This window comes from Crinia signifera, chromosome 9 (assembly GCF_055691185.1).
Source record: "Crinia signifera chromosome 9, ASM5569118v1, whole genome shotgun sequence".
Taxonomy (NCBI): Eukaryota; Metazoa; Chordata; class Amphibia; order Anura; family Myobatrachidae; genus Crinia; species Crinia signifera.
The window spans coordinates 142,687,919-142,760,007 of NC_139225.1; the positions used below are offsets into that span (position 1 = coordinate 142,687,919).

A 72,089-nucleotide genomic window follows, 5' to 3' on the forward strand; every position below is an offset into this window, starting at 1 on the left:
TGTGTAAAAAAATGTAATTTTTCATGTTCACTGCCCACTTGTATCAAAATTGTTGAAACCCCTGGGGGTTTGAAATGTACACTATACCCCTAGATGAATTCCCTGAGGGGTGTAGTTTGCAAAATGGGGTCACTTGTGGGGGGGGTTCCACTGTATTGGTGCTTTGGGGGTCTTGCTAATGCGACATAGCACCCACCAAAATTCCACCAGAATCTGAGCTGCAAAATCCAAAAATCACTCCTTCCCTTCTGAGTCCTGCCATGCACCCAACTGGTATTTTTTGGTCACATGTGAGGCATTGCCGTACTCGGGAGAAATTGGGGCACAGATTTTGGGGTGCTTTTTCTCCTTCATACCTTCTGAAAATGAAAAATTTTGAGCCAGAACTGCATTTTTGTGTAAAAAAATGTAATTTTTCATTTTCACTGCCCACTTGTATCAAAATTGGTGAAACCCCTGGGGGTTTGAAATGTACACTATACCCCTAGATGAATTCCCTGAGGGGTGTACTTTGCAAAATGGGGTGACTTGTGGGGGGGTTCCACTGTATTGGTGCAACATAGCACCCACCATTCATTCCACCAAAATCTGTGCTGCAAAATCCAAAAATCACTCCTTCCCTTCTGAGTCCTGCCATGCACCCAACTGGTATTTTTTGTTCACATGTGAGGCATTGCCGTACTCGGGAGAAATTGGAGCACAGATTTTGGGGTGCTTTTTCTCCTTCATACCTTCTGAAAATGAAAAATTTTGAGCCAGAACTGCATTTTTGTGTAAAAAAATGTAATTTTTCATGTTCACTGCCCACTTGTATCAAAATTGGTGAAACCCCTGGGGGTTTGAAATGTACACTATACCCCTAGATGAATTCCCTGAGGGGTGTAGTTTGCAAAATGGGGTCACTTGTGGGGGGGTTCCACTGTATTGGTGCTTTGGGGGTCTTGCTAATGCGACATAGCACCCACCAAAATTCCACCAGAATCTGAGCTGCAAAATCCAAAAATCACTCCTTCCCTTCTGAGTCCTGCCATGCACCCAACTGGTATTTTTTGGTCACATGTGAGGCATTGCCGTACTCGGGAGAAATTGGGGCACAGATTTTGGGGTGCTTTTTCTCCTTCATACCTTCTGAAAATGAAAAATTTTGAGCCAGAACTGCATTTTTGTGTAAAAAAATGTAATTTTTCATTTTCACTGCCCACTTGTATCAAAATTGGTGAAACCCCTGGGGGTTTGAAATGTACACTATACCCCTAGATGAATTCCCTGAGGGGTGTACTTTGCAAAATGGGGTGACTTGTGGGGGGGGTTCCACTGTATTGGTGCAACATAGCACCCACCATTCATTCCACCAAAATCTGTGCTGCAAAATCCAAAAATCACTCCTTCCCTTCTGAGTCCTGCCATGCACCCAACTGGTATTTTTTGTTCACATGTGAGGCATTGCCGTACTCGGGAGAAATTGGGGCACAGATTTTGGGGTGCTTTTTCTCCTTCATACCTTCTGAAAATGAAAAATTTTGAGCCAGAACTGCATTTTTGTGTAAAAAAATGTAATTTTTCATTTTCACTGCCCACTTGTATCAAAATTGGTGAAACCCCTGGGGGTTTGAAATGTACACTATACCCCTAGATGAATTCCCTGAGGGGTGTAGTTTGCAAAATGGGGTAACTTGTGGGGGGGTTCCTAAATTTTAGCATCTTATGGTGCCTAGAAACCTACATGGTGCCTAAAAAATAATCTCATAAAAAGGAGGCTCCAAAATCAAGTAGGTGCTCCTTCTATTATGAAGCCTGTGGTTTGGTCAACGTGCACACTAGGGCCACATATAGGATATTTTTGAAAACAAAAGAATTGGGGGAATCAATTTTTAGTCACATTTCTCTAGTAAAATGTACTGTGTTCCTTAGAAAAATGTATTAAAATTGCAAATCTGCAAAAAAAATGAAATTTTGAAATTTCACCTACACTTTGTTTTAATTCCTGTGAAACACCTAAAGGGTTAACAAACTTCCAAAATGCTGTTTTGAATACTGTGAGGGGTGCAGTTTTTTAAATGGCATCATTTATGGGGGTGTCTCACATACAAGTCCCTCAAAGTCATATCAGAACTGAACTGGTCCCTAAAAAAATCAGTGTTTGAAATTTTCTTGAAAATTTGAGAATTTGCTATTCATATTGTAAGCCTCCTAGTGTCCAAAAAAATTAAAAGGAAGTTGAAATAATGATGGAAACATAAAGTAGACATATGGTCTATGTTAGTTATTAACTATTTTGAGTGGTATGATTATTTGTCTCACAAGCAGAAAATTTAACATTTTGCAAATCGCTAAATTTTCCATTTTTTCACGACATTTTGGTATTTTTCACAAAAAAACACAGACTGTATCGACCCAAATTTACCACTAATTTGAAGTACAATGTGTCACGAAAAAACAATCTCAAAATCACTGGGATAAGTAAAAGCAAAAAAAAGTTATCCCCACTTAAGTGAGACATGTCAGATTTGAAAAAAATGGCTCTGTCAGGAACGCAAAAACTAGCTCTGTCAGGAAGGGGTTAAAAAAAGTTTTGTTTCCTTTATCTACCGACTGAGCCATTTTCTCCTCAGCTTGTGCCTTGGCACGCCTGATCACTTTCTTAGCCTCTTTGCGTCTGGCAAGATACACTTCTTTGTCATTATTATTTTGAGTCTGCTTGTATGTCCTAAAGGCCATCTTTTTTTCTTTTACACTAGGTGATACCTCTTTTGTAAACCACACTGGCTTCCTTTTCCTGGTACTTTTCTTAACCCTTTTGATACAAAGGTCCGTTGCCTTTAGTATTGCACTTTTTAATTTTCTCCACCTCTCCTGCACTCCTTTCAAGTTCGTCCAATCTGCTAATGAGTCGCTTAAACATCTCCCCATTTTTGCAAAGTCAGCCTTCCTAAAATCCAACACCTTAGTTTTTGTGTGACTGGAGTTGGACCCTGCCTTGATACTAAACCATACTGCTTGATGATCACTGATCTCACCCACATATATGTCTGATATCCTGTCACCATTTGTGAGTATTAAATCTAATATTGAGTCTTTGCGAGTAGGCTCCCTCACCAATTGCTTGAGAGAGGCTCCCTGTAGGGAATTTAGAAATTTGCCACTTGTAGATGATCTTGCAAAAGACTCCTCCCAATTCACATCAGGTAGATTAAAGTCTCCCATGATTATGACTTCTCCCTTTAAAGCCATTTTAGTGACATCAAGCAATAGGCTCCTGTCCAAATCCTGCCCCTGGCCTGGTGGCCTATAGATGACCCCAGTACGAATAATGTCCTTCTCCCCCATTTCTATGGTCACCCAAAGGGCCTCAGTTTTTTCTTCAATGTTTTGTATTAAAGTAGCATTTATGCTTTTCTTTACATACATTGCTACCCCTCCTCCGATTCTTCCCATTCTGTCCTTCCTAAATAAATTGTATCCTGGTATAGCTACGTCCCAGCCATGGTTCTCATTCCACCATGTCTCTGTGATAGCCACAATGTCTAGGTCATCCCTTGTCATTATTGCGATTAGATCAGGAATTTTGTCTCCTAGGCTTCTAGCGTTTGCACACATAGTTTTAAAAATTTTGCCTGTGGCTCTGTTATTCCTAGCCATGTTCATACAGTACAAAATCGAAATCTAAAGTTGAAATTACCTGTTTGATGATGTTGTTCAATGTCTGTTTTTATTTTTTTACTGTTCAGAAAAGCTGCAGGTCACTAATTCTAAGAATATAGTGAGTCTGTTCAGGTCAGGCTACACCTGAACACTAATGGCCAAATGGTCAAAGGAGATAATTTGCACTGTGTTTGAGTAGATGTTTGAGTAGATGTCCTGATGTTAAATGACATTTAATACTGTTGTATTTATCCTGTGCAATAAAAACTATTTTGAAAAAAAAAAAAAGGATATTGTCCCTGCTTCGGAGTCACCTCCATCTTTCTGACACTGCTATTATAGTTGTTCAGTGCTGCCGGTGCATTCAGGCTATGGTCCAATGTGCTGTACCAACCCTGGGATATGGGCAAGGGGCAGGTGGTATCCGAGGTTTGTCATGAGGATCTCAGAAATCATGTCCCCCCCGGTCCACTGGAAATTGGGGCATGCCTCCCAGAATGCTGGTCTTCTCCCTCGACCCCCCCCCCCCCCTCATCGGTGGGGGTCCGTGGGACCAAATGACGCATGTTGCATCACTGTAGCCCCCCTTCTGTGCATTGTCTGAAATACTGCCATTGCATGATGGGGCATGTCCACAAGGACCATTATAGCTCTGCCTGAATCTAGCCCCTTTCTTATCCCCTCCCCTGTGTCTGAAGGAACGCTCCTTCGCACTGTACTCACTGCCTCAAAACATGTTTCTCCGTAAGGAAGCCCTGAGTAGGCAGGGTAACGTGTTGGTGAACTTTACTTTAGCTCATAGTTGCCGACTCTTAGGCTGCCCTCTCCTGGAGAGGGCAGCCAGCTCTGTGAAGTAGGGGGCGGGGCCATCTATGGGAGGAAAAGGGGCGGTTTGGGGGCAGAGCCAAAGAGACAATGCTCTATTAAGGGCTTGTCTAGAGCTATTACAACATTTTAGCCCCGCCCCCGCCGTGCAATGCCAGTGTTTCAGGCATTGCACGGGGGCGGGGGGCTAAAATGCCGCGATCGCGTCATTTAACCCGTGGACCCCCCCCGCTGAGCAGCGGTTTGCGGGAGGTGGACAGCAATGCGGGAGGGTTGCCCTGGGGCCAGGAGGGGGACCCGATTTCCGGGACCCTCCTGGTAGGCAACCGTGCTTTAGCTGAAAGGAGACTGTGGACAGGGCCGTTTCTAGACAATTTAGCTCCCAGGGCAAAGGAATAAAAATGCGCCCCCCCCCCCCCCAAAAAAAGTCAACACGACATAGAAGAAATTGCGCTCGCGCAACGAAATAGTCTAGCAGGACAACAATTACCTTACATCTCACCTTTGCAACCTGCATGTCCAGACATTGGTTACCGCAGGAATTGTCATTGTACTCCTGCACTTTAGTTGGCGGGCTGAAGGCCACACAGTGACATAAAAATATAAAGGCCCACACAGTGACCTAGTACGCAGGGGCGGATTGGGAATTAAAAGCAGCCCGGGAAATAATTTGAAGCAGCCCTAGGGGGGCCGAGGGTACCAATTGCGCGGCGCAGGCGCACCAACATTTTTAGGGGGCGTAACCTAGTGGCATGGGGGCGTGGCCTATTTCAACGAGGTCACGCCCCATTTTTGCCGCTGTGGGGTCATGGCTAGTAGCTCACCCACACCCACAGCTCACCCATTGACCCGCCTTATTTTTTACATTTGCTTCAATCTTTTCTTGATTTCGCACACGGTAATACCACATACACGTTACACACTGATGCCCATTATACATTATGGCACACACCGTGATGCCCATTACATGTTACGCTGAAGGCACGCACCAAAAATTATATTATATTATACCACATGCCATAGTGCCTATACTCACAGCCGCGCTTCCGTCGGCATCCTGCGTCCACTCCTCAGACAGTGCAGCATTGCCCAAAACCAATATGGCCGCCGCATATGTGCATTTAATATATGCATATATGCGGCGGCCATGTTTGTTGTGGGCAATGCTGCCGTTCATGACCAGGCTGGGCTTCGCCGCACACCGTGATGACAATTACACATTGTCGCACACCGTGATGACAATTACACATTATGTCGCACACTGTGATGACAATTACACATTACGCCGCACACTGTGATGACAATTACACATTACGCCGCACACTGTGATGCCAATTACACATTACGCCGCACACTGTGATGACAATTACACATTATGCTGCACAATGTGATGAGCCCACCAATGTTCGATGCCCACCAATGTATATATTTTTATATGCCCACTGCCCAGCAATGTATATATTTGTATATGCCCACTGCCCAGCAATGTATATTTTTATATGCCCACTGATGTATATATTTTTATGCCCACTGCCCACCAATATTTATATGCCCACTGTCACCAATGTATATTTATTTAAACACCACTGCCCACCAATGTTTATTAAAAATAGGCAGTAACATATATATTGCTGGCCTGCACCATTAATTTATACGTTACCACCTATTGTTAATAAACATTGGTGGGCAGTGGTGTTTAAATATACATTAGTAGCAGTGGGCATATAAAAATATATACATCAGTGGGCATATAAAAATATACACATTGGTGGGCAGTGGATTTATAAAAATATACACAATAGTGGCATATAAAAATATATACATTGGTGGGCAGTGGGCATATTAAAATATATACATTGGTGGGCAGAGGGCATATTAAAATACATACATTGGTGGGCAGTGGATGTATAAATATATACATTGGTGGGCAGTGGATGTATAAATGTATACACATTGGTGGGCAGTGGGCACACTTCGCACCCCCCCTCCCCCCCTCAATTCCATCCCCTCTCCGGGCACTTTAATTAATTACCTTAAGCCCGGGGTCAGGGTGGCTGTCAGGCTGCTCCTCTCTCCAGATAAGCAGCATGGCATGCAGCAAGTCTCGCTGCGCTGCTCCTCGTTTATCGAGCGCGGCGTGACGTCATTATGTCACGCCGCACACATCGGTGGGGGATTCCTGCGCAGACTGCAGAGTCCCGGTGGCCAGCTTGTTGCTGGAGCCAGGACGCAAGTGCGCAGTCGCAATGTCCCGCCGCGGCCGCCGTGCCCGTGATCTTGATGATCTCGTCGGGCGGCAAGGGATAGGAAGGGGGGAGGCGGCGACGCTGGAGAAGCTGCTGGGCGCCCCAGCTATTTATCAGAGGCGGACAAGCCGTGCGGCGCCCCAGGCTGCTGCACGGCTTGTCCGCCTCTAGAAACGGCCCTGACTGTGGAACCGGAGGACATTTATTCAGAGAGCCCAGCAGGACTACCAGCTGTGGAGTGTGATTTATGCTCATCTGGAACTGCTTGGTTTGCAATTCCTCTCTATCTGGTAATTGCCAGTCTGTTTATTAGAGGATCCATTTAGGCACTGGACACATGGGGCCTTATTCTAGTTCACTCTTAGAGGTAAATTCCTTCTCAAATGGACAAAACCATGTGCACTGCAGGTGGGGCAGATGTAACATGTGCAGAGAGAGTTAGATTTGGGTGGGGTTTTTCTTCAAAGTGAGATCAATATTGCAGTGTAAAAATAAAGCAGTCAGTATTTTCCCTGCACAGAAACAAAATAACTCACCCAAATCTAATTCTTTATGCACATGTTACATCTGCCCCCTGCAGTGCACATGGTTTTGTCCATCTAAGAAGGAATTTACCTCTAAGAGTGAACTAGAATAAGGCCCTTAGTGCTTGCTGCATATATAAAACTGGTTATTATTTGTTTTTACACTGTATATTTTATGATGTCATTAAATGAAGTCTGTCTAAAAAACGTACTTCACCATCATATGCTATTTTCTTTACTTATATGATCCACTACACGGGAGGAATCCTGGTGATTTCAAAAACTCAAGCGCCTGATAAGTTGTATTCCACTTTTTTTTTCTTTGTGGTGTATGGTGATGGTTTTATTGAGGGACCTATAGGAATACATACTTTCTGGGCTGCTGTATGCGCAACATACTTATCTACTATTTCCTGTTTGCAGGGCAATGCCTGCGTTCGCTGGGGTCCGCCCAGAATTTCTATGGGCACGCCCACCATTTTTATGCGCATACCCATTAGACGCTGGGGGTCCACCCAGGAACGCCCCCTACTCAGGTTGATGAGAGACTTAGCCGAAGCCACAGTGCTGAGGGGGAAGGGACAGGAAGGCCTCATAGGATGGACAGCAGAGGTTGCACATGGATACAGTCTCCCCCCAGCTCACAACCCATCACTGGGGGGCCCCAGGGCTAAGCCCATAACCTTCTTCAGGTCCTCACAGCCTTCAGCCTCCTTTATTAGCACAGTGACTTCCTGACCTTCCTCTGTGCATCCTCCAACCAGGTCACCAGAGCAACTACAAGACCAGGGCTGGGCAACATCGGCCCTCCAGATGTTAGTGAACTACACATCCCAGGATGCTTTGCATTTGTTTTGCTATGTGGCCATGCTGAAACTGATGCAAGGCATGCTGGGATGTGTAGTTCATCAACATCTGGAGGGCCGGTGTTGCCCAGCCCTGTACAAGACCAAGGGGCTCATCTATCATATTTACAGCCAGAAATGTAGTATCCCCCCAGTGTATCATGGAGGGACCGCAGCAGGAATTTCCAATCCCTGCTGCGATCCCTCCTACACCGCCACAGCCCCATAACCCATAGGTTTCTATGGGGGATGCAATGCTGCCGCATTATCAATATTGGCCAGCATCACAGCAGGTCCCCGGGCTACCACCATTCTGAGATGGGTGGTAGCATATGGCCTTACAGACCTCACTGCCGGCTTGTGTCAGTGCTAACTGCACATGTGCAGACCCCCTGGCACCAGTGAAGCAGATCACAGGGACATACGGCCCAGCAATAGGATCATATATTGTAATGCGATCCTGGGGGGTAGATCCAGCCCATATTGCATTGTATATGCAATCCTATAAAAATGGGCCACCAAGATTAAGATGTGCATCAGCGAACAGCTGTACCTGTTAAAGTGACCACTTTAATGTGTATGTATGATATACAGTACAGTACATATATTTGCCTTGTATTAAACTTCTTCTTTTTGGTATTGGGTAAAACTTTGGGTAAATTAGTGGACTTGTGTTAAGTTCCAGAGGGGCAGATTTATTAAGCTCGGTGAAGTGATAATGTGGCTGGTACTTTATCACCGGCCAATCAGCTCCTAACTGTGAAGTTACAGGCTTGGTTTGAAAAATAACAGGTAGGAGCTGATTGGCCAGTGATAAAGAACAGACACTTCACCGAGCTTACTAAATCTACCCCACAGTATGACACGTTGTCCGGACTCCTGATGGTCATCCTGTGTGGTTCTCCTCGTTTCTCTTCCCCACAGTGCAGTTTCTATATGACATGGGATTCTTGGTTTTGGTGGCTTTCCCTTTGGTATGCATAATAGCAGTTTGCCACCATTGCCTGGAGGCTTTACTCATAATGTCACTGGCTAATATCATGCACACACCCCGGTTTTTATACTTTACCTGGATGACATCACTGGGCTCTGGCCTACATAAGGAGATCTGTCCCAGATACCACTGCTTGGTTATTACAAGTCGTCCATTACAACTCATGAGGCCAGATCCCCAATTGTAGCCCATGACTATGTTCCTTGGCTCTCCTTTGCATGTTCCACTGCAGTCTTGCCATATACCGACCAGTGGCTTTCCTTTAAAGTTCTCTTCTTCCAAAAGGTACCCAGATTCCAGATGGTGAAATCCAGTCCAAGGCCAGAATTGTACAAATACCTGCACCATGCGACCAGATGCATCTACTGCACCATGTATAGGGTGCTATTATTCTTAGTGGAAGTTGGAACCTGACCATTTAGTTGCTAGTTGGCTCCTACCTCCGCATATCTGCAGCAAGTGACACAAGAAAGCTGTCTTTCCTCACCTTCGGACATTGAGAGGAATGCGTAAGATAAAGCTTGTTATGCTAGGGCATTGTAAAAGAACGTCTGCCACCCTAACCATGGTAGATATAAATGTGATACCCAGCCAGTGCTGGGAATGGCAGTGAAGTAAGAATTGTACACCAGGCCATCTCATCACAAACATCAAGCAGTTTATTTACATTTCGGACAGGGTTATCACGAAAATAACATTTAAGTCATTGTCCTTCTCCCTCCAGCACAACCTTCGTTTAGATTATATCAGCTTACATCAGTTCAGCATTTCCTTTGACTTGTAGCATAAACAATGATGGGACATCACTATTTTACATACCAGTGCATTCTGGGAACCAGTAGTGAGGCAGCGTCAAACTAGGATTATTTTATTTTTGGTGCGTTCTCCCCCTATTCACTGGGGGCTCTCTGCAATCTATCTAACCTGGATATCTCATAGACACCTGCTGCTAGTGTACTCCTAAAGGTGGGGATTCACCTAGTTCCTATCAATGATCTTGGCATACTGCTCACACACTGCTCCATAATTTCGCCTATTTGGCCATGGCCCCAGCATGGGCACTCTCTGGGACACTCTCCAACTCCCTGTCCTTTGTCCTAAGACTTCCTGTCTATCACCCTGCATGTCCAAAAAAATTGGAACAGCTGGTTTGGACCAGAACTCCCCCATTCACTGATAAGGATCAAATGGCTTTTAAAACTTTTCAGTATCTATAAACCTGCCTTTCCAGTATACTACATTATAAATCATAGTTGTGTCATTTTCCTGATTTGCAATGTATAGCTTTTCTTTATGTACTACAGTATGTCCTCCGGTACTTATGTAATATCTGGGCTCCCGTTTTTCTTATGAGACCGCGTCCGCTCGCCACGCTTCGGGCACGGTGGCTCGCTGCGCTCACCAGACTATATAAAATCAACTCCATGCGTAGTTGGATAGTAGGGGTATGAAAAAATGGGGTGCATTTAACATGGGAGCCCAGATAATACATAAGTACCCGTCCTCCTTGGACTGGCAACACCTTCTCTATTGGCTGGACCCGCCTCCTTGCCAGCTAACTATGAGGCCTATTTATTTACTGCCCATCCCTGCACTCTGCTTCACCCCGGCCAGGGTCTACCTATGTTTGGTTAGCGCTGACCCCCGTCCGACCCCACTGCTGACTAGGTTGACAGCTAAAAATGGTCGACATACCATAGATCGACATTGAAAGTTATTCAGTTTTTGGTGTCTATGTCAACATGGACACCATATAAGTGTACTGTCCCCCCCCCCCCCCCCCCCCCCCCTTACTTCAGCTGCGGGGCCTTGCTGCATTTAGCACACTGTTATATTCTCACTTTATTCCCACTTCGATAGTAAATTATGCACCAATTCGGTCTAAAAAACATGTATCGACGTTTTGAGTGTGGACCATGCCCATGGAGTTGTCCATCTAGTCACTGTCAGACCAGACATTGTCGACCCAGAGACCAGGGATGGCCATTGATAACAAACCTTCGATGGCGGCTGCACCGATGGCCATCCCTACCAGAGACCTGGTACCCTTTTCCTCATCACCTCTATCAAACTGTCCTGAGAGTCTCCGTGAGATAGCCTGGTGTCTCCTGATGGCTCAGACAGTAACTCTGGACTAAGGACCTTATTCAGGCCCGGTCGCTTGTATACGAATTTGCATGTGAGCTCCATGTGTTTCATATGCACATGTGCTGGGTGTGTGCGTCCACGACAGATTGTTCACCAGGTGCACACACCCAACATTGCGGACAATAAGTGGGGGTCGGCAGGCTGGCGTACACCTCCATGGGAACACCAAGCGTTTCATGGGCGTTCCTATGAAACCTCTGGACGTTCCCATGGAAACCGCCCGGTGATGTGGGCGCCGGGCAGCTGACATCACCCGATGTCTGCTGTCTGCCCATTTCCTCCTGAATGTGCACGCATATCTGATAGTCACTTTTGATATGTGTGCACGCACATCTTTTGATGGTAGCCGACCATGAAAACATGTGGAAGTTTCCCCCTGGGCTGTAAATGGATGCATATGTAAAACAGGGATGGGGAAAATTTACTAAGATGGGAGTTCTAGTTCAGATAGGATGTTTCTATGGATGACCAATCAGATTCTCTCTATTATCTTCTAGAAGGTGCTAAATAAAGAAGTATAATCTGATTAGTTGCCCATAGCAACATCCAATCTGAAATAGAACTCCCATGTTAGTAAATATACCCCTATTTCAATCGCTATTCTGGCTTGCACAGCCGTACACATAAATTCACACAATAGAAATCAGATCTGATTAAACCCCATCATTCTAGCAGCCAGTGATGGGCTGTCATGGTCGTTCAGCATTGTCTCCCAGCCACCGATGGTATAACACCGATAGCTCCATTTTGCCCAGTACTATGCACCGTGGTGAAGACATCGATTACTCAACCGATTGTTTCTGTCCATGCGCTTGATATTATCAACAATCGATGGAAGAACAGTCGATGTTAACACTGACTAGAGCTACACCTGGCATTAAACAACATCGATAGCTCAATGCTAACATATAGTTAGGACCCTCGTTCAGCATCGACAGCCTGCCGCAAAAGGAGAGAGAGTTATATGCCATTAATAAGCTCATCGAACATGCTGCAACCCCCGAAACTGCTCTGCCGCCACTAACCCAGCTCAGTGATTGCCCGACAGCTCCCTCGCCTCGCTCGGCTCTGACAGAACATTCGCGATGTTTCTCCGGACAACTAGATCTCATAATCCGACATCAGGAGGGGGCGTGGCCTGTGGCACCCTAAGCGCTTCCTTTTCCTGCAATGTTCCAGAGAAGATGTCACACGCCACGCCCCCTCCTCCCGCGCTGATTGGTTACATCACTATGACATAAGGCGTCCGTGGAGAAACATCGGGAAACTTCCCTCAGACCGATGACAGCCGCCGCCGCTGATTGGTCTGAAATTCTAGCACGCTGGAATCCTCGCGAATGTTCTGAACTAATGCTGCGCGGTGATTGGCTGTTCAACGGAGAACACTCGGGAATGTTCGGGACAGTTGCTGAGCGACGCAAAGAGCATAGTGTGGACCGTGCTGTTATTGGCTGTGAGGGTGGTGACGTCCCAGCGCCTGTGCTGTATATATGTGGGTTGTGTGCCCGGGTAAAGCAGTATCATTATCACTGAACTACAGATCACCGGTTACAGCACCTGCCTGACTACAGCGCAGCCTGATATCACTGAGCAGTGAGCACCAGATCACCGGCTACATCATCTGCCTGACCTACAGCTACTACAGCGCAGCCCATTACCACTGAGCTTCAGATCACCGGTTACAGCACCTACCACCTGATCTACAGCTACTACAGCACAACCTGTTACCCTTAAGCAGAACATCACCGGCTACATCATCTGCCTGAGCCAGCAAAGGAACCACCCAGCCCGGCTACTGCACCACAAGTCGGACTCCCCTGATACTGACTAGCAGCATACAATGGCACCAAACGGGGCAGCTATTGGTATTGACCTGGGCACCACCTACTCCTGTGTGGCCATTTTCCAGCATGGCAAGGTGGAGATCATTGCTAATGACCAGGGAAATCGCACCACCCCCAGCTATGTGGCCTTCACTGACACCGAGAGACTGATCGGGGATGCTGCCAAGAACCAGGTGGCGCTCAACCCCCAGAACACAGTGTTTGATGCCAAGCGGCTGATTGGGAGGAAGTTCACTGATGCTGTGGTGCAGTCTGACATGAAGCACTGGCCCTTCCAGGTGGTGAGTGATGGGGGAAAGCCCAAGGTGAAAGTGGAATATAAAGGAGAGAAGACATTCTCCCCTGAGGAGATCTCCTCTATGGTGCTGCTGAAGATGAAGGAGACCGCTGAGGCGTACCTGGGCCATCCTGTTACCAATGCCGTCATCACCGTGCCAGCTTACTTCAATGACTCTCAGCGACAGGCCACCAAGGATGCTGGTGTAATTGCTGGACTCAATGTACTGAGAATCATAAATGAGCCCACAGCAGCTGCCATTGCATATGGCCTGGACAAGGGAGCACGTGGGGAGCGTAACGTCCTCATCTTTGACCTGGGAGGGGGCACCTTCGATGTCTCCATCCTCACCATCGATGATGGAATCTTTGAAGTTAAAGCTACTGCGGGTGACACTCATCTGGGCGGTGAGGACTTTGATAACCGTATGGTTAATCACTTTGTGGATGAATTCAAACGCAAGCATAAAAAGGACATGAGCCAAAATAAAAGGGCCCTGAGGAGGCTGAGGACAGCCTGCGAGAGAGCTAAGCGTACCCTGTCCTCTAGCACCCAGGCAAGCATTGAGATTGACTCCCTATATGAGGGCATTGATTTCTACACCTCCATCACCAGAGCCCGCTTTGAGGAACTCTGCTCTGACCTCTTCCGTGGTACACTGGAGCCTGTTGAGAAGGCCCTGAGAGACGCCAAGCTAGACAAATCACAAATCAATGAGATTGTCCTAGTGGGTGGTTCCACGCGCATCCCCAAGGTGCAAAAGCTGCTGCAGGACTTCTTCAATGGGCGAGAACTGAACAAGAGCATTAATCCAGATGAAGCTGTGGCCTATGGTGCAGCTGTCCAGGCTGCTATCCTAATGGGAGACAAGTCAGAGAATGTGCAGGACCTGCTCCTGTTAGATGTGGCTCCTCTCTCCCTGGGCTTGGAGACAGCCGGAGGGGTTATGACTGTCCTCATCAAACGTAACACAACCATCCCTACCAAGCAGACTCAGATTTTTACTACCTACTCTGACAACCAGCCGGGTGTCCTCATTCAGGTGTATGAGGGTGAGCGAGCCATGACCAAAGACAACAACTTACTGGGTAAATTTGACCTGAGCGGAATCCCCCCTGCTCCCAGAGGTGTGCCCCAGATTGAGGTGACCTTTGACATAGATGCTAATGGCATACTCAATGTGTCCGCTGTGGACAAGAGCTCTGGCAAACAGAATAAGATCACCATTACTAATGACAAAGGTCGGCTGAGCAAAGAGGACATTGAGAAGATGGTGCAGGAGGCCGAGAGATACAAAGCTGACGATGATGCACAGAGAGAGAAAATTGCTGCCAAAAACTCACTGGAGTCTTATGCCTTCAACATGAAGACCACGGTGGAAGATGAAGCTCTGAAAGGGAAGATCAGTGAGGAGGAGAAGAGGATCATATCTGAGAAGTGTAAGGAGACCATTTCCTGGCTGGAGAACAACCAACTTGCTGACAAAGAGGAGTATGCCCACCAGCAGAAGGAACTGGAGAAGGTGTGCCAGCCCATTATAACCAAGCTGTACCAAGGAGGAATGCCAGGTGGTGGTATGCCCGGCTCCAGCTGTGGTGCACAGGCCAGACAAGGTAACAGCTCAGGGCCCACCATTGAGGAGGTAGATTAATACCTGGGACTTACAGTAAGGTGCAGCTCTGGACATGGACTTGCTGCAATGCTGTTTACCTGTGCTGGGTACTTACTGACTGATATCATCACACATGGACTGCAAAGCTCAATACCTGATAATTGGGTTTAACACCAGAAGTGTTTGCAAGTAAACATTAGAAATGTTATTTATTCTGTACAATTATATGTTTTAGTGTAATTGTTGGTGACCCTACTGCAAAATGAAATGTTTCTTACTGTACTTACTTACTTTTCATGTTTTTTCTATTTTAATAAAAAAAAACCTTAAATTGCTCTGTATTGTTTCAAATTAGTATTAATATTCTTATACTCTAAGTGATTTTTAGATTTAAGGAAATGTGAAATTTAGAGTCCTAAAGCACTGAAATGCCGAACCAGCATGGGCACAGAATAGGCATCTCTGTCATTCACGGTAAATAAAAATATAAGTATACCGGTACTTTCAGATTATTATTGGTGCTTTGATTAACCCTGAATGTTAGTGTGCACTACCAGTATTTTTATTAAATAGCCACTAGATGGCGTCTCCCACTAACAAATGTCAAGATTTTTATTTTGTGAAAGAGGACGCAAAAAATAGTAATAAATGTGTATATGGTAAAGCAATGATTAAATACATTATAATTAACAGGTATGAAATGTGCAAATAATGTCACATTGGATATACTGTAATGTGCAACCACACTGAGATGATGCAGATAACACAGGTATCATACATTCACATGTACTATGATAACTATAACACACTAGGTGATTCATCGCGCCCTACGGGCGCTCTTCACACCGTCGTAGGGGGCTACGCCCCATTAAAATGAGAGCACACTGTGATGCTAATGACACATTATGCCGCACACCTTGATGCCCATTACACACCATACTGTGATGGCAATTACCCAATGCTGCCCACACCGTAATGCCCATTACGCCCCATACCATGATGCCCATTACACCGCACAATGTGATGTCCACAGTGCCAGATATGCCCCCACAGTGCCAGATATTCCGTCACAGAGCCAAATACACATATGGCCCCACAGTGGCAGATATGCCCCCACAGTGGCAGATATTCCGCCACAGTGCCAGATACACATATGCCTCCACAGTGCCAGATATGCCCCCATAGTGCCAGAGACACATATGCCCCCACAGTGCCAGAAACACATATGCCCCCACAGTGCCAGAGACACATATGCCCCCACAGTGCCAGACACATATGCCCCCACAGTGCCAGATATGCCCCCACAGTGGCAGACACATATTCCCCCACAGTGCCAGATATTCCCCCACAGTGCCAGAGACACATATGCCCCCACAGTGCCAGACACATATGCCCCCACAGTGCCAGATATGCCCCCACAGTGGCAGACACATATTCCCCCACAGTGCCAGATATTCCCCCACAGTGCCAGAGACACATATGCCCCCACAGTGCCAGACACATATGCCCCCACAGTGCCAGATATGCCCCCACAGTGCCAGATATGCCCCCACAGTGGCAGATATTGCTGGGGGGAGGGGGGGAGATATGCCCCCACAGTGATAGATATTGCTGGGGGGAGCGTGGAGTGCCAGATATGCTCCCACAGTGGCAGATATTGCTGGGGGGAGGGGGGGAGATATGCCCCCACAGTGCTAGATATTGCTGGGGGGGAGGGGGGGGAGAACGCTTACCCAGTCCCTGTCTGCGGCCCGCGCTGGACCTCCTCCAGCCCTCCTGCGCTGGCCGCGGCTTCCAGAACACGGACGCGGCTACAGGAAAATGGCCGCCGGCCTCCTGCACTGAGTAAATGTCCTTAGTGCAGGGGGCCGGCGGCCATTTTCCTATAGCCGCGGCCGTGTTCTGCTTCTGGAAGCCGCGGCCAGCGCAGGAGGTCCAGTGCGGGCCGCAGACAGGGACTGGGTAAGCGTGCCGGGGGGCATATGGCACCCTGCCCGCCTGGAGTAGGCGCTGCCGGAGTGTGCGCTGCCCGCGCCTGCCCAGCCCCCGTGCCAGACACGCCCCCCCCGGCCTGCTCCCGTTGGCTAATTGGTCTGACGCACTTCTTTCCATGACGTCGTGCTGTATGGCTATTTGGCTACATGTGTCAGCTGGGAGGGGGTGTGTGACCCCGCCCAGCGTTACGGACACAGTGTCCGGATGATTGACCCATGTAGCCAAATATATAAGAGATTAGTTACATGCCAGTAAAAATGATGGCTGAAGCTGTGGACACACGGTGCAATTCGTACCATGCTATGCAGCATCCTATCCGGATTTGATCACTATGCTTGGCCTAGGGATGGCATCCAGCCATCGATGGTCATAAACTATGTGATGGATAACCGTTGTTAGTTTTAGCTATCAATGGTCTTCCATTGTCTTTGACTGAATGGTCTGTGGGCTGATCAGATCGTCGGGGCAGGGCTATGCTACGTGTTCCGACACCTTGGTGGGAAATAATCGGTTCTCCTGTGCCATCGATGTAGGGAAACCATCTGGCTCTCTTACATCGATGGCAAAAGTATTCCGCACCGGCCATAAACCATCAATGATTTCAAATCGTCGATGACCATCTCTAGTATGGCCCCATGGCATTGGAATCGAATGTAGAAATAGACTGTGCAGCACAATCTATTTCTATTATCTCAGAACGAGGGCCATGATGCTCAATGCAGCATGGCCCCCGCTCCCCTAGCCGTCCCTCCCTCCCTGTTAGCTGATGCTGGAACCCTGCAGGGTCCCAGTGGCCGCCGATGTTGGCCCATGTTTTCACAGTTTAGTTCCTATCTGCTTCTACCTCCAATCTCTCTCTTCACAGCTCCCTCTGTCCATAGCCTGGAAGTTTGAAATAAAGATGGTCATCGAGAAGCCAAAATCATTAATGGTTTATGGCCGATGTCTAATACTTTTGCCATCGATGGGGGAGAACGAAATGTATACCTCACAACTAACAGTCACGGGAAGTGGGACATGTGCGCCTTAAATTAGGGGGCGTGACCTAACAGGGGGTGTGGCATTTCACGAGGCCATGCCCCCAGCCCCTCTGGCTGCAGGAATAGACGCTGTGCGCATGCTCAGCAAATGACAGAGGGGACACCCAACTGCCCCCCCACTGCAGGACACAGACAGCCCTGGGCCTGGCACGGAACATCACCAAAAACCGGGACGTTTCCACGATATGCGGGACAGTTGGGAGGTATGCAAATGGGGTACTTGTGTAGTTTCACGTCGCCAGTAAATCGCATGCGATATCACATGCGATTTGATGTGCGATGTGATTTATTACCTGTTCATACCCCCACTATCCACTACGGCATGGAGTTGACTTTATTTAGTGTGGCGAGCGTAGCGAGCCACCGACTCCGAAGTGTGGCGAGCGGACACGGATTACTTGACATGTATTCCACGGCCCCTCGCCACGCTTCGGGCTCAGTGAATACATGTCAAGTAATCCGTGTCCGCTCGACACGCTTCAGGCTCGCCACACTATATAACATCAGCTCCATGCCGTAGTGGATAGTGGGGGTATGAACAGGTAATAAAGCGCATCGGACATCAAATCGCATGCATATCACATGAGATTTACTGGTGCCGTGAAACTACACAAGTACCACAAATGGTTTCCTTCCATCGATGGCACAGCAAAACCGATATTTTGCTTTTTTTTTTTTTTATGCCGGGACAGAGAGCATAGCTCTGCCCCTGACACCCATGAAGCCCAGTCCCTGTGCTTTGATTGGCCCACAGACCAATCAGTCAAAAAAAATGGATGACCATCGTTATGTAAAAGCATCGATGGACATCCATAGCATAGTTTAACACTATTGATGGCCAGTAGTACTATTGCCATCGATGGCAACCAACAATGGCAACGGCATGTTCCATCGACTCGAGTGGTCATTGGCGGTACTTTACCTCAAAAAGGTGAGGAGGATTTAGGCCATTATATATAGTGATTAAGTCGCAGACTATAGGTTCTGTTTTCAATATATAAAATAACCGTGCTGTGTACATACTGTGCATCAGGACAGTATAGGATACATGCTGTCACTCCATTACCAGGGATTAGTACTGACTGCCGCTCCATGTTACTGCCCTGCACTGTGCACCAGGTCACTCAGAGTGGGGCTCATTTGCTAGCAGCGTAAGTGTAATGGGATATGGTCGTTTTATCGAATGACATTAGGTCGAATGTCATTTGGTCGACCCCACTAGGTCGAATGTGTAAAAAGGTCGACATGGGTTTATGTCGAACTTCCGACTATGTCGACTGCCATTAGGTCGACTGGGGTTAGGTCGAATTGCTCTTTTTGGGTTTTTTTTGGTGCCGACATGTGCCGACAGGCGGTGGTTCATGCCCTACCATCCACTAGGGCGTGGAGGAGGTTATTAAAGCTGTGGCGAGCGAAGCGAGGGTCCGATTCACTATGTCAACAGTGTCCATGTCGACACTGTTGACATTTCGGCCAAAAAAAACCCAAAAAGAGCAATTCGACCTAACCCCAGTCGACCTAATGGCAGTCGACATAGTCGGAAGTTCGACATAAACCCATGTCGACCTTTTTACACATTCGACCTAGTGGGGTCGACCAAATGACATTCGACCTAATGTCATTCGATAAAACGAACCGTATCCAAGTGTAATATATCCATAGAAATCCGCAGCACACATTCAGTTATCTGCTGTCACTGCAGGACATAGGGCCCGATTCAGGCCTAGAAATCCCAGCACCAGAAACCCTGCCGCACTCAGAGGCGCTGTCACAGCAGATCAGGAGAAATCCTGGATGGAACCGGATGTTTTCTACATTCATTTTAATTAAAATACATTAAATCAGGCATGTCAAAAGTCCGGCCCGGGGGCCAATTGCGGCCCGTGATGTCACTTCAAGCAGCTCGCAGCCTCCAGCGGGTGGCTGGAGGCTGACGTGGGAAGTACAGCACAGGACTCTAGAGGTGTGAATGGGGGCAGGCTGGGGGACATACAGTGAAGGAGGGGCATGCTGGGGGACATACAGTGAAGGAGGGGCATGCTGGGGGACATACAGTGAAGGAGGGGCATGCTGGGGGACATAGAGTGAAGGGAGGTCAGGCGGGGAATATACAGTGAATGGGCACGCTGGTGGACATACAGTGAGTGGGGGCAGGCTGGTGGACATACAATGAGTGGGGGCACGCTGGGGGACATACAGTGAATGGGGGAATGCTGGAGGACATACAGTGAATGGGGGAACGCTGGGGGACATACAGTGAATGGGGGAAGAGTGGGGGATCATTCTGATGTGATTAATGGTTCAAAGAATGTCAGGCTGAATGGGCGGCCCCCACACATTTTCACGTCACCATATCTGGCCCTCTTTGCAAAATCAACATGTGGAGAGAAAGCACATCAAATATAGCGTCAGCTAAAATGAGGCTTTGGTACAGGATATACTTAAAAGTCCAAGAGAACTTTAGCTGTAGCTTGAATCTGAGAATGAGGCTCGGAGTCAGATATATAACTTGTATTTATGGCAGAGTCCTTTCTAAAGACTAAAAAGTGTTATTGTCTCTTATTGGAATTATATGGATCCGGATATCCACACTATAATAGACATGAATAATAGCCTTGACAAAGACCATAATTGGTATAAACTAGTTGGTGAGCAGCTGGAGGATATTGCTCATGGGGCCTTATTCTGATCTGAGCTCAGTACAAATTTGTTCTTAAAATGGGCAAAACCATGTGCACTACAGGTGGGGCAGATGTAACATGTATAGAGAGAGTAAGGTTTGTGTGAGTTATTTTGTTTCTGTGTAGGGTAAATACTGGCTGCATTATTTTTACACTGCAATTTAGATTTCAGTTTCAACACACCCCACCCAAATTTAATTCTCTTTGCACAGGTTACATCTGCCCCACCTGCAGTGCACATGGTTTTGCCCATTTTAAGAACAAATTCGTACTGAGCTCAGATCAGAATAAGGCCCATGGAGAGAAGGAGAAAGACCAGACTCCAAACAGACCAGAGTCCCCTGTATTATCACACAGTATCCAGCTAAGAACTTTTGGACCTGTGTGCCCGCCAAACGCTGCAAGCGCAGGCAGCAGAGGCGGAGGAGTGTGCCGGCACTTTACATCAAAGCCGGACACTCTTTAAACGGACCCGGGACGGGGAACTACGCAAGGGAAATAAACCGCAGTGGCAGTGCGGCCCTCCATTCCGTGTTATACCAGACACCGGGGATCCCCTTTGGGGAAGAGTAAGGACTTAGGACCCAAGTGGCAGTACGGTTCCTTTGTCCTGAAAGTACCCATCCAGATACACTACACAGTAAAGATCTGCAGGTGAGCGCAGAAGGAGGAAGGAATAACCGTAGTGGCAGTGCGGCTTCCAGAACCCAAAGCGCAATACCGTGAGTCCGGGTGGAGCTGAGATCTGGGGAATCCATAAGGACTAGAGAGGTAACCGTAGTGGCAGAACGGCCTCCCAGCCCTGAAACACCCCATGCACCCAGATAGGTGTACCCACCATAAGGACCTATAGTGCAGTCTGGAGTAGGGAAGCCAATCCCATGGCATTTTTTCAATCCCGGGATTCGGGATTGAAAAATGCTCAATCCCGGGATTCCCGGGATCCCGGGATTGGCTTCCTTAAAAAAAAATGCCCCACATGTTTACCTGGTTGCCGGGTGGGGTCGCCGGAAGGGTGGGCGGGGAGCCGGGAGGGGCCTCAGGGAGCAAGGAGCCGGGTGGGTAGGCAGGAGCAGGCAGGAAGCCGGGTGGGGGAGAGACGAGATAGTTGTCCGTGATCCGGGTGGGTAGGCGGGGTCTCCGGGAGCCAGCCATCAGCACGTCTTGGCTGTCTGTGCGGCCTGCGCAGTCTAATCCCGAAATCCCGGGATTGGATACACCAATCCCGGGATTGAAATCTCGGTGTTTTGGGGTCCAAATCCCGGGATCCAGCAGATCCCGATCCCGGGATTGGCCACCCTAGTCTGGAGCATACAGGGATACTTGCGTCTCCAAGAATCTGGTGAGCTACCTTTAAATTGTTTTCTCTCCTATGCAAAGAAGAGAGTGAATCCTTTTTTTATATACTTTTAGACTGTTTTTTGTGTGATTTTTTAAGGAAATTTTCTTCCTTTTATGTGACTTTTTATTTAATAAAGCATTCAGTACTTTTTTTACCTTGAAACTACGGAGTGGACTGCTTCTCTTTGGGATTTCCAGTAAATTTATTCATATTGTCCAGCGCTGCAGAACGGTTCCCATTCCACTTGCTAACATGAATAATAGCCAGATGGTATAGATATATAAGTATAGTCCCCACAGACCTCCCGCTGTATGAAAAAATGGTTTCTCGGCAATAGTATGGCATAGACCAGGGCTGGGCAACACCGGCCCTCCAGATGTTACACTACACATCCCAGGATGCTTTGCATTAGTTTTGCTATGTGGCCATGCTGAAACTGATGCAAGGTATGCTGGGATGTGTAGTTCATTAACATCTGGAGGGCCGGTGTTGCCCAGCCCTGGCATAGACCTTAAGGATATTGTCGCTGCTTGGGAATCACCTCCACCTTTCTCCCACTGTTATTATAGTTGTTCAGTGCTGCTGGTGCTTTCAGGCTATGGTCCAATGTGCTGTACCAAACCTGGGGTCTGGGCAGGTGGTATCCAAGGGTTGCAAACCTTTCAGAATGCTGGTCTTCTCCCTCGACGAACCCACCCCCCACCCCTTCCCATCGGCGGGGGTCTGTGCGACCAAATGACGCAAATGACTGTAGCTCCCCCGCCGTGCAATGCCTGAAATACCGGCATTGCATGATGTGGCATGTCCACAAGGACCATTGTAGCTCTGCCTGCATCCTGCTCCTTTCTTATCGCTTCAGGGGCCCCTTCCCACTGTCTAAAGGAACGCCCCTTAGCGCTGTACTCACTGGCTCAATAACATGTTTCTCCGCCTGCCTAAAGGAACTGAGGGAGCCTTCAGGTCCTTACAGCCTTCAGCTTCCTTTATTAGCACAGTGACTTTCTGACCTTCCTCTGTGCATCCTCCAACCAGGTCACCAGAGCAACTACGAGACCAAGGGGCTCATTATCATATTTACAGCCAGAAATGTAGTATCCCCCCGAATGTATCATGGAGGGACCGCAGCAAGAATCTCCAATCCCTGCTGCTAGACCATTGTAGCATATGGGCTACAGACCTCACTGCTGGCTTGGGTCAGTGCTAACTGCGCATGTGCAGACACCCTGGCACCAGTGAAGCAGATCGCAGGTACGGGTCCCCTTTGGCGCCCTTGTCCCTGCAGGGACATACATCCCAGCAATAGGATCACATATTGCAATGCGATCCTGGGCGGTAGATCCTGCCCATATTGCATTGCATATACAATCCTATAAAAATGGGCCACCAAGATTAAGATGTGCATTGTCAAACAGGTGTACAGCTGTACCTGTTAAAGTGACCACTTTAATGTGTATGTATGTATATGTATATGTATGTATATACAGTATTCTTCTTTTTGGTATTGGGTAAATTAGTGGACTTGTGTTAAGTTACAGAGGGGCAGATTTATTAAGCTCGGTGAAGTGATAAAGTTTCTGTTCTTTACCACCGGCCAATCAGATCCTACCTGTGAAGTTACAGGCTTGGTTCGAAACATTACAGGTAGGAGCTGATTGGCCGGTGATAAAGAACAGACACTTTATCACTTCACCGAGCTTAATAAGGGGCACATTTATCATGATCACATTTACAATGCGATCTGGGCGGTATATTACTGTAAAATGCGATCATTTCGCCCCCATGTATCATCTGGCAGGGCGCAGGGACAGGGCTCCGAAAGGAGCCCCTCCCTGCGAAGCCCTGACCCGGAAGCCGGGGGGTCTGCGCATGCGCGGTTATGCGCTGACCCCCCTGCGACCCCGCTGACCACACTGCCCGAGCGGCAGTGCGATATGTAGCCATAGGCTACAACGGGCTATCGCCACATTAGAATGGCGATAGCCCATGGCTGCGATGTTGATACATCGGGCAGCTTTGCATCCCCCGTAGAAACCTATGGGGGATATGGCCGGCGGCGGAGATCCCTGCTGCGGTCCCCTTTAATACAGTTAGGTGATACATGGAGACCATATAAGTGTACAGCGTCCCCCCTTATTTCAGGCAGTAGGCCTTGATGCGTTTAGCACACTGTTATATTCTCACCCTACGCCCACTTGGATAGTAAATTATGCACCAAGTCGGTCTAAAAAACATGTATCGACGTTTTTAGTGTGGACCATGCTCATGTCGACCTTAAGCTTGTGTCGACCTTCTGTCATTGTCGATCTAAGGTATGTCACCCATTCTTAGGTGTCCACCAAGAGTGGTCCATCTAGTCACTGTCAGTGTAGACATTGTCGACCCAGAGACGGCCATCGATGGCAACTGCACCGATGGCCATCCCTACCAGAGACCAGGTGCCCTTTTCCTCATCACCTCTATGGAACTGTCCTGAGAGTCTCCGTGAGATAGCCTGGTATCTTCTGATGGCTCAGACAGTAACTCTGGACTAAGGACCTTATTCAGGCCCGTTCACTTGCATGGGAATTTGCATGTGAGCTCGATGTGTTTCAAATGCACATGTGCCGGGTGTGTGCCTCCACGACAGATTGTTCACCAGGTGCATGTGTGGCACCCCGCAGCGGGTCCCACTGCCCAGAGCATGTGACTTTGACACCACCACAGAGAGGGGGTGGATGTCCCTTGCTGTCACTGCGGGCATCATAAGACGGGAGGCGGGACCACCCCTGTTGATGGACAGCGGGGAGGCCAGCGAGGATTGGTGGGCAGGACAGCGGGAGAGGAGTGAAGCGCGGGGAAGAGAGTGACGAGGAGAGCAAAGAGAGGACGGCGTGGACGAAGAGGCGCAGGGGAGAGACTGCGCCAGGAGCCGGAGAATGGGACACCCGCCGTGAAGAGATGCCTGTCAAGGACCAGGCGGTGATTGACAGCGTGACACAGCAGGACGCCCAGCATATCAAAGGGAGACTAGGGCCATGCTGCGGCGCCACACTGGTGCACCCCTGGCAGAGACCCAGCGCCTAACAGCCAGCCGACCGGACAGCGCAGAGGAGAGTCGTGACAGGCGGGAGCCTGCAGCGAGATCCCAGGTACCCACTTACCCGCCACCTCCGGCATACTTGCAGATAGACCACCCCTTGCACCAGAGACCCCACACAGAGGTGACCCCAGCATACCAGTGCCCAGTAAGAGAGGAGGTACAATACATCGTGCACACAACCCCAGTACTTTTCCAGAAGTAGGGAATCCTTGGCCCTATTAGGAGAGGGCATCTAATCCCCAACACCATTTCTTCTGGGGGCCCCACGGACAGTATCTCCCCCCCCAGGATGAAACCCTACCCTACGAAACCCCACCTCAGGGTCAGAGTTCTTCCCCAAAAAGGGAATCTGTGCTATCACCCCAAATCAGGGGAGTCTGCCTCCTTCTGTTTTAACAAAGCCATGTGGGAACTGACTTTGCTGTCACTTAGTCCAGGATGGACCAAGAGTGATTGTCCCTACCTCCCCAGAAAGAGGGGACCCTCAAGGCAAATCTCCCCACCCAACAGGTCCAGGCTATTTATCCATAGGAAGGCCTGCCCGACTTGTGACCCAGGCTAGTTATCACTAGGAAGGCCTGACTGACTTGTGACCCAGGCTAGTTATCCCTAGGAAGGCCTGACTGACTTGTGACCCAGGCTAGTTATCCGTCGGAAGGCCTGACTGACGTGTGATCCCTGGCTATTGATCCGTAGCAAGGCCGGATTGTCCAGTAGAGACACCACCCCCGGGAAGTTGTTAGGGTCATTCCTGTGCACAGGCCGAGTCCTAGACTCGGGTTCAGGACAGTAATCGGGTACCAGACCCGTTAGGTCACACATTGTTAGGCGCTGTAACATTGTGGTTATTAGAATAAGTAAAGTGTATTTGGTACGTTAAGATAACGTTCTTGTGGGTTAACCTTGTATACAGTAAGTTGTCTTCCCAGGATGTGGGGGGTGTCTACTCAGGTTCTGATTATGTTAAATTGCACTAGATAGGCAGCATTGTTATGTAAATTCTGTCATAGTAAGTGAGTGACTTTGATTACGCTGCATTGTGCCGTTAACCTTGTGTTTATCGTAAATTGATTTGTCTACCGCTGTGACCTACCCTCTTGTTAGAGAGCAGGTAATAAAAGTTAACCCTTTTAAACATCTGCTTCCTCAAATCTGAATCTCACCTACTGTCGCCTTTTCGATACCCCGGATTAAAGATCCGAACCTACCGTGTACACCACACACGCACCAAACATTGCAGACGGTGGGTGGTGGTCGGCGGGCCAGGGTACTCGTCCATGGGAACACCCAGCGTCTCATGGGCGTTCCTATGAAACTGCTGGGCGTTCCCATGGAAACCGTCCAGTGATGTTGGTGCCGGGCAGCTGACATCGGGTGATGTCAGCTGCCCGCCTATTTCCTCTCGAACGTGCACGCATATCTGAGTGACCTGAGAGTCGCCGACCATCGAAAGATGTGGACGTTTCCCCCATGCCTGTAAATGGATGCTAATTTAAAACAGGGATGGGGAACCTTCGGCCCTCCAGCTGTTGAACTACACATTCCAGCATGCCCTTCAATAGATTTAGTATGGCTGAATAGCAAAACTGTAGCAGTGCATGCTGGGATATGCAGTTCAACAACAGCTGGAGGGCCAAAGGTTCCCCATCCCTGATGTAAAAAAATCCATTTGCAGGCCGTGCGAATGAGGGGGCGGCGCATCTCCATTCACAGGGCGGCGTCTGGTGGAGTCAATCAGAATAAGGTCCTAGGACACCGAGGCAATGCAATACAAGGCTGCAATTGTTGGCTCTGACAAGGCCCCAAACTACTGCAACGCACCTCCACCCCCATTACCTTCAACAAACGTTCACTAACTCTCATTTTGCATCCAAATTCACACTATGGGGGAAATTTACTAAGATGGGAGTTCTATTTCATATACAATGCTGCTATAGGCAACCAATCAGATACTCTCTGTTATCTTATAGAAGGTGCTAAATAAATAAGTATAATCTGATTAGTTGCCCATAGCAACATCCCATGTTAGTAAATATACCCCTATTTCAATCGCTATTCTGGCTTGCACAGCCGTACACATACACAGTCATTGTAATTCGATAATCGAATGGAATGCCAATTCACACAATAGAAATCAGATCTGGTTAAACCCCATCATTCTAGCAGCCAGTGATGGGCTGTCATGGTAGTTCAGCATCGTCTCCCAGCCACCGATGGTATAACACCGATAGCTCCATTTTGCCCAGTACTATGCACCGTGGTGAAGACATCGATTACTCAACCGATTGTTTCTGTCCATGCGCTTGATAGTATCAACAATCGATGGAAGAACAGTCGATGGTTAACACTAGAGCTACACCTTGCATTAAACAACATCGATAGCACAATGCTAACATATAGTTAGGACCCTCGTTCAGCATCGACAGCCTGCCGCAAAAGAAGAGAGAATTATATGCCATTAATAAGGTCATCTAACATGCTGCAACCCCCGAAACTGCTCTGCCGCCACTAACCCAGCTCAGTGATTGCCCGACAGCTCCCTCGCCTCGCTCGGCTCTGACAGAACATTCGCGATGTTTCTCCGGACAACTAGATCTCACAATCCAACAGCAGGAGGGGGCGTGGCCTGTGGCACCCTAAGAGCTTCCTTTTCCTGCAATGTTCCAGAGAAGATGTCACACGCCACGCCCCCTCCTCCCGCGCTGATTGGTGATTGGTTACATCATTATGACATAAAGCGTCCGTGGAGAAACATCGGGAAACTTCCCTCAGACCGATGACAGCCGCCGCCGCTGATTGGTCTGAAATTCTAGCACGCTGGAATCCTCGCGAATGTTCTGAGCTAATGCTGCGCGGTGATTGGCTGTTCAACGGTGAACACTCGGGAATGTTCGGGACAGTTGCTGAGCGACGCAAAGAGCATAGTGAGGACCGTGCTGTTATTGGCTGTGAGGGTGGTGACGTCCCAGCGCCTGTGCTGTATATATGTGGGTTGTGTGCCCGGGTAAAGCAGTATCACTGAACTACAGATCACCGGTTACAGCACCTGCCTGACCTACAGCGCAGCCTGATATCACTGAGCACCAGATCACCGGCTACATCATCTGCCTGACCTACAGCTACTACAGCGCAGCCCATTACCACAGAGCTTCAGATCACCGGTTACAGCACCTACCACCTGACCTACACCTACTACAGCACAACCTGTTACCCTTGAGCAGAACATCACCGGCTACATCATCTGCCTGAGCCAGCAAAGGAACCACCCAGCCCGGCTACTGCACCACAAGACTCCCCTGATACTGACTAGCAGCATACAATGGCACCAAACGGGGCAGCTATTGGTATTGACCTGGGCACCACCTACTCCTGTGTGGCCATTTTCCAGCATGGCAAGGTGGAGATCATTGCTAATGACCAGGGAAACCGCACCACCCCCAGCTATGTGGCCTTCACTGACACCGAGAGACTGATCGGGGATGCTGCCAAGAACCAGGTGGCGCTCAACCCCCAGAACACAGTGTTTGATGCCAAGCGGCTGATTGGGAGGAAGTTCACTGATGCTGTGGTGCAGTCTGACATGAAGCACTGGCCCTTCCAGGTGGTGAGTGATGGGGGAAAGCCCAAGGTGAAAGTGGAATATAAAGGAGAGGAGAAGACTTTCTCTCCTGAGGAGATCTCCTCTATGGTGCTGCTGAAGATGAAGGAAACCGCTGAGGCGTACCTGGGCCATCCTGTTACCAATGCCGTCATCACCGTGCCAGCTTACTTCAATGACTCTCAGCGACAGGCCACCAAGGATGCTGGTGTAATTGCTGGACTCAATGTACTGAGAATCATAAATGAGCCCACAGCAGCTGCCATTGCATATGGCCTGGACAAGGAAGCACGTGGGGAGCGTAACGTCCTCATCTTTGACCTGGGAGGGGGCACCTTCGATGTCTCCATCCTCACCATCGATGATGGAATCTTTGAAGTTAAAGCTACTGCGGGTGACACTCATCTGGGCGGTGAGGACTTTGATAACCGTATGGTTAATCACTTTGTGGATGAATTCAAACGCAAGCATAAAAAGGACATGAGCCAAAATAAAAGGTCCCTGAGGAGGCTGAGGACAGCCTGCGAGAGAGCTAAGCGTACCCTGTCCTCTAGCACCCAGGCAAGCATTGAGATTGACTCCCTATATGAGGGCATTGATTTCTACACCTCCATCACCAGAGCCCGCTTTGAGGAACTCTGCTCTGACCTCTTCCGTGGTACACTGGAGCCTGTTGAGAAGGCCCTGAGAGACGCCAAGCTAGACAAATCACAAATCAATGAGATTGTCCTAGTGGGTGGTTCCACGCGCATCCCCAAGGTGCAAAAGCTGCTGCAGGACTTCTTCAATGGGCGAGAACTGAACAAGAGCATTAATCCAGATGAAGCTGTGGCCTATGGTGCAGCTGTCCAGGCTGCTATCCTAATGGGAGACAAGTCTGAGAATGTGCAGGACCTGCTCCTGTTAGATGTGGCTCCTCTCTCCCTGGGCTTGGAGACAGCCGGAGGGGTCATGACTGTCCTCATCAAACGTAACACAACCATCCCTACCAAGCAGACTCAGACTTTCACCACCTACTCTGACAACCAGCCGGGTGTCCTCATTCAGGTGTATGAGGGTGAGCGAGCCATGACCAAAGACAACAACTTACTGGGTAAATTTGACCTGAGCGGAATCCCCCCTGCTCCCAGAGGTGTGCCCCAGATTGAGGTGACCTTTGACATAGATGCTAATGGCATACTCAATGTGTCTGCTGTGGACAAGAGCTCTGGCAAACAGAATAAGATCACAATTACTAATGACAAAGGTCGGCTGAGCAAAGAGGACATTGAGAAGATGGTGCAGGAGGCCGAGAGATACAAAGCTGACGATGATGCACAGAGAGAGAAAATTGCTGCCAAAAACTCACTGGAGTCTTATGCCTTCAACATGAAGACCACGGTGGAAGATGAAGCTCTGAAAGGGAAGATCAGAGAGGAGGAGAAGAGGATCATATCTGAGAAGTGTAAGGAGACCATTTCCTGGCTGGAGAACAACCAACTTGCTGAGAAAGAGGAGTATGCCCACCAGCAGAAGGAGCTGGAGAAGGTGTGCCAGCCTATTATAACCAAGCTGTACCAAGGAGGAATGCCAGGTGGTGGTATGCCCGGCTCCAGCTGTGGTGCACAGGCCAGACAAGGTAGCAGCTCAGGGCCCACCATTGAGGAGGTAGATTAATACCTGGGACTTACAGTAAGGTGCAGCTCTGATGGACATGGACTTGCTGCAATGCTGTTTACCTGTGCTGGGTACCTACTGACTGATATCATCACACATGGACTGCAAAGCTCAATACCTGATAATTGGGTTTAACACCAGAAGTGTTATTTATTCTGTACAGTTTCTTGTAGTGTGATTGTTGGTAACACTACTGCAATATGAAATGTTTCTTACTGTATTTTTCTATTTTAATAAAAAAAAACTTAAATTGCTCTGTATTATTCCAAATTAGTATTAATATTCTTTTACTCTTTACGTGATTTTTAGATTTAATAAAATGTAGTAATCATGTAATGTAGAGTCCTAAAGCACTGAAATGCCGAAACAGCATGGGCACAGAATAGTATAAATTAGGCATCTCTGTCATTCATGGTAAATATGAGTATACTTTCAGATTATTGGTTCTATGATTAACCCAGGATGTTCCAGAGCGTGCACTGCCAATATTTTTATCAAAAAGCCACTAGATGGCGACTTCCACTAACATATGTCAAGATTTTTATTTTGCGAAAGAGGGCACAAAAAATAGTAATAAATGGTAAAACAATGAGTAAATACATTATAATTAACAGGTATAAATGTCTAATTGGATATACAGTAATGTGCAACCACACTGAGATGGTGCAGATAACACAGATATCATACAATCACATGTACTATGATAAGTATAACACATTAGTTAAATGCCGGAAAAAATGACGGCTAAAACTGTGGACACACGGTGCAATTTGTACCATGCTATGCAGCATCCGATCCGGATTAAATTACGATGCCTGGTCTAGGGATGGCATCGATGGTGACACTGCAAATAGCTACTCAGGTTGATGAGAGACTTAGCCGAAGCCACAGTGCTGAGGGGGAAGGGACAGGAAGGCCTCATAGGATGGACAGCAGAGGTTGCACATGGATACAGTCAGTCCCTGCTCCCCCAGCTCACAACCCATCACTGGGGGGGCCCCGGGCTAAGCCCATAACCTTCTTCAGGTCCTCACAGCCTTCAGCCTCCTTTATTAGCACAGTGACTTCCTGACCTTCCTCTGTGCATCCTCCAACCAGGTCACCAGAGCAAATACAAGACCAGGGCTGGGCAACATCGGCCCTCCAGATGTTAGTGAACTACACATCCCAGGATGTTTTGCATTTGTTTTGCTATGTGGCCATGCTGAAACTGATGCAAGGCATGCTGGGATGTGTAGTTCATCAACATCTGGAGGGCCGGTGTTGCCCAGCCCTGTACAAGACCAAGGGGCTCATCTATCATATTTACAGCCAGAAATGTAGTATCCCCCAGTGTATCATGGAGGGACCACAGCAGGAATTTCCAATCCCTGCTGCGATCCCTCCTACACCGCCACAGCCCCATAACCCATAGGTTTCTATGGGGGATGCAATGCTGCCGCATTATCAATATTGGCCAGCATCACAGCAGGTCCCCGGGCTACCGCCATTCTGAGATGGTGGTAGCATATGGCCTTACAGACCTCACTGCCGGCTTGTGTCAGTGCTAACTGCACATGTGCAGACCGCCTGGCACCAGTGAAGCAGATCGCAGGGACATACATCCCAGCAATAGGATCACATATTATAATATAATCCTGGGCGGTAGATCCAGCCCATATTGCATTGTATATGCAATCCTATAAAAATGGGCCACCAAGATTAAGATGTGCATCAGCGAACAGCTGTACCTGTTAAAGTGACCACTTTAATGTGTATGTATGTATATACAGTACAGTACATATATTTGCCTTGTATTAAACTTCTTCTTTTTGGTATTGGGTAAAACTTTGGGTAAATTAGTGAACTTGTGTTAAGTTCCAGAGGGGCAGATTTATTAAGCTCGGTGAAGTGATAATGTGGCTGGTACTTTATCACCGGCCAATCAGCTCCTAACTGTGAAGTTACAGGCTTGGTTTGAAAATAACAGGTAGGAGCTGATTGGCCAGTGATAAAGAACAGACATTTTATCACTTCACCGAGCTTACTAAATCTATCCCACAGTGTGACACGTTGTCCGGACTCCTGATGGTCATCCTGTGTGGTTCTCCTCATTTCTCTTCCCCACAGTGCAGTTTCTATATGACATGGGATTCTTGGTTTTGGTGGCTTTCCCTTTGGTATGCATAATAGCAGTTTGCCACCATTGCCTGGATGCTTCACTCATAATGTCACTGGCTAATATCATGCACACACCCCGGTTTTTATACTTTACCTGGATGACATCACTTGGCTCTGGCCTACATAAGGAGATCTGTCCCAGATACCACTGCTTGGTTATTACAAGTCGTCCATTACAACTCATGAGGCCAGATCCCCAATTGTAGCCCATGACTATGTTCCTTGGCTCTCCTTTGCATGTTCCACTGCAGTCTTGCCATATACCGACCAGTGGCTTTCCTTTAAAGTTCTCGTCTTCCAAAAGGTACCCAGATTCCAGATGGTGAAATCCAGTCCAAGGCCAGAATTGTACAAATACCTGCACCATGCGACCAGATGCATCTACTGCACCATGTATAGGGTGCTATTATTCTTAGTGGAAGTTGGAACCTGATCATTTAGTTGCTAGTTGGCTCCTACCTCCGCATATCTGCAGCAAGTGACACAAGAAAGCTGTCTTTCCTTACCTTCGGACAATGGGGGTTATTCTAGTTCATTCTTTCTGACAAAATCCTTCTTAGATGGACAAAACCATGTGCACTGCGGGTGGGGAAAATGTAAATTGTGCAGAGAGAATTAGATTTGGGTGGGGTTTTTCTTCAAAGTGAGATCTATATTGCAGTGTAAAATAAAGCAGTCAGTATTTTCCCTGCACAGAAACAAAATAACTCACCCAAATCTAATTCTATCTGCACATTTTACATCTGCCCCCCTGCAGTGCACATGGTTTTGTCCATCTAAGAAGGATTTTGTCAGAAAGAATGAACTAGAATAAACCCCAATGAGAGGAATGCATAAGATAAAGCTTGTTAGGGCATTGTAAAAGAACGTCTGCCATCCTAACCATGGTAGATATAAATGTGATACCCAGCCAGTGCTGGGAATGGCAGTGAAGTAAGAATTGTACACCAGGCCATCTCATCACAAACAGCAAGCAGTTTATTTACGTTTCGGACAGGGTTATCACAAAAATAACATTTAAGTCATTGTCCTTCTCCCTCCAGCACAACCTTCGTTTAGATTATATCATCTTACATCAGTTCAGCATTTCCTTTCACTTGTAGCATAAACAATGATGGGACAACACTATTTTACATACCAGTGCATTCTGGGAACCAGTAGTGAGGCAGCTGCAAACTGGGATTATTTTATTTTTGGTGCGTTCTCCCCCTATTCACTGGGGGCTCTCTGCAATCTATCTAACCGGGATATCTCATTGACACCTGCTGCTAGTGTACTCCTAAAGGTGGGGATTCACCTAGTTCCTATCAATGTTCTTGGCATACTGCTCCATAATTTTGCCTATTTGGCCATGGCCCCAGCACGAGCCCCAGCATGGGCACTCTCTGGGACACTCTCCAACTCCCTGTCCTTTGTCCTAAGACTTCCTGTCTACATACCTCCCAACTTTTCTTTTGAAGAAATAGGGACACTCGCCCGAAAAGGGGGCGTGGCGTATGCAAATGAGGGCGCGGCTTATGCTAATTAGCCGCGACCTCATTTTCATACGAGAATAGACGCTGTGCGCATGCGCACAGCGTCTATTCTACTACATTGGGGGGTCTCCCAACTGCCACCCCCCCGCAGCGGGACAATGCCTGCCGCGGGTGGGACGTCGGGACAGGACCCGAAAATCGGGACTGTCCCGACGGAATCGTGACAGTTGGGAGGTATGTGTCTATCACCCTGCATGTCCAAAAAAATTGGAACAGCTGGTTTGGACCAGAACTCCCCCATTCACTGATAAGGATCAAATGGCTTTTAAAACTTTTCAGTATCTTTAAACCTGCCTTTCCAGTATACTACATTATAAATCATAGTTGTGTCATTTTCCTGATTTGCAATGTATAGCTTTTCTTTATGTACTACAGTATGTCCTCCTTGGACTGGCAACACCTTCTCTATTGGCTGGACCCGCCTCCTTGCCAGCTAACTATGGGGCCTATTTATTTACTGCCCGTCCCTGCACTCTGCTTCACCCCGCCCAGGGTCTACCTATGTCTGGTTAGCGCTGACCCCCGTCCGACCAGGTTGACAGCTAAAAATGGTCAACATACCATAGATCGACATTGAAAGTTTTTCAGTTTTTGGTGTCTATGTCAACATGGACACCATATAAGTGTACAGTCCCCCCCCCCCCCCCCCTTACTTCAGGTGCGGGGCCTTGCTGCATTTAGCACACTGTTATATTCTCACTTTATTCCCACTTTGATAGTAAATTATGCACCAATTCGGTCTAAAAAACATGTATCGACGTTTTGAGTGTGGACCATGCCCATGGAGTTGTCCATCTAGTCACTGTCAGACCAGACATTGTCGACCCAGAGACCAGGGATGGCCATTGATGACAACCATCGATGGCGACTGCACCGATGGCCATCCCTACCAGAGACCAGGTGCCCTTTTCCTCATCACCTCTATCAAACTGTCCTGAGGGTCTCCGTGAGATAGCCTGGTGTCTCCTGATGGCTCAGACAGTAACTCTGGACTAAGGACCTTATTCAGGCCCGGTCGCTTGTATACGAATTTGCATGTGAGCTCCATGTGTTTCATATGCACATGTGCTGGGTGTGTGCATCCACGACAGATTGTTCACCAGGTGCACACACCCAACATTGCGGACAATAAGTGGGGGTCAGCAGGCTGGCGTACTCCTCCATGGGAACACCAAGCGTTTCATGGGCGTTCCTATGAAACCTCTGGACGTTCCCATGGAAACCGCCCGGTGCTGTGGGCGCCGGGCAGCTGACATCACCCGATGTCTGCTGTCTGCCCATTTCCTCCTGAATGTGCACGCATATCTGAGAGTCACTTTTGATATGTGTGCACGCACATCTTTTGATGGTCGCCGACCATGAAAACATGTGGAAGTTTCCCCTTGGCCTGTAAATGGATGCATATGTAAAACAGGGATGGGGAAAATTTACTAAGATGGGAGTTCTAGTTCAGATAGGATGTTTCTATGGACGACCAATCAGATTCTCTCTATTCTCTTCTAGAAGGTGCTAAATAAATAAGTATAATCTGATTAGTTGCCCATAGCAACATCCCATCTTAGTAAATATACCCCTATTTCAATCGCTATTCTGGCATGCACAGCCGTACACATACACAGTCATTGTAATTCGATAATCGAATGGAATGCCAATTCACACAACAGAAATCAGATCTGAGTAACCCCATCATTCTAGCAGCCAGTGATGGGCTGTCATGGTAGTTCAGCATCATCTCCCAGCCACCGATGGAATAACACTGATGGCTGAGCTCCATTTTGCCCAGTACTATGCACCGTGGTAAAGACATCGATTACTCAACCGATTGTTTCTGCCCTTGCGCTTGATAGTATCAACAATCGATGGTGGGACAGTCGATGGTTAACACTAGAACTAGACCTGGCATTATACAACATCGATAGCATAATGCTAACATACAGTTAGTACCCTCGTTCAGCATCGACAGGAGAGACAATTATATGGCATCAATAAGCTCATCTAACATGCTGCAACCCCCGAAACTGCTCTGCCGCCACTAACCCAGCTCAGTGATTGCCCGACAGCTCCCTCGCCTCGCTCGGCTCTGACAGAACATTCGCGATGTTTCTCAGGACTACTCGATCTCAGAAGCCGAGAGCGGGAGGGGGCGTGGCCTGTAGCTCCCTAAGCGCTTCCTTTTCCTGCAATGGTCCAGAGATGTCACACACCACGCCCCCTCCTCCCGCGCTGATTGGTTACATCATTCTGACATAAAGCGTCCATGGAGAAACATCGGGAAACTTCCCTCAGACCGATGACAGCCGCCGCCGCTGATTGGTCTGAAATTCTAGCACGCTGGAATCCTCACGAATGTTCTGAGCTAATGCTGCGCGGTGATTGGCTGTTCAACAGAGAACACTCGGGAATGTTCGGGACAGTTGCTGAGCGACGCAAAGAGCATAGTGAGGACCGTGCTGTTATTGGCTGTGAGGGTGGTGACGTCCCAGCGCCTGTGCTGTATATATGTGGGTTGTGTGCCCGGGTAAAGCAGTATCACTGAGCTACAGATCACCGGTTACAGCACCTGCCTGACCTACAGCGCAGCCTGATATCACTGAGCACCAGATCACCGGCTACATCATCTGCCTGACCTACAGCTACTACAGCGCAGCCCATTCCCACTGAGCTTCAGATCACCGGTTACAGCACCTACCACCTGACCTACACCTACTACAGCACAACCTGTTACCCTTGAGCAGAACATCACCGGCTACATCATCTGCCTGAGCCAGCAAAGGAACCACCCAGCCCGGCTACTGCACCACAAGACTCCCCTGATACTGACTAGCAGCATACAATGGCACCAAACGGGGCAGCTATTGGTATTGACCTGGGCACCACCTACTCCTGTGTGGCCATTTTCCAGCATGGCAAGGTGGAGATCATTGCTAATGACCAGGGAAACCGCACCACCCCCAGCTATGTGGCCTTCACTGACACCGAGAGACTGATCGGGGATGCTGCCAAGAACCAGGTGGCGCTCAACCCCCAGAACACAGTGTTTGATGCCAAGCGGCTGATTGGGAGGAAGTTCACTGATGCTGTGGTGCAGTCTGACATGAAGCACTGGCCCTTCCAGGTGGTGAGTGATGGGGGAAAGCCCAAGGTGAAAGTGGAATATAAAGGAGAGAAGACTTTCTCTCCTGAGGAGATCTCCTCTATGGTGCTGCTGAAGATGAAGGAGACCGCTGAGGCGTACCTGGGCCATCCTGTTACCAATGCCGTCATCACCGTGCCAGCTTACTTCAATGACTCTCAGCGACAGGCCACCAAGGATGCTGGTGTAATTGCTGGACTCAATGTACTGAGAATCATAAATGAGCCCACAGCAGCTGCCATTGCATATGGCCTGGACAAGGGAGCACGTGGGGAGCGTAACGTCCTCATCTTTGACCTGGGAGGGGGCACCTTCGATGTCTCCATCCTCACCATCGATGATGGAATCTTTGAAGTTAAAGCTACTGCGGGTGACACTCATCTGGGCGGTGAGGACTTTGATAACCGTATGGTTAATCACTTTGTGGATGAATTCAAACGCAAGCATAAAAAGGACATGAGCCAAAATAAAAGGTCCCTGAGGAGGCTGAGGACAGCCTGCGAGAGAGCTAAGCGTACCCTGTCCTCTAGCACCCAGGCAAGCATTGAGATTGACTCCCTATATGAGGGCATTGATTTCTACACCTCCATCACCAGAGCCCGCTTTGAGGAACTCTGCTCTGACCTCTTCCGTGGTACACTGGAGCCTGTTGAGAAGGCCCTGAGAGACGCCAAGCTAGACAAATCACAAATCAATGAGATTGTCCTAGTGGGTGGTTCCACGCGCATCCCCAAGGTGCAAAAGCTGCTGCAGGACTTCTTCAATGGGCGAGAACTGAACAAGAGCATTAATCCAGATGAAGCTGTGGCCTATGGTGCAGCTGTCCAGGCTGCTATCCTAATGGGAGACAAGTCTGAGAATGTGCAGGACCTGCTCCTGTTAGATGTGGCTCCTCTCTCCCTGGGCTTGGAGACAGCCGGAGGGGTCATGACTGTCCTCATCAAACGTAACACAACCATCCCTACCAAGCAGACTCAGATTTTTACCACCTACTCTGACAACCAGCCGGGTGTCCTCATTCAGGTGTATGAGGGTGAGCGAGCCATGACCAAAGACAACAACTTACTGGGTAAATTTGACCTGAGCGGAATCCCCCCTGCTCCCAGAGGTGTGCCCCAGATTGAGGTGACCTTTGACATAGATGCTAATGGCATACTCAATGTGTCTGCTGTGGACAAGAGCTCTGGCAAACAGAATAAGATCACAATTACTAATGACAAAGGTCGGCTGAGCAAAGAGGACATTGAGAAGATGGTGCAGGAGGCCGAGAGATACAAAGCTGACGATGATGCACAGAGAGAGAAAATTGCTGCCAAAAACTCACTGGAGTCTTATGCCTTCAACATGAAGACCACGGTGGAAGATGAAGCTCTGAAAGGGAAGATCAGAGAGGAGGAGAAGAGGATCATATCTGAGAAGTGTAAGGAGACCATTTCCTGGCTGGAGAACAACCAACTTGCTGAGAAAGAGGAGTATGCCCACCAGCAGAAGGAGCTGGAGAAGGTGTGCCAGCCTATTATAACCAAGCTGTACCAAGGAGGAATGCCAGGTGGTGGTATGCCCGGCTCCAGCTGTGGTGCACAGGCCAGACAAGGTAGCAGCTCAGGGCCCACCATTGAGGAGGTAGATTAATACCTGGGACTTACAGTAAGGTGCAGCTCTGATGGACATGGACTTGCTGCAATGCTGTTTACCTGTGCTGGGTACTTACTGACTGATATCATCACACATGGACTGCAAAGCTCAATACCTGATAATTGGGTTTAACACCAGAAGTGTTATTTATTCTGTACAGTTTCTTGTAGTGTGATTGTTGGTGACACTACTGCAATATGAAATGTTTCTTACTGTATTTTTCTATTTTAATAAAAAAAAACTTAAATTGCTCTGTATTATTCCAAATTAGTATTAATATTCTTATACTCTTTACGTGATTTTTAGATTTAATAAAATGTAGTAATCATGTAATGTAGAGTCCTAAAGCACTGAAATGCAGAAACAGCATGGGCACAGAATAGTATAAATTAGGCATCTCTGTCATTCATGGTAAATATGAGTATACTTTCAGATTATTGGTTCTATGATTAACCCAGGATGTTCCAGAGCGTGCACTGCCAATATTTTTATCAAATAGCCACTAGATGGCGACTTCCACTAACATATGTCAAGATTTTTATTTTGCGATAGAGGGCACAAAAAATAGTAATAAATGGTAAAACAATGAGTAAATACATTATAATTAACAGGTATAAATGTCTAATTGGATATACAGTAATGTGCAACCACACTGAGATGGTGCAGATAACACAGATATCATACAATCACATGTACTATGATAAGTATAACACATTAGTTAAATGCCGGAAAAAATGACGGCTAAAACTGTGGACACACGGTGCAATTTGTACCATGCTATGCAGCATCCGATCCGGATTAAATTACGATGCCTGGTCTAGGGATGGCATCGATGGTGACACTGCAAATAGCTACTCAGGTTGATGAGAGACTTAGCCGAAGCCACAGTGCTGAGGGGGAAGGGACAGGAAGGCCTCATAGGATGGACAGCAGAGGTTGCACATGGATAGTCAGTCCCTGCTCCCCCAGCTCACAACCCATCACTGGGGGGGCCCCGGGCTAAGCCCATAACCTTCTTCAGGTCCTCACAGCCTTCAGCCTCCTTTATTAGCACAGTGACTTCCTGACCTTCCTCTGTGCATCCTCCAACCAGGTCACCAGAGCAAATACAAGACCAGGGCTGGGCAACATCGGCCCTCCAGATGTTAGTGAACTACACATCCCAGGATGTTTTGCATTCGTTTTGCTATGTGGCCATGCTGAAACTGATGCAAGGCATGCTGGGATGTGTAGTTCATCAACATCTGGAGGGCTGGTGTTGCCCAGCCCTGTACAAGACCAAGGGGCTCATCTATCATATTTACAGCCAGAAATGTAGTATCCCCCCAGTGTATCATGGAGGGACCGCAGCAAGAATCTCCAATCCCTGCTGCGATCCCTCCTACACCGCCACAGCCCCATAACCCATAGGTTTCTATGGGGGATGCAATGCTGCCGCATTATCAATATTGGCCAGCATCACAGCAGGTCCCCGGGCTACCGCCATTCTGAGATGGGTGGTAGCATATGGCCTTACAGACCTCACTGCCGGCTGGTGTCAGTGCTAACTGCACAAGTGCAGACCGCCTGGCACCAGTGAAGCAGATCACAGGGACATACGGCCCAGCAATAGGATCATATATTGTAATGCGATCCTGGGGGGTAGATCCAGCCCATATTGCATTGTATATGCAATCCTATAAAAATGGGCCACCAAGATTAAGATGTGCATCAGTGAACAGCTGTACCTGTTAAAGTGACCACTTTAATGTGTATGTATGTATATACAGTACAGTACATTTATTTGCCTTGTATTAAACTTCTTCTTTTTGGTATTGGGTAAAACTTTGGGTAAATTAGTGGACTTGTGTTAAGTTCCAGAGGGGCAGATTTATTAAGCTCGGTGAAGTGATAATGTGGCTGGTACTTTATCACTGGCCAATCAGCTCCTAACTGTGAAGTTACAGGCTTGGTTTGAAAAATAACAGGTAGGAGCTGATTGGCCAGTGATAAAGAACAGACACTTTGGGGGAAATTTACCAATATGAAAAACCTAGTTTTTCGTATTGGTATTTCCCCTACGGCTGCATACGACTGTTTTAGTCGTTTGCAAAGTCGTGTTCCGGAGGGGAAATTACAAAGCAGTCATGTACGACTGCTTTGTAACCCTCCGATGGTGTAACCATTCGTATTAGCGGCCGTATATATGGCCGCTAATACGAATTTTTCTAGCAGTCTACACGGATCAGTCAGATCCGTGCAGGCTGCCGAGTGTAAAAAAAAAAATAGAAAAATAAATAAATATTAAAAAAAAAACGGCGTGGGGTCCCCCCCACAGCTCTAACCAGCACCAGGCTGAAGGAGCCGGGGCCGGTAATTAAAAATCAGGGAACCCGACAAATAGGGGTTCCCCGATTTTTAACAACCAGCCCCAGGCTCCAGGTCCGGGGCTGGTTCCCAAAATACGGGGGACAAAATGACTAGGGGTCCCCCGTATTTTAAGAACTAGCCCCAGGCAAAACCAGCCAGCAGGGTAATGCCACAGCCGGGGGGAGACTTTTTATACAAGTCCCCCCGGCCAAAGCATTCATCCCTACCGACCAGTCAGCCTGGCCAGGGGTCCTGGGGGAGTGGGGACCCCCCCAATGAAGGGGTCCCCCCCCCTCCAGGACTTACCTGACCAGGCTGAAGCCTGGTACTGTCCCCGATGCCCCTGGGCGGTGGGCATCGGGCTGATTATGGTGTAAAAAAAAAGATTAAACTATTGTTTTTTACTGTGGCACTATAAGTGCCAGCAAGCTGGGACTTGGAGAACCACAAGTCCCAGCCTGCTGGGCATTAAAGGGCCCGCTGGCACTTGTAGTTCCACAGTTAAAAAAATAGTACAATAAACACACTGACACAATGAAAATAAAAGTTTAATACATACATTACACACATACTGATACTTACCTTTCTTGATCCCGTAGGTAGCCCTGGTCCTGATGTCCTGTGTCGTCCTCCAGGTCCATGTCGGCTGTCTGCGTCGTCCTCCAGGTCCATGTCGACGGTCCGTGTCGTCCTCCAGGTCCATGGCGGTGTCCGGGTTCGAAGAAATCCATGTTGGAGCTGTGGAAGGAAATCCTACTCACCTGGTCCTGTGCTGAAGAAGTCTTCTCTTGGCCGCCGTAATCCAGGTAATGTTCACAGCTGTCGCCGGTCCCCGCACTGTCCGCATCGCACTGAGGAGAGATGCTGAGATATTTCATACTCGGCGCCTCTCCTCAGGATGAATTCTATTGGCCGCCTAGCGGCCAATCAGGAGCCGACTTTCTCGACTTTCTTGGCTCCTGATTGGCCGCTAGGCGGCCAATAGAATTCATCCTGAGGAGAGGCGCCGAGTATGAAATATCTCAGCATCAGCGCGATGCAGAGACAGCGGGGACCGGCGACAGCTGTGAACATTACCTGGATTACAGCGGACCAAGGAAGACTTCTTCAGCGCAGGACCAGGTGAGTAAAATTTCCTTCCACAGCTCCAACATGGATTTCTTCGTACCCGGACACCGCCATGGACCTGGAGGACGACACGGACCGTCGACATGGACCTGGAGGACGACGCAGACAGCCGACATGGACCTGGAGGATGACACAGGACATCAGGACCAGGGCTACCTACGGGATCAAGAAAGGTAAGTATCAGTATGTGCGTAATGTATGTATTAAACTTTTATTTTCATTGTGTCAGTGTGTTTATTGTACTATTTTTTTTACTGTGGAACTACAAGTGCCAGTGGGCCCTTTAATGCCCAGAAGGCTGGGACTTGTGGTTCTCCAAGTCCCAGCTTGCTGGCACTTTTAGTGCCACAGTAAAAAACAATAGTTTAATCTTTTTTTTTTTACACTTAAATCAGCCCGATGCCCACCGCCCAGGGGCATCGGGGACAGTACCAGGCTTCAGCTTGGTCAGGTAAGTCCTGGAGGGGGGGGGACCCCTTCATTGGGGGGGTCCCCACTCCCCCAGGGCCCCTGGCCAGGCTGACTGGTCGGTAGGGATGAATGCTTTGGCCGGGGGGACTTGTATAAAAAGTCTCCCCCCGGCTGTGGCATTACCCTGCTGGCTGGTTTTGCCTGGGGCTGGTTCTTAAAATACGGGGGACCCCTAGTCATTTTGTCCCCCGTATTTTGGGAACCAGCCCCAGAGCAGGAGCCTGGGGCTGGTTGTTAAAAATCGGGAAACCCCTATTTGTCGGGTTCCCTGATTTTTAATTACCGGCCCCGGCTCCGTCAGCCTGGTGCTGGTTATGGCTGTGGGGGGGACCCCACGCCGTTTTTTTTATTTTATTTTTCTATTTTTTTACACTAAAGCCTGCACGGATCTGACTGATCCATGCAGGCTTAAAGCAAATACGACAGGGAAAGCAAGGTGTATTTTCCTGTCGTATTTGCGTGGGTGTTTTACACCACTTAGCAGCCGTATTATCCATACGGCTGCTTAGTAAATCAGGAATCACCATTCTTTTGAATGGTGATTTCTGTAGTATCCTATCGATGGTGTAGACATTCGTATTTGTAAATACAAATACGAATGTTCCATCTTTAGGAATACGAATTGTTGTCTTTTCGGGATTGTAAATCCCGAAAATACTAATTCGTAAAAAAAAGGTGTATTTCTCCCTACGAATACACCTTTTTTCTACGAATCCATTTTGGTAAATGTCCCCCTTTATCACTTCACCGAGCTTACTAAATCTACCCCACAGTATGACACGTTGTCCAGACTCCTGATGGTCATCCTGTGTGGTTCTCCTCGTTTCTCTTCCCCACAGTGCAGTTTCTATATGACATGGGATTCTTGGTTTTGGTGGCTTTCCCTTTGGTATGCATAATAGCAGTTTGCCACCATTGCCTGGAGGCTTCACTCATAATGTCACTGGCTAATATCATGCACACACCCCGGTTTTTATACTTTACCTGGATGACATCACTTGGCTCTGGCCTACATAAGGAGATCTGCCCCAGATACCACTGCTTGGTTATTACAAGTCGTCCATTACAACTCATGAGGCCAGATCCCCAATTGTAGCCCATGACTATGTTCCTTGGTTCTCCTTTGCATGTTCCACTGCAGTCTTGCCATATACCGACCAGTGGCTTTCCTTTAAAGTTCTCGTCTTCCAAAAGGTACCCAGATTCCAGAAAGTGAAATCCAGTCCAAGGCCAGAATTGTACAAATGCCTGCACCATGCGACCAGATGCATCTACTGCACCATGTATAGGGTGCTATTATTCTTAGTGGAAGTTGGAACCTGATCATTTAGTTGCTAGTTGGCTCCTACCTCCGCATATCTGCAGCAAGTGACACAAGAAAGCTGTCTTTCCTTACCTTCGGACAATGGGGGTTATTCTAGTTCATTCTTTCTGACAAAATCCTTCTTAGATGGACAAAACCATGTGCACTGCGGGTGGGGAAAATGTAAATTGTGCAGAGAGAATTAGATTTGGGTGGGGTTTTTCTTCAAAGTGAGATCTATATTGCAGTGTAAAATAAAGCAGTCAGTATTTTCCCTGCACAGAAACAAAATAACTCACCCAAATCTAATTCTATCTGCACATTTTACATCTGCCCCCCTGCAGTGCACATGGTTTTGTCCATCTAAGAAGGATTTTGTCAGAAAGAATGAACTAGAATAAACCCCAATGAGAGGAATGCATAAGATAAAGCTTGTTAGGGCATTGTAAAAGAACGTCTGCCATCCTAACCATGGTAGATATAAATGTGATACCCAGCCAGTGCTGGGAATGTCAGTGAAGTAAGAATTGTACACCAGGCCATCTCATCACAAACAGCAAGCAGTTTATTTACGTTTCGGACAGGGTTATCACAAAAATAACATTTAAGTCATTGTCCTTCTCCCTCCAGCACAACCTTCGTTTAGATTATATCAGCTTACATCAGTTCAACATTTCCTTTCACTTGTAGCATAAACAATGATGGGACAGCACTATTTTACATACCAGTGCATTCTGGGAACCAGTAGTGAGGCAGCTGCAAACTGGGATTATTTTATTTTTGGTGCGTTCTCCCCCTATTCACTGGGGGCTCTCTGCAATCTATCTAACCGGGATATCTCATTGACACCTGCTGCTAGTGTACTCCTAAAGGTGGGGATTCACCTAGTTCCTATCAATGTTCTTGGCATACTGCTCCATAATTTTGCCTATTTGGCCATGGCCCCAGCACGAGCCCCAGCATGGGCACTCTCTGGGACACTCTCCAACTCCCTGTCCTTTGTCCTAAGACTTCCTGTCTATCACCCTGCATGTCCAAAAAAATTGGAACAGCTGGTTTGGACCAGAACTCCCCCATTCACTGATAAGGATCAAATGGCTTTTAAAACTTTTCAGTATCTTTAAACCTGCCTTTCCAGTATACTACATTATAAATCATAGTTGAGTCATTTTCCTGATTTGCAATGTATAGCTTTTCTTTATGTACTACAGTATGTCCTCCTTGGACTGGCAACACCTTCTCTATTGGCTGGACCCGCCTCCTTGCCAGCTAACTATGGGGCCTATTTATTTACTGCCCGTCCCTGCACTCTGCTTCACCCCGCCCAGGGTCTACCTATGTCTGGTTAGCGCTGACCCCCGTCCGACCAGGTTGACAGCTAAAAATGGTCAACATACCATAGATCGACATTGAAAGTTTTTCAGTTTTTGGTGTCTATGTCAACATGGACACCATATAAGTGTACAGTCCCCCCCCCCCCCCCCCTTACTTCAGGTGCGGGGCCTTGCTGCATTTATATTCTCACTTTATACCCACTTTGATAGTAAATTATGCACCAATTCGGTCTAAAAAACATGTATCGACGTTTTGAGTGTGGACCATGCCCATGGAGTTGTCCATCTAGTCACTGTCAGACCAGACATTGTCGACCCAGAGACCAGGGATGGCCATTGATGACAACCATCGATGGCGACTGCACCGATGGCCATCCCTACCAGAGACCAGGTGCCCTTTTCCTCATCACCTCTATCAAACTGTCCTGAGGGTCTCCGTGAGATAGCCTGGTGTCTTCTGATGGCTCAGACAGTAACTCTGGACTAAGGACCTTATTCAGGCCCGGTCGCTTGTATACGAATTTGCATGTGAGCTCCATGTGTTTCATATGCACATGTGCTGGGTGTGTGCATCCACGACAGATTGTTCACCAGGTGCACACACCCAACATTGCGGACAATAAGTGGGGGTCAGCAGGCTGGCGTACTCCTCCATGGGAACACCAAGCGTTTCATGGGCGTTCCTATGAAACCTCTGGACGTTCCCATGGAAACCGCCCGGTGCTGTGGGCGCCGGGCAGCTGACATCACCCGATGTCTGCTGTCTGCCCATTTCCTCCTGAATGTGCACGCATATCTGAGAGTCACTTTTGATATGTGTGCACGCACATCTTTTGATGGTCGCCGACCATGAAAACATGTGGAAGTTTCCCCTTGGCCTGTAAATGGATGCATATGTAAAACAGGGATGGGGAAAATTTACTAAGATGGGAGTTCTAGTTCAGATAGGATGTTTCTATGGACGACCAATCAGATTCTCTCTATTCTCTTCTAGAAGGTGCTAAATAGGATCTAATTATACTTACGATAATTCCGTTTCTTCCGATCCACTCCATGGCAGCCATTACTCTGGGTTATTTCCTCTTGCTCCTATGTTTAGACAGGTAGATTTGACTCCGCCCACCTTGGGGTATATATCCTCCCCTTCCTCCATACCCTGCAGTCTTTTGAGTGTCTCCTATATAAAGGATAATTACAGGGGGGGAATTCTAGGCTGCCATGGAGTGGATCGGAAGAAACGGAATTATCGTAAGTATAATTAGATCCTTTCTTCCTCACCCTCCATGGCAGCCATTACTCTGGGATGTACCAAAGCAAAACTATAATAAGGGAGGGTCAATGAATAAAACCACACAACTAGATGATGCTCAAGAAGGATATATTAAACATATCACAGTACAGCTTGTTGGAGCACCACCTTCCCAAAGGGGGCGGGAGATACATCCAAATTATAATAATTTGAAAAAGTATGAATGGAAGACCATGTAGCTGCGGCACATATTTCTTTCACTGAGAGCAGCGCTCTGTTGGCCCACGACGTCGAGACTGCCCTAGTTGAGTGTGCCTTTAGCTTCTCAGGAGCTTCCATGTTGTTTTCTCTATAAGCAAACGAGATAGCTTCCCTGATCCATCGGGCTATCGTTCCTTTAGAGGCTGCTTCTCCTTTCCTCAGTCCCGAGTGGAGAATGAAGAGTTGTTTCACCTTCCGAAATTCACTTACTCTCAGGAGATAGACTGAGATTGCTCTGTGAACATCTAATTTATGTAATCTTTCTTCTTCAACATCCTTTGGATTTGGAAAGAAAGTTGGCAAAATCACTTCCTGATTCAAGTGAAACCCTGAGACTACTTTTGGTAAGAAACCAGGATTTGTTCTTAACACTATCTTGTCAGGAAAGATATTTAGGTACGGTTGCTCTGACCACAGTGCCTGAAGTTCGCTCACTCTCCTGGCAGAGGTGATGGCTGTTAGGAAGATGACCTTCCAGGTAACATACTTTAAGGGTACTTGATCCAATGGTTCGAAGGGAGCAGACATAAGAACATTCAGAACTAGATTCAGGTCCCATGGAGCCAAGGGTTCCTTAAGTCTTGGACGTTCTCTCTTCAATGCTTGTACGAATTGTTTGATGAGAGGATCATCTGATAGTCTCCTATCCAGGAGGACAGACAGAGCGGAAATCTGAACTCTTAGAGTAGAGGCTGCTAGCCCTAGCACAAAGCCCTCATAGAGGAATTGTAGCACACAAGGTGTTCCAAACCTAATATCTTCAGGGTACGACTGAGCCCAGGACAGAAATTTCTTCCAGACCTTGTGGTATATTTTTGAAGAAACTGCCTTCCTTGCCTTCAACAGAAAGCCTGCCACCTGCTCTGACACCCCTTTCTCTGTCAGAATCGCCCGCTCAACATCCAGGCAGTTAATTTCAGTGTTTTGATGTCTGGATGGAGTAGTGGACCCTGATGCAGTAGATCGGGGATCATTGGCAGAGTCCACGGCCCCTGCACCACCATCCTGAGGACAGTTGGGAACCAACTCCGCCGGGGCCAGTAGGGGAGAATGATCACCACTGTGGCCTGTTCCTGCCGTATCTTCTTCAGGATGCGAGAGATCATCGGGAATGGGGGGAACACATAGGCGAGTTTGAACTCCCACTTTAGGGCGAACACATCGACTCCTTCTGACCCTGGGAGATGGTACCTTGAGAAGAAGCGTTGGACCTTCCTGTTTAGGTGTGTCGCCATAAGGTCTATTTGAGGGACCCCGAATCTTCGTGTTATTTCGTTGAACACCTGCTGATTTAACTCCCATTCCCCTGGCCGAACTTGTTCCCTGCTGAGGAAGTCTGCCAGCGTATTGTCTTCTCCAGGAACATGCAGAGCTGTTAGTGACAGCAGATTTGACTCTGCCCACGGTAGTATCTTTGTGACTTCTTCTAACAGGGCCTGACTTTTGGTGCCGCCCTGTCTGTTGACATATGCCACTACAGAGGTGTTGTCTGACAGTATTCTTAGATGGCTGTGCTTTACTTGATCCTGAAAGTGACGCACTGCATTTACTACCGCTCGCATTTCTCTTTGCGTCTGTGGTCAGTGTCACGTAGTGAGGCTGAGATAGTGGAGTGCTTCTGTGCTTCAGGAATGGACTTTGCCACCACACCAGAGAATCTCTTGCACCTTGACTTAAATTTACATTGGTATTTAGGTCTGAATGCACTCTCCTGAGAACCAGAGCTTCCGCCTGCAGAGTCCTCATCCGCCATCTTGCCCACGGAATTATGTCGATGGTGGAAGACATCATCCCTAGAAGGCGAAGAACTAGACGCAGAGATGACTTCGTCTGATTCTGAACTAATGCAGCTAACTCCTGGATCTTGACGCACCTCTCTTGCGACAGAGAAATCGTGTACTGGGTAGTATCTATCATCACCCCCAGGAACTGCAGTTTCTGGCAGGGCTTGAGATGGCTCTTGTCTCGATTGACCAACCAGCCGTGTGACTGTAGAATCTCTATCGCTGTTTGGACTGCTAGTTCCACTTCTATCTCCGATCTCCCGCAGATTAGGAGATCGTCCAGATAGGACCACATGGCTATCCCCTGTAACCTTATGTAGGCTACAAGACTCACTATGATCTTTGTGAAGATCCTTGGAGAGGATGAAAGGCCAAAGGGGAGGCATGTGAACTGCAGGTGTTGCTTTAACACGTGAAGCCTGAGAAACTTTCTGTACTTTGGGTGAATGGGTACATGAAAGTAAGCATCTTTCAGATCCACCGATGCCATGAAATCTGCTTGTTTTATGCCTTGTACTATGGACTTCAGGGTTTCCATCTGAAACTTTTTGTCCACAATGTATCTGTTTAAGTCTCTGAGGTCTAATATTGTCCGAAACGCCCCTGATGGCTTCCGAACCAAAAACATTTTTGAGTAAAAGCCGGCCCCTTTCTCTCCGCAGGGAACTGGTTCTACTGCTCTGGATTTTAACAGATCCTTGATTATTTGTCTCAAGGCCTGTATCTCCTCTGAATCTGTGGGAATTCTTGACTTCAGAAATCTTTTGTTTATTGGAACCTGCTTGAACTCCAGCCTGTATCCAAATTTTAGCACTGAGAGGACCCATCTGTCCTGTACTGATTTTTCCCACTGGTGGACGAACTTCAACAGTCTTCCTCCCACTGGGATGGACTCTCCCACATGTTCGCTGTCAGAATTTCTTGAACCCCCTTCTGGAGGCCTGACGAAAGGACTGCCTTGTAGATCCAGAGAATCTACCGTACTGTCTACCAGGCTTATAGGCCCTGGCTTCCTTGAACTGGTCTCTAGAGGACTGACTCTGATATCTCTGCTTCTTATCCTGTGGCAATCTAGCCGATTTACCACAGGTCATACGTTGGATAATTGAGTCCAACTTACTTCCAAATAATAGTGACCCCTCATAGGGAAGAGAGGCTAGCCTATTTTTTGAACCTGCATCTGCGGACCAGCTGCGCAGCCATACTGCCCGCCTTGCTGCCACACCCGCTGCCATAGACTTAGCAGCGTATTCTACTACATCCAGGGATGCTTCACACAGAAAATCAATGGCCTTCATCATGACAGTCAGGCTTCTTTGCAGATACTGTCTTGACACATTGTCTTCAATATCAGTGGCCAAGGACGAGCCCCACGCTCTTAAGGCCCTGGAAGTTGACGCCATAGCCACTCCAGCTTTTAAGGATACTGCTGAGGCGCCATGCACTTTCTTCAGTGCCCCCTCAGCTTTTTTATCCATACTATCCTTGAGACTAGCACCATCCTCCAGAAGGATTGTAGTCTTTGACACCACTTCGGCCACTGCCGCATCAACCTTAGGGACAGTACAGAATTTTTCAAATGCTTCATCCTTAATTGGGAACATCCGTTCCAATCTCTTAAAGTTACTCGACTTCCTGTCCACCTTCTGGAACTGACCAACCATTAGGTCCATAAGCACTTTATGCACCGGAAAGTTTCTGGTTTTGACAACCCTGTCTTCAAACAGAACATCACGGACCTCCTCCTTATCCTTAATGTCCATAACCTTGTAAACATACTTTAGGAGATTATCCACCAAATCAGGATGGTATGATCTCTCTTTCTCAGTAATCTCTCCAGATTCATCACCAGTATCATCATCTGTATCCTGAACCAACAACAAGGAATCTGTATCATCATCATCACCAGCACAGTCTAGGCTGACTTGGGATCTATTTCTTTAAGTCCCCTGCATATCCTTTAACTCATCCTTAGTAACAAAGGATTTCTTCATCCAGTCCATTAACTGGAGCATGGTTAAAGACTGTGCCTCTGCTGGCTGCCTGCAGCCTTTGCATACATGGACATCCTTTTCAGGAGGGAACTCCTTGTCACACAGCATACAATTACTGGACAAATGCTTGGATTTAGCCTTCTTCTTTCCAGAAGCTTTAGACACACTAGGATCAGACAGATACAAAGCCTATCACTTAACTGCCCTAAACTATGCACAGCATGTAGTAATACAAGTGCCTCACTGAGGGCTTACCTCTCCATGGCAGTTTCAGCTTCAGGGGGGGTAGAAACGCTTACAGGATCCATCTGCAGACTTCACACTTCAATCAGCATACAAGCTTCAGATAGTGTGTGAGATCCAGCGTTTTTGAATCCAGCGCCAGTCACCTGCGCATGCGCAGAAGCGACTTCCGGACGCCAGCCGCGTCACTTCCGCCTTGCGTTCCAGCCCCAGAGCGCTACTTCCTGGTTTTGCGTTCCAGACGCTCGGGGCACAGTCCAGCACACTGCTTCCGCCCACCTCCAGCCAGAAGCGCTGAGCTGCTTGATCCCAACGCTGTACCAGCAAAGACTTAGCATGGAGGGGCAAATAAAGTGGATGCCACAGGCACAGCCTGATATCTGGCAGCAGTTCCAGGCACACAGCGCAGGACGCAGCCTGATGAGTGCCTCTTCCCCCGGGGAGCCACCCCGCAGCCTGGCCACGCAGGGACAATAGCTGCAGCAAACGAGGTAAGCCAGGCACAAAATAAAAAACCTATCTACCTATCCTAAAACTTTGAGACAGGAAAAAGACTGCAGGGTATGGAGGAAGGGGAGGATATATACCCCAAGGTGGGCGGAGTCAAATCTACCTGTCTAAACATAGGAGCAAGAGGAAATAACCCAGAGTAATGGCTGCCATGGAGGGTGAGGAAGAAAAATAAGTATAATCTGATTAGTTGCCCATAGCAACATCCCATCTTAGTAAATATACCCCTATTTCAATCGCTATTCTGGCATGCACAGCCGTACACATACACAGTCATTGTAATTCGATAATCGAATGGAATGCCAATTCACACAACAGAAATCAGATCTGAGTAACCCCATCATTCTAGCAGCCAGTGATGGGCTGTCATGGTAGTTCAGCATCATCTCCCAGCCACCGATGGTATAACACTGATGGCTGAGCTCCATTTTGCCCAGTACTATATGCACCGTGGTAAAGACATCGATTACTCAACCGATTGTTTCTGCCCTTGCGCTTGATAGTATCAACAATCGATGGTGGGACAGTCGATGGTTAACACTAGAACTAGACCTGGCATTATACAACATCGATAGCACAATGCTAACATACAGTTAGTACCCTCGTTCAGCATCGACAGCCTGCCGCAAAAGGAGAGACAATTATATGGCATCAATAAGCTCATCTAACATGCTGCAACCCCCGAAACTGCTCTGCCGCCACTAACCCAGCTCAGTGATTGCCCGACAGCTCCCTCGCCTCGCTCGGCTCTGACAGAACATTCGCGATGTTTCTCAGGACTACTCGATCTCAGAAGCCGAGAGCGGGAGGGGGCGTGGCCTGTAGCACCCTAAGCGCTTCCTTTTCCTGCAATGTTCCAGAGATGTCACACAACACGCCCCCTCCTCCCGCGCTGATTGGTTACATCATTCTGACATAAGCGTCCATGGAGAAACATCGGGAAACTTCCCTCAGACCGATGACAGCCGCCGCCGCTGATTGGTCTAAAATTCTAGCACGCTGGAATCCTCGCGAATGTTCTGACCTAATGCTGCGCGGTGATTGGCTGTTCAACGGAGAACACTCGGGAATGTTCGGGACAGTTGCTGAGCGACGCAAATAGCATAGTGAGGACCGTGCTGTTATTGGCTGTGAGGGTGGTGACGTCCCAGCGCCTGTGCTGTATATTTGTGGGTTGTGTGCCCGGGTAAAGCAGTATCACTGAGCTACAGATCACCGGTTACAGCACTTGCCTGACCTACAGCGCAGCCTGATATCACTGAGCAGTGAGCACCAGATCACCGGCTACATCATCTGCCTGACCTACAGCTACTACAGCGCAGCCCATTCCCACTGAGCTTCAGATCAACGGTTACAGCACCTACCACCTGACCTACAGCTACTACAGCACAACCTGTTACCCTTGAGCAGAACATCATCTGCCTGAGCCAGCAAAGGAACCACCCAGCCCGGCTACTGCACCACAAGACTCCCCTGATACTGACTAGCAGCATACAATGGCACCAAACGGGGCAGCTATTGGTATTGACCTGGGCACCACCTACTCCTGTGTGGCCATTTTCCAGCATGGCAAGGTGGAGATCATTGCTAATGACCAGGGAAACCGCACCACCCCCAGCTATGTGGCCTTCACTGACACCGAGAGACTGATCGGGGATGCTGCCAAGAACCAGGTGGCGCTCAACCCCCAGAACACAGTGTTTGATGCCAAGCGGCTGATTGGGAGGAAGTTCACTGATGCTGTGGTGCAGTCTGACATGAAGCACTGGCCCTTCCAGGTGGTGAGTGATGGGGGAAAGCCCAAGGTGAAAGTGGAATATAAAGGAGAGGAGAAGACATTCTCCCCTGAGGAGATCTCCTCTATGGTGCTGCTGAAGATGAAGGAGACCGCTGAGGCGTACCTGGGCCATCCTGTTACCAATGCCGTCATCACCGTGCCAGCTTACTTCAATGACTCTCAGCGACAGGCCACCAAGGATGCTGGTGTAATTGCTGGACTCAATGTACTGAGAATCATCAATGAGCCCACAGCAGCGGCCATTGCATATGGCCTGGACAAGGGAGCACGTGGGGAGCGTAACGTCCTCATCTTTGACCTGGGAGGGGGCACCTTCGATGTCTCCATCCTCACCATCGATGATGGAATCTTTGAAGTTAAAGCTACTGCGGGTGACACTCATCTGGGCGGTGAGGACTTTGATAACCGTATGGTTAATCACTTTGTGGATGAATTCAAACGCAAGCATAAAAAGGACATGAGCCAAAATAAAAGGGCCCTGAGGAGGCTGAGGACAGCCTGCGAGAGAGCTAAGCGTACCCTGTCCTCTAGCACCCAGGCAAGCATTGAGATTGACTCCCTATATGAGGGCATTGATTTCTACACCTCCATCACCAGAGCCCGCTTTGAGGAACTCTGCTCTGACCTCTTCCGTGGTACACTGGAGCCTGTTTAGAAGGCCCTGAGAGACGCCAAGCTAGACAAATCACAAATCAATGAGATTGTCCTAGTGGGTGGTTCCACGCGCATCCCCAAGGTGCAAAAGCTGCTGCAGGACTTCTTCAATGGGCGAGAACTGAACAAGAGCATTAATCCAGATGAAGCTGTGGCCTATGGTGCAGCTGTCCAGGCTGCTATCCTAATGGGAGACAAGTCTGAGAATGTGCAGGACCTGCTCCTGTTAGATGTGGCTCCTCTCTCCCTGGGCTTGGAGACAGCCGGAGGGGTCATGACTGTCCTCATCAAACGTAACACAACCATCCCTACCAAGCAGACTCAGATTTTTACCACCTACTCTGACAACCAGCCAGGTGTCCTCATTCAGGTGTATGAGGGTGAGCGAGCCATGACCAAAGACAACAACTTACTGGGTAAATTTGACCTGAGCGGAATCCCCCCTGCTCCCAGAGGTGTGCCCCAGATTGAGGTGACCTTTGACATAGATGCTAATGGCATACTCAATGTGTCCGCTGTGGACAAGAGCTCTGGCAAACAGAATAAGATCACCATTACTAATGACAAAGGTCGGCTGAGCAAAGAGGACATTGAGAAGATGGTGCAGGAGGCCGAGAGATACAAAGTTGACGATGATGCACAGAGAGAGAAAATTGCTGCCAAAAACTCACTGGAGTCTTATGCCTTCAACATGAAGACCACGGTGGAAGATGAAGCTCTGAAAGGGAAGATCAGTGAGGAGGAGAAGAGGATCATATCTGAGAAGTGTAAGGAGACCATTTCCTGGCTGGAAAACAACCAACTTGCTGAGAAAGAGGAGTATGCCCACCAGCAGAAGGAGTTGGAGAAGGTGTGCCAGCCCATTATAACCAAGCTGTACCAAGGAGGAATGCCAGGTGGTGGTATGCCCGGCTCCAGCTGTGGTGCACAGGCCAGACAAGGTAACAGCTCAGGGCCCACCATTGAGGAGGTAGATTAATACCTGGGACTTACAGTAAGGTGCAGCTCTGATGGACATGGACTTGCTGCAATGCTGTTTACCTGTGCTGGGTACTTACTGACTGCTTTCATCACACATGGACTGCAAAGCTCAATACCTGATAATTGGGTTTAACACCGAAGTGTTTGCAAGGAAACATTAGAAATGTTATTTATTCTGTACAATTATATGTTTTAGTGTAATTGTTGGTGACCCTACTGCAAAATGAAATGTTTCTTACTGTATTTTTCATGTTTTTTCTATTTTAATAAAAAAAAAAAACTTAAATTGCTCTGTATTGTTTCAAATTAGTATTAATATTCTTATACTCTAAGTGATTTTTAGATTTAAGAAAATGTGAAATTTAGAGTCCTAAAGCACTGAAATGCCGAACCAGCATGGGCACAGAATAGGCATCTCTGTCATTCACGGTAAATAAAAATATTAGTATACCGGTACTTTCAGATTATTATTGGTGCTTTGATTAACCCTGAACGTTAGTGTGCACTACCAGTATTTTTATCAAATAGCCACTAGATGGCGTCTCCCACTAACAAATGTCAAGATTTTTATTTTGTGAAAGAGGACGCAAAAAATAGTAATAAATGTGTATATGGTAAAGCAATGATTAAATACATTATAATTAACAGGTATGAAATGGGCAAATAATGTCACATTGGATACACTGTAATGTGCAACCACACTGAGATGATGCAGATAACACAGGTATCATACAATCACATGTACTATGATAAGTATAACACACTAGGTGATTCATCGCGCCCTACGGGCGCTCTTCACCCCTCTAAAATGAGAGCACACTGTGATGCTAATGACACATTATGCCGCACACCTTGATGCCCATTACACCCCATACTGTGATGGCAATTACCCAATGCTGCCCACACCGTAATGCCCATTACGCCCCATACCATGATGCCCATTACACCGCACAATGTGATGTCCACAGTGCCAGATATGCCCCCACAGTGCCAGATATTCCGCCACAGTGCCAAATACACATATGCCTCCACAGTGGCAGATATGCCCCCACAGTGCCAGAGACACATATGCCCCCACAGTGCCAGAGACACATATGGCCCCACAGTGCCAGACACATATGCCCCCACAGTGCCAGATACACATATGCCCCCACAGTGCCAGATATGTCCCCACAGTGGCAGACACATATTCCCCCACAGTGCCAGATATTCCCCCACAGTGCCAGAGACACATATGCCCCCACAGTGCCAGACACATTTATTTATTTATTAACAGTTTCTTATATAGCGCACACATATTCCGCAGCGCTGTACAGAGTATAGTTAAACATTCACATCATATGCCCCCACAGTGCCAGATATGCCCCCACAGTGGCAGATATTACTGGGGGGAGGGGGGTAAATATGCCCCCACAGTGATAGATATTGCTGGGGGGAGCGTGGAGTGCCAGATATGCCCCCACAGTGGCAGATATTGCTGGGGGGAGGAGATATGCCCCCACAGTGCTAGATATTGCTGGGGAGAGCGTGGAGGGGGCGCTTACCCAGTCCCTGTCTGCGTCCCGCGCTGGACCTCCTCCAGCCCTCCTGCGCTGGCCGCGGCTTTGAGAACACGGACGCGGCTACAGGAAAATGGCCGCCGGCCTCCTGCACTGAGTACATGTCCTCAGTGCAGGGGGCCAGTGGCCATTTTCCTTTAGCGGCCGTGTTCTGCTTCTGGAAGCCGCGGCCAGCGCAGGAGGTCCAGTGCGGGCCGCAGACAGGGGCTGGGTAAGCGTGCCGGGGGCATATGGCACCCGGCCCAGCCCGACATTGGTCCGCGCCCTGGAGTAGGCGCTGCCGGAGTGTGCTCTGCCCGCGCCTGCCCCGCCCCCCGGCCTGCTCCCGTTGGCTTATTGGTCCTGACGCACTTCTTTCCATGACATCGTGCTGTATGGCTATTTGGCTACATGTGTCAGCTGGGAGGGGGTGTGTGACCCCGCCCAGCGATACGGACACAGTGTCTGCATGATTGACACATGTAGCCAAATATATAAGAGATTAGTTACATGCCCGTAATAATGATGGCTGAAGCTGTGGACACACGGTGCAATTCGTACCGTGCTATGCAGCATCCAATCCGGATTTGATCACTATGCTTGGCCTAGGGATGGCATCGATGGCGATACTGCAACCAGCCATCGATGTTCATAAACTATGTGATGGATAACCGTTGTTAGTTTTAGCTATCGATGGTCTTCCATTGTCTTTGACTGAATGGTCTGTGGGCTGATCAGATCGTCGGGGCAGGGCTATGCTACGTGTTAAGACACCTTGGTGGGAAATAATCGGTTTTCCTGTGCCATCGATGTAGGGAAATCATCTGGCTCTCTTACATCGATGGCAAAAGTATTCCGCACTGGCCATAAACCATCAATGATTTCAAATCGTCGATGACCATCTCTAGCATGGCCCCATGGCATTGGAATCGAATGTAGAAATAGACTGTGCAGCATAATCTATTTCTATTATCTCAGAACGAGGGCCATGATGCTCAATGCAGCATGGCCCCCGCTCCCCCAGCCATCCCTCCCTCCCTGTTAGCTGATGCTGGAACCCTGCAGGGTCCCAGTGGCTGTCGATGTTGGCCCATGTGTTCACAGCTTTAGTTCCTATCTGCTTCTACCTCAAATCTCTCTCCTTACAGCTCCCTCTGTCCATAGCCTGGAAGTTTGAAATAAAGATGGTCATCGATAAGCCAAAAAACTGCCCCCCCACTGCAGGACACAGACAGCCCTGGGCCGGGCACGGAACATCACCGAAAACCGGGACGTTTCCACGATATGCGGGACAGTTGGGAGGTATGCAAATGGAGTACTCCGAAGTGTGGCGAGCGGACACGGATTACTTGACATGTATTCCACGGCCCCTCGCCACGCTTCGGGCTCAGTGAATACATGTCAAGTAATCCGTGTCCGCTCGCCACGCTTCAGGCTCGCCACACTATATAACATCAGCTCCATGCCGTAGTGGATAGTGGGGGTATGAACAGGTAATAAAGCGCATCACACATCAAATCGCATGCATATCGCATGAGATTTACTGGTGCCGTGAAACTACACAAGTACAGCAAATGGTTTCCTTCCATCAATGGCACAGCAAAACCGATATTTTGCTTATGGTTTTTTTTTTAAGCCGGGACAGAGAGCATAGCTCTGCCCCTGACACCCATGAAGCCCAGTCCCTGTGCTTTGATTGGCCCACAGGCCAATCAGTCAAAAAAATGGATGACCATCGTTATGTAAAAGCATCGATGGACATCCATAGCATAGTTTAACACTATCGATGGCCAGTAGTACTATTGCCATCGATGGCAACGGCATGTTCTATCGACTCTAGTGGTCAGTGGCGGTACTTCACCTCAAAAAGGTGAGGAGGATTTAGGCCAAGGACCGGCAACTGGCGGACCGCGGTCCATCTCCGGACCGCAGAAGCCAGAGCTCCGGACCTCACAGTAATTCTGTAACTATGCAATGCCAGGGGAAGTGAGACATGACGTCTCCTTCCCCTGACGAGCGAGCGTCCTATCGCGGCGCCTCACGTGGGCGGGGGCTGAAGACGCGGCCAGCGTGATCATCTGGAGACGCCGCGCGCGCCAAGCCCGTCCGCCCGCCAGCCAGCCAACCAAGTGAAGTAGCTGCCCGACCGCCCTCCCTCCCGCCCGCTGAATGAAGGAGGTGCCTGACGCCGCACCCCACGCTTGAGCAGGGGCTGTCGAGCAAGGGCTGTCCCTGGAGAGAGAGGAGAGAGTCCAGACTCTGGAGAGGGGTGCAGGCAGCGGAGCCGGGAGGCACTTTTAAGTGCCTCTGCGGGTTGCGGCCTGCCCGTCCCCTAAGTACAGTATGCAGAGTTTGCATTTTTAAAAAGGTGAGCAGAATGTGCCTTCATTGTCCCTGTATTGCCAGCATTGTCCCTGTATTCAATACAGGGCAATGCTGCCAATACAGAGACAATGCTGGCAATACAGGGACAATGCTGGCCTGTATGTAACTATGTAACTATGTATGGCCAGCATTGTCCCTGTATGGCCAGCATTGTCCCTGTATTGGCAGCATTGTCCCTGTATTGGCAGCAATGTCATTGTATTGCCAGCATTGTGCCCGTATTGCCAGCATTGTGCCCACACTGCCAGCATTGTGCCCGTATTTCCAGTATTGTCATTGTATTGCCAGCATTGTGCCAGCATTGTCCCCGTATTGCCAGCATTGTCATTGTATTGCCAGCATTGTCATTGTATTGACAGCATTGTGCCCGTATTGCCAGCATTGTGCCCGCATTGCCAGCATTGTGCCTGTATTGCCAGCATTGTCATTGTATTGGCAGCATTTTGCCCGTATTGCCAGTATTGTCATTGTATTGCCATTGTATTGCCAGCATTGTCATTGTATTGCCAGCATTGTGCCCGTATTGCCAGCATTGTGCCCGTATTGCCAGCATTGTCATTGTATTGCCAGCATTGTGCCCGTATTGCCAGCATTGTGCCTGCATTGCCAGCATTGTGCCCGTATTGCCAGCATTGTCATTGTATTGCCAGCATTGTGCCCGTATTGCCAGTATTGTCATTGTATTGCCAGCATTGTGCCCGTATTGCCAGCATTGTCATTGTATTGCCAGCATTGTGCCCGTATTGCCAGCATTGTCATTGTATTGCCAGCATTGTGCCCGTATTGCCAGCATTGTGCCCGTATTGCCAGCATTGTCATTGTATTGCCAGCATTGTGCCCGTATTGCCAGCATTGTGCCCATATGGACCTCGACCAAAATCATTTCAAACTTCCGGACTCCATCAAAAATTACTTGCCTACCCCTGATTTAGGCCATTATATATAGTGATTAGGTCGCAGACTGTAGGTTTTGTTTTCAATATATAAAATAACCGTGCTGTGTACATGCTGTGCATCAGGGCAGTATAGGATACATGCTGTCACTCCATTACCAGGGATTAGTACTGACTGCCGCTCCATGTTACTGCCCTGCACTGTGCACCAGGTCACTCAGAGTGGGGCTCATTTGCTAGCAGCGTAAGTGTAATATATCCATAGAAATCCGCAGCACACATTCAGTTATCTGCTGTCACTGCAGGACATAGAGCCCGATTCAGGCCTAGAAATCCCAGCACCAGAAACCCTGCCGCACTCAGAGGCGCTGTCACAGCAGATCAGGAGAAATCCTGGATGGAACCGGATGTTTTCTACATTCATTTTAATTAAAATACATTAAATCTGCGGAATAGGCATTCCGTCAGGGCGGTTCGTGCAGCCCTGGCGGCGGTCATAGCTTCGCACAACTCACCTAACTCCCGAAACATGCTCTTAAGCTTGGATGCAAATAAAGCATTCGACATGGTTCTATGGCCCCACCTGTTCCACGTTCTGGAAAAAAGGGCATTTGACTCGGACTTCCTCCAGTTTATACGAACAATATACCACAACCCCTTGGCATCACTATTGATAAATGGATCTAAGGGCCCACGCTTCTATCTAGAAAAGGGAACTAGACAAGGATGCCCCCTATCACCGCTCTTATTCAACATAGCATTAGATCCCATCCTACGGACATTACAAACATGGCCAGAATTTAAAGGAATAAGAATAGGCACCCAGGAACTAAAATTATCAGCTTTCGCTGATGACATTCTTCTCTATATCGCCAATCCCGAACACACTCTGCCCTTACTCTTAAACAAACTAATTTCCTTTGAACCCATAACTGGCTTCAGCATTAATATGGATAAATCCTCTGCCCTTCTGCTTTATGGTCCAAAGGTCCCCCCCCCCCCCCCCATGGGCACCACAATACAAACTAAAGTGGCAAACTACACACATCCCGTACCTAGGCATCCTGATACCCCGAAACCCAACCACCTTATACACCATAAACGTAACCAAAGCTATTACCGCCCTATCTAACGATGTGGCCAAATGGAAACGTCTTCCTTTATCCTATCTGGGACGTGCTAACTTGCTAAAGATGGTAGCGATACCAAAACTACTTTACCCACTACAAATGCTTCCAGTCCTACTAACTCAAAAAGACGCGCAACAGATCACCTGTATTGCCCGGAAGTTTATATGGGCAGGAGGTCGTCCACGCATTGCGATGAAAAAACTCACGCAACCTGTGTTTAACGGAGGTGTTAACTTTCCGGACATAGTCACCTACAACCACGCAGCTTTATTCCGGCACTTGCGGGATTGGCTACACTCTAGTTCTGTATACACTAACACCCCCCTGGAACAGGGCTTTTTACATGATACAAGTCTTGTGGGTTTCTTACACCAACATGATCAAGAACTGCCCGACCAAATTAAAACCAACCCCCTGCTATGGTCAACTAAAAAGATCTGGCACATATTAAGATATAAAACAGGCCTAAATCAACACCACTCCCTGCTCCTACCCCTGCTTAAAAACCCAGCATTTTTGGACGGCATGGCTGCTCATCCCTATACCGCATGGGCGGCAATGGGGATAAAATCGGTTGACTCCCTGGTAGTAAAGGATGAGAAGCGAGCTCTACGTTTCTCAGAATTAACAGCTAAATATCCCATGGTGAGCCCATACCCCCTAGCCTTTCTGCAAACCAATTTCTATGTAATGCATGTGATAGGCCATTTCTCCGATAAAGACTGGAATAACACCCTGGACACCATGCTTGCCTATCAGGTTCCGACCTCGAAAGCCATATCTATCCATTATACCTTTCTGAGACAGATCTTGGATTATACTAAGATCAAGGGTGGTATGGCCACATGGCTTGATCACTTCCCTACGCTCTCGATTCCACAATTGCAGAAGGGCCTTCTATATTCCCGACAAACCCTCAAAGCCAACATGTACATTGAGCTATTCATAAACATCTACCACAACTCTTACTTATCCCCCGTAAGACGCTTCCATATGGGAACGTCAGACACCCACAGCTGCCCAAAACGTCGCTCTGACAACGCAGATACCTATCACTGTTTGTGGGCATGTCCTATTATTCGTTACTTCTGGCTGCTAGTGAAGCGCTACGCAGAGGCAAAACTCGTCACCTTTGTCCCCTTTACCCCAGAGTGGGCGATACTGGGAATTTTTGACCCAAACACCCGTATGACAAAAGAAGGCAAAAAATTACTGTTGGTTTTGAGTGCAGCGGGTAGGAAGACTATCCTTCAGGGATGGATTGATCCCACGCCTCCACAGTTCCCCCTATTCCTATCTAAACTACATGTTCTGTTCAGGATGGATTGGGTGGAGGCTATGGTAGACAGAGATAAAAAAAGTGGGCAAATTTTTCATGTTGTGGGACTCTTATATACCAACTCTCCCACTAAGCACCAGGAAAATGTTACATGTTAGTCTACAATCTACAACGTGGTACCTTACCCGAATGGCTGCACAGGACCCACCAGTTCCCATTCAATGATTACTTGTAATGTGAAACAATATTTTATTTGACACTCTCACATTAAATCAAGCATGTCAAAAGTCCGGCCCGGGGGCCAATTGCAGCCCGTGATGTCACTTCAAGCAGCCCGCAGCCTCCAGCGGGTGGCTGGAGGCTGACGTGGGAAGTACAGCACAGGACTGTGTGTGAATGGGGGCAGGCTGGGGGACATACAGTGAAGGAGGGGCATGCTGGGGGACATACAGTGAAGGAGGGGCATGCTGGGGGACATACAGTGAAGGAGGGGCAAGCAGGAGCACATACAGTGAATGGGGGCATGCTGGGGGACATACAGTGAATGGGGCAGAGTAGGGGCATACAGTAAATGGGGCAGAGGCTGGGGGAAATACAGAGAAGGGAGGTCAGGCGGGGAATATACAGTGAATGGGCACGCTGGTGGACATACAGTGAGTGGGGGCAGGCTGGTGGACATACAATGAGTGGGAGCACGCTGGGGGACATACAGTGAATGGGGGAATGCTGGAGGACATACAGTGAATGGGGGAACGCTGGGGGACATACAGTGAATGGGGGAAGAGTGGGGGATCATTCTGATGTGATTAATGGTTCAAAGAATGTCAGGCTGAATGGGCGGCCCCCACACATTTTCACGTCACCATATCTGGCCCTCTTTGCAAAATCATCATGTGGAGAGAAAGGGATGCAGTTAAAATCCCGGCGGTCGGGATCCCGGCGTTCAGAATCCCGACACCGGAATCCCGACCGCCAAAATGCCGACACATTCTCCCTCCTGGGGTGTCCACGACACCCCTGGAGGGAGAATAAATTAGTGTGCCGAGCGTAGCGAGGCACCGGGCCCGCTGCGTGGCGAGCGCAGCGAGCCCGCAAGGGGGGGCGATCCACGTCCCCCCCTTGTCGGAATTTCGGCTGTCGGGATTCCGGCGTCGGGATTCTGAACGCCGGGATCCAATACTGAATCCGGAGAGAAAGCACATCAAATATAGCGTCAGCTAAAATGAGGCTTTGGTACAGGATATACTTAAAAGTCCAAGAGAACTTTAGCTGTAGCTTGAATCTGAGAATGAGGCTCGGAGTCAGATATATAACTTGTATTTATGGCAGAGTCCTTTCTAAAGACTAAAAAGTGTTATTGTCTCTTATTGGAATTATATGGATCCGGATCTCCAAAATATAATAGACATGAATAATAGCCTTGACAAAGACCATAATTGGTAGAAACTAGTTGGTGAGCAGCTGGAGGATATTGCTCGTGGAGAAAGACCAGACTCCAAACAGACCAGAGTCCCCTGTATTATCACACAGTATCCAGCTAAGAACTTTTGGACCTGTGTGCCCGCCAAACGCTGCAAGCGCAGGCAGCAGAGGCGGAGGAGTGTGCCGGCACTTTACATCAAAGCCGGACACTCTTTAAACGGACCCGGGACGGGGAACCACGCAAGGGAAATAAACCGCAGTGGCAGTGCGGCCCTCCATTCCGTGTTATACCAGACACCGGGGATCCCTTTTGGGGAAGAGTAAGTACCCAAGTGGCAGTACGGTTCCTTTGTCCTGAAAGTACCCATCCAGATACACTGCACAGTAAAGATCTGCAGGTGAGCGCAGAAGGAGGAAGGAATAAACGTAGTGGCAGTGCGGCTTCCAGAACCCGAAGCGCAATACCGTGAGTCCGGGTGGAGCCGAGATCTGGGGAATCCATAAGGACTAGAGAGGTAACCGTAGTGGCAGAAAGGCCTCCCAGCCCTGAAACACCCCATACACCCAGCAGTGGCGTAACTATATATTTTGCGCCCCCCCGCCAAACTTTTTCGGCGCCCCCCTCCCCCTCTCTCTCTCCATCCTCTCGGCGCCCCTCCCCATACCCATACCTGACAGAGCCGCATCTGCGGTCACTGTCCCGTCCAGTCTCCGCTGCGCTGCTCCAGTCTCCGCTGCTGCCCCAGTCTCCGTTGCGCTGCTGCCCGGCCGCATCTGCGGTCACTGACACTGTCCCATCACTCGCTCCCGGCGCCGGCTCCTGCTGATAATGAAGTAACTCTTAGAAAATGGCTGCCAAAACTGTCTGCAATACGGGGGCAGCCATTTTCTAAGAGTCAGTTTTCATTATCAGCAGGAGCCGGCGCCGGGAGCGAGTGATGGGACAGTGACCGCAGATGCGGCCGGGCAGCAGCGCAGCGGGTAACTATAGCACCGCAGCCCCCCGGCGCCCATAGTTACTCTGCGCCTCCCCGCCACGGCGGGGGCTGCGGAGGCATAGTTACGCCACTGACACCCAGATAGGTGTACCCACCATAAGGACCTATAGTGCAGTCTGGAGCATACAGGGATACTTGCATCTCCAAGAATCTGGTGAGCTACCTTTAAATTGTTTTCTCTCCTATGCAAAGAAGAGAGCGAATCCTTTTTTTATATACTTTTAGACTGTTTCCCCCCGAATGTATCATGGAGGGACCGCAGCAAGAATCTCCAATCCCTGCTGCTAGACCATTGTAGCATATGGGCTACAGACCTCACTGCTGGCTTGGGTCAGTGCTAACTGCGCATGTGCAGACCCCCTGGCACCAGTGAAGCAGATCGCAGGTACGGGTCCCCTTTGGCGCCCTTGTCCCTGCAGGGACATACATCCCAGCAATAGGATCACATATTGCAATGCGATCCTGGGCGGTAGATCCTGCCCATATTGCATTGCATATGCAATCCTATAAAAATGGGCCACCAAGATTAAGATGTGCATTGTCAAACAGGTGTACAGCTGTACCTGTTAAAGTGACCACTTTAATGTGTATGTATGTATATACAGTACAGTACATATATTTGCCTTGTATTAAACTTCTTCTTTTTGGTATTGGGTAAATTAGTGGACTTGTGTTAAGTTACAGAGGGGCAGATTTATTAAGCTCGGTGAAGTGATAAAGTTACTGTTCTTTACCGCCGGCCAATCAGCTCCTAACTGTGAGGTTACAGGCTTGGTTTGAAACATTACAGGTAGGAGCTGATTGGCCGGTGATAAAGAACAGACACTTTATCACTTCACCGAGCTTAATAAGGGGCACATTTATCATGATCACATTTACAATGCAATCTGGGTGGTATATTACTGTAAAATGCGATCATTTCGCCCCCATGTATCATCTGGCAGGGCGCAGGGACAGGGCTCCGAAAGGAGCCCGTCCCTGCGAAGCCCTGACCCGGAAGCCGGGGGGTCTGCGCATGCGCGGTTATGCGCTGACCCCCCCGCGACCCCGCTGACCGCACTGCCCGAGCGGCAGTGCGATATGTAGCCATAGGCTACAACGGGCTATCGCCACATTAGAATGGCGATAGCCCATGGCTGCGATGCCGGGCTGCCTGATGTTGATACATCGGGCAGCTTTGCATCCCCCATAGAAACCTATGGGGGATATGGCCGGCGGCGGTGCAGGGGGCGATCCCTGCTGCGGTCCTCTTTAATACAGTTAGGTGATACTTAGTATTTGCGGTTAAACCCCGAAAACGTGTGTTTTCGGGGATTTAGCCGCAAATATTGCTTGATAAATGGGCCCCTTAATCTGCCCCACAGTGTGACACGTTGTCCGGACTCCTGATGGTCGTCTTGTGTGGTTCTCCTTGTTTCTCTTCCCCACAGTGCAGTTTCTATATGACATGGGCTTTTTCATACTTTAACCTGGATGACATCACTGGGCTCTGGCCTACATAAGGAGATCTGTCCCAGATACCACTGCTTGGTTATTACAAGTCGTCCATTACAACTCATGAGGCCAGATCCCTAATTGTAGCCCATGACTATGTTCCTTGGCTCTCCTTTGCATGTTCCACTGCAGTCTTGCCATATACCGACCAGTGGCTTTCCTTTAAAGATCTCGTCTTCCAAAAGGTACCCAGATTCCAGATGGTGAAATTCAGTCCAAGGCCAGAATTGTACAAATACCTGCACCATGCGACCAGATGCATCTACTGCACCATGTATAGGGTGCTATTATTCTTAGTGGAAGTTGGAACCTGACCATTTAGTTGCTAGTTGGCTCCTACCTCCGCATATCTGCAGCAAGTGACACAAGAAAGCTGTCTTTCCTTACCTTCGGACATTGGCCCTTATTCTGATCGGTGCGGCCGGAGCCGATTATGCGGCCAGGACTGTACGTGCGAAACCCCGCCTTCCATACGGATCGCCAACTCTGTCCGTATGCGGTAAGAAGCTGGCCGAACGGACCGCACGTGTATTTTTCACGGAATACACCTCCTCCATCTAAGGGAACCTCCCCCATCATTCGATGGTCGCAGACCATCGAATGCAGGACCGAGTGCTCCACCAGCACCCGCAACCTCAGACCACACGGACATTTTTCTGTGCAAAAGCAGGGATCTGGGCGGGCAGCTGACATCCGGCGATGTCATATATCCGCCCCCTACACGTGCGTCACGGCCGCATTACCATACGTACGCCCAGCGTTTTCATGGGAACGCCCATGAAACGCGGGGCGTATGCATATGGTAATGAGCCCAAATAGCCCTTCACGCCCCTTTCCACCCCCTGTTCGGAGTGTTCACATATCATGCGGGATTTGGCCGTACGCCCCGCTCGCACATGCGCAGAGACGCCTCTGCACATGCGCAGACACAAAACATCGGCGGGCCGAACGCACGCGGATATATCCGCACCGATCAGAATAAGGGCCATTGAGAGGAATGCGTAAAATAAAGCTTGTTATGCTGGGGCATTGTAAAAGAACGTCTGCCACCCTAACCATGGTAGATATTAATGTGATACCCAGCCAGTGCTGGGAATGGCAGTGAAGTAAGAATTGTACACCAGGCCATCTCATCACATACAGCAAGCAGTTTATTTACAGTTCGGACAGGGTTATCACGAAAATAACATTTAAGTCATTGTCCTTCTCCCTCCAGCACAACCTTCGTTTAGATTATATATATATATTTACTGCCCGTCCCTGCACTCTGCTTCACCCCGGCCAGGCTCTACCTATGTCTGGTTAGCGCTGACCCCGGGCAGACCCCACTGCCCTGCTGACTAGAGCGACACTTAAAAATGGTCAAAATACCATAGATCGACATTGACAGACGGTCGATATGAGTTTTTCACAGTTTTTGGTGTCTATGTCAACATGGAGACCATATAAGTGTACAGCGTCCCCCCTTACTTCAGGCAGTGGGCCTTGATGCATTTAGCACACTGTTATATTCTCACCCTACGCCCACTTGGATAGTAAATTATACACCAAGTCGGTATAAAAAAAGAGGATTTTGGTACTCACCGATAAATCCATTTCTCTGAGATCAGCAGGGGCCACTGGGCATCACTTCGGGTTTTGGAGCTTGGTTAGCTGGGAGCTAGGCACTACTTAGTTTTAATACAGGGGAGACTAGCTCCTCCCCTCCAAGACCCATCATCCCCCAGTGAGAAAATTGGTAAACTAGAGGAGATAGGAACAAACAACGTTATAACAACAAAAATAACACAACAAACAGGCAAGCGAGTAAACTGGACCCACGTACAGCCACAACGACCAGGATCCGCAGGCTGGGTTGGGCGCCCAGTGGCCCCTGCTGATCTCAGAGAAATGGATTTATCGGTGAGTACCAAAATCCTCTTTTCTCTGACATGCAGCAGGGGCCACTGGGAATCACTTCGGGGAGGTTCCAAAGACCAGGCCCCGGGTGGGAGAGCGCTGGGGATTCTGGAGGACCAAACGGCCGAACGCTGCGGTAGAGTCAGCGAACGTGTCGAACCTGTAAAAGCGCACGAACGTATTTACGGACGACCAAGTGGCCGCCCTGCAAATCTGCGCAACTGAAGCACCTCGCCTTGCAGCCCAAGATGTGCTTACAGATCTGGTAGAATGTGCCGTCAAGGAGGAAGGCGGAACTCTCCCCGCCTTTAAGTAGGCACTTCTGATTGTGATTTTAATCCATCTTGCTAATGTCTGTTTTGAAGCCGGACGTCCCCGGCGAAAAGCGTCATACAGAACGAACAAACTATCCGTCTTACGGATTCGTCGAGTTCTGGACACATAAATCCTTAAGGCGCGCACAACATCCAAAGATTCTTCTTGAGAAGAGTCTCCCTGAAAAGCCGGTACCACTATAGGCTGGTTCATATGATATGAGGAAACTACCTTTGGAAGAAATTCCGACGTGGTGCGTAGCTCAGCCCTGTTCTCATGAAAAATGAGATATGGAGCTCTGCAGGATAGAGCACTAAGCTCTGATACTCTGCGCGCAGAGGCCAGAGCTAGCAGAAGAACCGTCTTCCAACACAAGAACTTAAGTTCCACCATTTCCAGCGGTTCAAAGGTCTCTGACTGGAGGAACGACAGGACCAAGTCTAAGTCCCATGGAGGAACAGGTGGAGCAAACGGCGGTTGCACTCTAAGGACCCCCTGCAAAAAAGTTTGGATCTCAGGCAAAAGTGCTAACCTCCTTTGAAAAAGGATGGATAACGCTGAGATCTGTACCTTCAGCGATCCTAGCTTAAGGCCTCCATCCAGACCACGTTGTAGGAACAGCAATAAGCGCGAGAGCTTGAAAATCCGATAAGGCCAGCCCTTTTCCTCACACCACCTCGAATATGCGCGCCAAATCCGGTGGTAATGGGCCGCTGACGAAGGTCTACGAGCCCTCAGCATGGTGGGAATTACCGAAAGAGGTATGCCTCTCTCCCTCAGCACTGCGGTCTCAATAGCCACGCCGTCAAATGGAGCTGTGTCAACTTTTGATGCCAAAATGGGCCCTGTTGTAGAAGGTCCTGGCGTACCGGTAACCGGACGTCGTCCACTGCCATCCTCTGAATGTCCGAGAACCATGACCGTCGAGGCCAAAACGGTGCAATGAGAATCGCTTGGACTGACTCTCTCTTGAGCTTCTTCAAGACTGGTGCTAGGAGAGGCAGCGGAGGGAACAGGTAGACAAACCTGTAGTTCCACGGAGTTGATAGGGCGTCGATTGCTATTGCTCCTGGGTCTCTTGTGCGAGCCACATACCTTGGTAGCTGATGATTTTCCCGCGAGGCCATCAAGTCCACCTCGGGAGTGCCCCACCTCCTGGTGAGGTCTTGAAACACCTCTGGGTGTAGGGACCATTCTCCTGGATGCAGACTTTTTCGGCTGAGAAAATCTGCTTCTATGTTCTCCACCCCTGGTAGGAACACCGCCATCAGAACCACCTTCCAACGCTCTGCCCAAAGAAGGATTCTTCTGACCTCTGTCATGGCCATTCGGCTGCGCGTTCCCCCTTGTCTGTTCACATAGGCCACCGCTGTCGCATTGTCCGAGCGGACCTTCACTGCGTGACCCTGAAGTAGATTCTCCGATCTGACCAGCGCATTGTAAATAGCCCTTAACTCCAATACATTGATCGGTAAGGTCTGTTCCTGGGTGGTCCATCTTCCTTGCATTCTGAGGTCTAGGAGGACCGCTCCCCAACCGCTCAGACTGGCGTCCGTTGTCATTACCGTCCAATTGTGGATTGCAAACCGACGGCCCTCGCTCAAGTGATCTCGCTGGAGCCACCAAGTCAAGGATAGACGGGCATGAGGGGATAACCGGATCTGTCTGTGAAGCAATAGATGAGAAGCTGCTCCCTTTTTGAGGAGGTCCATCTGAAACGTCCTGGAGTGAAAGCGTCCCCAGCTCAGTGCTGGAAAAGCCGACACCATCTTCCCTAGTAACTGCACACAAAGGTGCAAACTGACCCTCTGAGGTAGCAACACTCTTCGTGCTAGCTCCTGAATGGCCAAAATCTTTTCCTCCGGTAGGAAGACTCTCTGAGCCTCTGTGTCTAACCAAAGGCCCAGAAACCGAATCCTCTGAGTAGGGGTCAGCGAGGACTTCCTGTAGTTCATGACCCAACCTAAGCTGGTCAGCATCATAATCGTCATCCTGGTATGATCTTCGAGCATCCGAACTGATGGAGCCTTGACGAGAAGGTCGTCCAGATAAGGGATTATCGTCACCCCCTGGTTCCGAAGAGCGGCGATCGCCACCGACAGAGTCTTGGTGAACACTCTGGGGGCTGACGATAACCCGAAAGGCAGAGCCCTGAATTGAAAATGGTCTCTGCCTACTGCGAAGCGTAGAAAAACCTGGTGATGGCTGCAGATGGGGATATGCAGATAGGCATCCTTTATGTCCAGGGAAATCATATATTCCCCTGGCTCTAAGGAAGCTATTACTGAGTGGACTGACTCCATCTTGAATGGTTGGTGCGAGACCAGTAGGTTTAAAGCCTTGAGGTTGAGGATGGGTCGAACTGACCCATCCGGCTTCGGCACCACAAAGAGATTGGAGTAATACCCCAACCTTCTCTGTGAGACCGGAACCGGACAGATGACTTGAGAGTCCAAGAGCGTCTGGATAGCCAGGAGAATCCCATCTCTCTTGACTGAGGATTCTGGCAGTGCTGTGGTAAAGAACCTGTTGGGAGGAGGAGCGTCGAACTGTATACGATAGCCCTCCGCGATAATCCTGCGAACCCAAGGGTCCTCCGTTAGGGAGAACCATTGGGTTCTGAAGTAGGAGAGGCGTGCTCCGACTGACCAGTCTCCCACTGAAGCTGGCAAACCGTCATGCTGCCGGCTTTGGGGGCTGTTTTGGCTCCTGGACCCGGGAGGAGGCCTGTGGTCGAGATCTGGCTCTAGTACCTCTGGAGGATTGGAAGCCTCTTCCTCTGCCACGAAAGGAACGCTGTGGACGAAAGGATTGAAAAGAGGGTCCTGCATACTGGCGTCTTTGAGGCGGCGCCGCTGTTGGCAAAAAGGCAGATTTTCCCCCCGTTGCCTGCGAAATCCATCTGTCCAGTTCTGGACCAAACAGAATATCACCTGCAAAGGGTAGACCCTCGACCGCTCTCTTGGATTCGGCGTCGGCCTGCCAAGACCTCAGCCACAAGGCCCGTCTAGCTGCAATGGCGTTCGCAGAGATGCGAGATGAAATAAGGGAGATATCCTTAGCAGCATCACCAAGGAATTCCGCCGACTCCTTAATATGTTCCGCCAGTTGGCGAATCTCCTCTGCTGGCATCCCTGAGTCGAGACCCTCAGTGATGAGCTCCGCCCACCTGGCATTTGCTCTATTTACCCAGGCCGACACTATGGCCGGCCGAAGTTGGGTACCAGCCGCCGTATAGATAGCCTTTAAGGTGGCCTCCATTTTCCGGTCTGACGGATCCTTAAGCGAACATGCCCCTGGGACTGGCAGGGTAGTCTTCTTAGATAACCTAGACACGGATGTGTCCACCGGTGGAGGCGTTTCCCATTTGCTCAAGGCTGCTGGTTCAAAAGGGTACATTGAAGGGAACCTCTTCGGTACCTGAAAACGCCTGTCCGGTCGCTTCCAGGCCTCAAGAAGCTGATCCTGGTTAGGGCAAGGAAAAACCACAGAGGATTTCTGTGTATTTCCAAATAAATCCAACTCCTGGGGAGCCGGAGGCGGATCGTCAGGTAAATGCAACACCTCCTTAACTGCAAGAATAAGGGCTTCTATACCCACCGGAGTTGGCTCCGCCTCCTGAGGGGTATCCTGTACCTCTTCCCACTCGCCCTCTTCCATCTCTTCAAAGGGCTCAGGCTCCTCGTCGGTGTCCTCTCCCTGAAGCATCATCTGAAAAGGGCGCTTCTGGGCTAAGGGACCCGGCCTCTGGGGCTTGGAAAGGGCCCCTGCCAAGGAGTCCACAGACCTAGACAAGGCCGTAGCCCATGCAGGCTCTGCCCTGCGGGATACTGCCAACTCCTCAGACAACTTAGTCATAGAGCCGA

At 48.8% G+C, this 72,089-nt stretch overlaps 3 protein-coding genes and 1 pseudogene across 3 annotated transcripts; all 4 read left to right on the forward strand.

Moving 5' to 3' along the window:
- The first annotated feature begins 12,481 nt into the window (after positions 1-12,481).
- LOC146036186 (heat shock 70 kDa protein-like) lies at positions 12,482-15,288 on the forward strand. Its single transcript, XM_083160040.1, has one exon. It carries the CDS (start codon positions 13,065-13,067, stop codon positions 14,994-14,996), a length of 1,932 nt encoding a protein of 643 aa, XP_083016166.1. The 5' UTR covers positions 12,482-13,064; the 3' UTR covers positions 14,997-15,288.
- Positions 15,289-27,905: 12,617 nt separating this feature from the next.
- On the forward strand, positions 27,906-30,551 carry LOC146036187 (heat shock 70 kDa protein-like). Its single transcript, XM_083160041.1, has one exon. It carries the CDS (start codon positions 28,414-28,416, stop codon positions 30,346-30,348), a length of 1,935 nt encoding a protein of 644 aa, XP_083016167.1. The 5' UTR covers positions 27,906-28,413; the 3' UTR covers positions 30,349-30,551.
- Positions 30,552-36,381: 5,830 nt separating this feature from the next.
- Positions 36,382-39,038, forward strand: LOC146036188 (heat shock 70 kDa protein-like). Its single transcript, XM_083160042.1, has one exon. It carries the CDS (start codon positions 36,877-36,879, stop codon positions 38,806-38,808), a length of 1,932 nt encoding a protein of 643 aa, XP_083016168.1. The 5' UTR covers positions 36,382-36,876; the 3' UTR covers positions 38,809-39,038.
- A 13,399-nt stretch (positions 39,039-52,437) lies between these two features.
- Positions 52,438-55,154, forward strand: LOC146036189 (heat shock 70 kDa protein-like; annotated as a pseudogene).
- Positions 55,155-72,089: the final 16,935 nt, after the last annotated feature.

Excerpts from the sequence above, each read along its gene's own strand:
- LOC146036187 (XM_083160041.1), top strand. The coding sequence starts at position 28,414 with ATGGCACCAAACGGGGCAGCTATTGGTATTGACCTGGGCACCACCTAC.
- LOC146036188 (XM_083160042.1), top strand. The coding sequence starts at position 36,877 with ATGGCACCAAACGGGGCAGCTATTGGTATTGACCTGGGCACCACCTAC.
- LOC146036186 (XM_083160040.1), top strand. The coding sequence starts at position 13,065 with ATGGCACCAAACGGGGCAGCTATTGGTATTGACCTGGGCACCACCTAC.